Source organism: Sarcophilus harrisii, chromosome 6 (assembly GCF_902635505.1).
Source record: "Sarcophilus harrisii chromosome 6, mSarHar1.11, whole genome shotgun sequence".
Taxonomy (NCBI): domain Eukaryota; kingdom Metazoa; phylum Chordata; class Mammalia; order Dasyuromorphia; family Dasyuridae; genus Sarcophilus; species Sarcophilus harrisii.
The window spans coordinates 252,865,201-252,931,246 of NC_045431.1; the positions used below are offsets into that span (position 1 = coordinate 252,865,201).

At 32.9% G+C, this 66,046-nt stretch overlaps 5 protein-coding genes across 5 annotated transcripts; all 5 read right to left on the bottom strand.

The window, feature by feature from the left end:
- Nucleotides 1-1,910: 1,910 nt before the first annotated feature.
- Nucleotides 1,911-2,858, bottom strand: LOC100933432 (olfactory receptor 5D18-like). Its single transcript, XM_003773811.1, has one exon. It carries the CDS (start codon nt 2,856-2,858, stop codon nt 1,911-1,913), a length of 948 nt encoding a protein of 315 aa, XP_003773859.1.
- A 9,862-nt stretch (nt 2,859-12,720) lies between these two features.
- LOC100933173 (olfactory receptor 5D13-like) lies at nt 12,721-13,665 on the bottom strand. Its single transcript, XM_003773810.1, has one exon. The coding sequence runs from the start codon at nt 13,663-13,665 to the stop codon at nt 12,721-12,723; it is 945 nt and encodes a 314-aa protein (XP_003773858.1).
- Nucleotides 13,666-29,449: 15,784 nt separating this feature from the next.
- On the bottom strand, nt 29,450-30,397 carry LOC100928485 (olfactory receptor 5D18-like). The gene has a single exon (XM_003773793.1). It carries the CDS (start codon nt 30,395-30,397, stop codon nt 29,450-29,452), a length of 948 nt encoding a protein of 315 aa, XP_003773841.1.
- A 10,239-nt stretch (nt 30,398-40,636) lies between these two features.
- LOC100932908 (olfactory receptor 4P4-like) lies at nt 40,637-41,575 on the bottom strand. Its single transcript, XM_003773809.1, has one exon. The coding sequence runs from the start codon at nt 41,573-41,575 to the stop codon at nt 40,637-40,639; it is 939 nt and encodes a 312-aa protein (XP_003773857.1).
- Nucleotides 41,576-49,641: 8,066 nt separating this feature from the next.
- LOC100932652 (olfactory receptor 5D18-like) lies at nt 49,642-55,949 on the bottom strand (the record flags this gene model as incomplete). Its single annotated transcript, XM_003773808.2, has 2 exons — nt 55,027-55,949; nt 49,642-49,651 (listed from the first exon to the last, which is right to left on the bottom strand). Coding segments are annotated over exons 1-2 (933 nt in total), but the record flags the coding sequence as incomplete, so codon positions are not given.
- Nucleotides 55,950-66,046: the final 10,097 nt, after the last annotated feature.

Consider the following 66,046-nt stretch of genomic DNA (forward strand, 5'->3'; position numbering starts at 1 on the left):
AATGTCATTAATAAATATGATTTCACTGGGGGAATGATACTGAAATGGTGTGTAAGTATTGCTGTTGTCACTGCAACTTAAGGACTATAAAAATTGGAAGCTTATTTTCCTTTCATCCTAATAGTGATTACTCAAAGTCACTATAAAATATGAATTTAGAGTGCTCCCAAATTTACTGAACAATAAGTATTTACCAATGTTTCTTGCATACTCAATCAGTTTCACAGACCCACCATTTTATTTTTAATTACTGCAAATAGGTTTCATGATTACCACTTTATATTATTGTCTGAGAACTAATACTGCTAGACCACATTCTTTTGAGATTCCCCCCCATTAATCCCTTTCATATTCTTGATATTTTGCTCTTCCAGATGAATTGCATTGTTATTTTTCTAGCTCTATAAAATACTTTTTTTACTGTTTTGATAGGTATGCCACTGAAAAATAAATCTTTTGTACAGAATTTTCATTATCATTATATTGTTTCATCCTACCCATTGGAAATGAATGTTTTTTTTCCCGTTGTTTAAATCTAACTTTATTTGTGTGAAAAGTGTTTTATAATTAGGTCGTGTAGTTCCTTAGTTTGTCCTGGTAAGTAAACTGCCAAGTACTTTATATTATCTAGAATTATTTTAAATGGGATTTTTCTTTCTATCTCTTGCTCCTAGGCTTTGATGGAAATGTATAGAAATACTGATGACTTATATGAGTTAATTTTGTATTCATCAACTTTGATAAACTCCTTAATTTTGTCATATGAATTTTAAGTTGATGCCCCAGGATTCTCCATGTACCATATTAAAAGAATGATAATTTTGTTTTCTCATTATCTATTCCTAATAGTTAAATTTCTTTTCCATTTCTTATTGCTATAACTAACATTTCTTTATAATATTAAATAATTATGGTAATTATGGACACCCTTGTGTCAACTCTGATCTTAGTGGGAAATTTTTCAGGTTATCTCCATTACAGATAATGCTTGTGAATGATTTTTATGAATTATCATTTTAAGGAAAACTCTCTTTATTCCTATGTTCTCTAGAATTTTTCAGAGTAATGAGTGATGCATTTTATCTAAATCTTTTTCAGCATCTATTGGTATAATCATAAATTTCTGCAGGTTCTGATATTTATGTAGTCAATTATGATGATTTTCCTAAAACTGAATTAATCCTGTGTTTGATATAAATCATACTTACTCATAGAGTATGACACTCTTCAAATATTGGTCTAGTTTTCTTGCCAATGTTTTCTTTAAAATTTTTGCATGAATATTTATTTCTTTGTTTTAGCTCTTTGTGGTTTGAAGAAACTCATTTTACTCCAAAATTTTAGAAGATTGACTTTGGTATGAAGCCACAATTATACTATTAAATAATGTGCAAGAGATTTTGTTTTATTTTCTTGAGGGAATATTTGATTGTGTGTGGTGGTTGTTTCTTTTGCCTTTCTTTTCTTGAATGAATCATTTTCATGATGTATAATTGCTTCTTCATTTGGGGGTAGATTAATAGATCTCAGGGATATGTACAGTAGCCAAATGTTGAACACAAGTTAAGTACTACATTTCAGTTAAATGTTATGGAATGAATATATTTAGTAAATATGCCCACTAATTTTCCCATATTACAACAACCACAAAATGAATCATCAGTACCAATAGTTTCCAAGTATAAACATGTTGTTGTTATTATTGATTTGTTGGTTAATCATGCCTGACTCTGTGAATGCATTTAGGATTTTCTTGGCAAAGATGCTGGAATAGGTTTCTATTTCATTATCCAGCTTATTTTACAGATTACAAAAATGTGGCAAACATGGTTAAGTGACTTGCCCATGATCACACAGCGAGTCTGAAGTCTCATTTAAACTAAAAGCTTCCTGACTTCAGGGCCAACACTCTATCCACTGCACCACTTAACTGGCAGTTCAATTAATTTCTTGATAGTCTCTTTCACATCTTTATTCCTTAAACTATATATTATGGGGTTCAGCATGGGGATCACCACTGTATAAAACACAGTGCTTACTCTCACTAGAAGCCATGAACCTTTGGAACTGGGCACACAGTAGAGGAAGAGGATGGTTCCAAAGAAAATAGTAACACCTGTCAGATGGGATGCACAAGTGGAGAAAGCTTTGTACCTCCCACTGGCTGAATTCATCTTCAGGATAGTAACAAAAATAAAAAAATAGGACGTGAGCACAATTGCAAGGGTAAAAAAGGTATTGAAATTGGCAAGGATAAAAAAGATTGTCAGTATAACATAATTATCAGAGGCAGAGACAGAAATTATTGCAGAATACTCACAGAGAAAATTATTAATGATGTTGACCCCAGCAAATGACCTTATAAGGAGAGAGTAGACAAATACACTAGTAGAAAATATGCCCCATGTATAAACTCCTGTCATCATCAGGACACAGCGTTTTTGGGACATGACAACTATATATAGCAAGGGATTGCAAATTGCCACAAAGCGGTCATAGGCCATCACTGCTAATAAGAATACCTCTGTGACCACACACATGACAGCAAAAGAATATTGTGTAATACAAGGAACAAAAGAAATGCTTCTGTCTTCCACAATCAAGATTTGTAATAATTTGGGTGTAATGATAGTAGAGTAACAAAAATCTAAAAAAGACAAATGACTAAGGAAGAAGTACATGGGAGTGTGCAGTTTGGGATTAATTCTGATGATCATAATCATGCCCAAGTTTCCTACTACAGTAATAATATAGATCACAAGGAATACCAGGAACAGAGGAATCTGGAGATCTGGGTAATCCGAGAACCCTAAAAGGATGAAGATGATATCACTCTCATTTCGGTCAGCATTTTTCATGGTTCCTATTGAAAAAAATCATAGAATACCAGCATTTTAGCAAAGTTAGAAGTGATCTCAATGACTTTATATTCCAAAGCCAAGTTGAAAACTAATGTCAGTAACGTCAATTAATCCAGAATCAGTCTAATAAACACTTATTAAGCACGTATCATATGCCTGTCCTATGTACTTAGAACACAAAGAAAGTTGAAAGACAAGTTTTACTTCCACAGAGTTCAAAATCTAAAGGAAAAAAAAGTCATGGAAATAAATATTTATAAATGACCTATTTCCAGAATAAATTGAAAAAAAAAAAAAAAAACAGAATCACTAAAGAGTAGATACTAGAATTGATTGCAACTGATGGAGACTTTTTTTAGGCTGTGGCTTTATAGCAAATACTTAAAGGAAACCAGGACTCAAAATTAACAATTTATGAACCTACCCTTTGTTTAAAGATTTTTAAGTAGGGAGGGAACTTATTTTTCTTGGAAGCATCCCATTTTACTTGGATAGCTTAAGTGTAATGAACCCAAACACATATTAAACCTACATTTTCCTCTTTGTATTCCTACTTCTTGTATTCTTTTCTGGATTTTTTTTTCCACAGTAGCTATATAATTTTCGTAAAACATATATATGAATTTGTATTCCTCCAACTCCAAATTTTCCATTGTTTTTGTATACTAATTCCAGTTTCTTTCCATAGTATTTAAAGATCTTCATAATGAGACTCTAGCATAAATTTCTTGCTTTAAATACAATATTCCTCTTCATGCACTCTATTGTTTAATTAAACTTACCTTGTTACTATCCTTCTCAGAAGGAATTGCATCTCTTGTCTCCAAAACTTTATTTCCTCTTCCTTATCACTAAAATACACTAGTTTCATAGTTGTATTATTTCCTGTGATGATGTACTTGAATAATATTTCCTGTATTACAAGAAAACCCCCTTACAGACAGGGTATATCCATTTTTTCCCTTTTTATTATGTATATCAAGGATCCACAGAGAATTTGAGTGATAGCAGTTGGTGCAGGAAAATTTGTTTTTTGACTGACTAATTTGATATGCCTTCAAATCATCCTTTCCCTTTTATGCATATCTCTCTAAAGTAGCCATACAAGTTAATTTCACTGATAATAAGCATAAATTTAATGTATTTTTGTAGACAATCTATGATACATGGTAGACTATCTGCCAATTGATACTCTTTATAAAAGGTGTTACCCTAAATTGAAGACAGTATTTTTTCCCACAGTTGTACTGGACAATACAACAGAGCTATATTCTCCTTGAGTAGTCATGTGTCACAGTAGATGGAGCTGTGAGCCTGTATCAGAAAAACTCAATTTTCATATATAAATCCAGCCTCAATAGCGTATAAGCTATGTAACCCTGAGCAACAAAATCAAATTATTTTTCCTTTAGTCTCCTTTTCTGCAAAATGGGAAAAATCATACGACCTAATTTTCTAGCTTATTGTAAGAGTCAAATGAGATAATATTTTTAAATCATTTAGCATAATGCCTGATACATAGTAGGTACTATATAATTGTTGGTGCTTATTAAGCACCATCTGTTGTATTATAAAATCTAGTCCTTAATATCCCCTACCTGACAGATCATAAGTGTGTGTGTGTGTATATATAATAATCAGAAACATTTTATCTTATTTATGTACATATAAATCATAGATAAATATATTTGGTATAAATATAAATAAAAGTAAATATAAAATAAATATTATATATACATACATATGTAAGATACACAAATTATTTTAATGTTATCTTTCACTGGCTTTGCTTAAAACCTTTAAATAGTAGATACTTACAATTCAATTGCCTTGAATTGAAGAGGGAAGTCTCTATTGAATTGTCTCTGACAAAAACATAGGAGACAAAGCAAGGCCTAAGTATATCCTTTCACCAGAAGGTAGAAACATCTGTTTGGTTAGTTTTTTAGTTCAGAGATTCAGTAGGTAATGAGCCTGGATGATAAAAGAACTTCCATGATTTTAAAATACCTTCAGAAAATTTTATCTGACTAACTTAGAGCATAAGTGATTATATACAGCCTGATAAGATCTAAACTCTAGTAATTTTCAGCTAAGGGGCAAGGAGAATAAAATTCTGTTTGTAACATCCCCTGTGTACACTCAAAGAAACAAGTCATTATACATGAGGAAGCACAGACTGGGAATTAAGGTGGGGAGCGATCTAAGATCTGCCTCTAAGATGCTTGGGAACCAGACCCTAGGGATTGATCTTTAAGTTTTTCTTCCCACAGGCAACAATACAAGACATTGCATAAAACCATGTGTCTTCTTTGTCATCTTCTCTGAATTGGAGTTTTTTTGAAATAACAGTGATAGCTTCTATTTAGATTCTTATTTTGAATTCAACTTGACATAATCACATTATGATTATGAGGTTTAAAAAGATCAAGAGACATAGATTCTGGATAAGTAATCAATTTATGAAAAATGCCAACATGACAATTAATTCTGATTCCTTAACAATAATGAAGGGATGAATGTAATGAGAGATGGGCTATATTCCACTGAGAATCTTATCAAAGAGATTTATCAATTTCCATGTTTCTTGTGTGCCAAAAGAGTGATTCACAATTTTCCAGAATTGACTGAGTAAACAAAATCAGCTAAAATCCATCCATCCCCCTAAACTTTGAATTGCTTTATTTTCTTTAATTAGACTTATTCTGGAAAGTATTTCCCCAAGACTTTCCACCTGTTTGATTTCTGAATGAGGAAGTAGAAAAAGGAGAAAAGCTTTATCCTTATTCAATAATTAATATTAAATTAAAAAAGAAGTAATCAATTCTCTCAATATTTACATTTGAAGTTTCAGTTTAGAAAATTCCAAGGATTAAGCAAAAGTAGGTACTTATTGACACAGTAATTGAAGGTAGTGCTTCCTGCCCCAAACTTAGGATGGGAGTTTCCTGTAAACCCATGCATAGGAAGGACAACATTGGGGTTGAGGAGTACAATTATTTCATTATTTCATGCACTGAGAGGAAACCTCTACAATGTAAAGTCTCATTTCCCCAATGGAGTGATATTAAGTAACTATCAGAGTAATGAAGTCTTTGATTCTGCAGAATTGTAAATAAACTTGGGCCTTGCTGCTGTCTAATTCATAATTCTACTCTTAGAACTAAAAGTCAATTTTTGCAGAAAGGTCTTTGCTTAACTAGAACCTATCTTGAAGGTCTTACATCTAATTCCCCTCTGGATTTGCTTTCTTGTCAAATTACTAAGAATGAACCAGGTAGATATGGGAGAATTACAAATAGTGTTATAGTAGCTTATTTGGGATCAAATCAAATGATCAAACACAATTTTTAAACTTTTTTTCTCCAATTTGCAGAACATGTACCTTTGTAACAGCTATGGAATAGATAGAGATGTATAGAGGGGGAAAAAATATTTATTGAGTTCCTTCAGACCTAATTTTGAATTCTAGTTTAACATGTATCTGTATGGATAACTCAATATTCATTTTCAAATTACTTATGATCTCTGGACTTCAGTTTCCACATCTGTAGGTATTCAAGGCCTGATGGAGAAAGAATAGTTCTTTATTTCTTTTCAGTCTCTCTGGCTTTAACCTTTAGGATAAAAGATGTGGCCAACCTCATTTCAGGTTGTTGAAGTAAAGGACTCTGGGAAGACATGAGAAGAATTGGTCCTCTACATATATCACTATTTAGCTTGATGTAATAGAACCTTTGGCAAATTTCACCTTGAGTGAGATCAGTGATCCTCTTTTTAGCTTGAGTTGAACTACCTCAAGGGACAGTTCTTGTACTCTTTATTGTCTGGTACATTTTTTCCTATGTATGCTTTTTTTTCCCCTAATTTTCAGTTTTTCTAATTTTTTTTCCAATCTTAACAATTTGGATAAATGGATTTCTTGACTTATTGTTATATATGTTCATTGTGGAAACTGAAAAAAGTATAACAGCAATCAGGCCTTGTGCTATAAATCTTGGAGTCCTTCTTATCTCCAGTAATGAAATAATGAAGAGAAGGTATATTGAACCAGAAATATCATATTGCCTATTATGAAACCTTCCATTTCATAACAAAGCTCAGGATGTTCAAAAACCTAGAAAAACTTTGTATTTTTGAGGTTGGAAGATAAGTATGAGGAGAGGACTATGAAGCATACCTGCATCCAAGAACTCTGAGATGACTGGGTTAAAGAATCTCTTTAGTATTAGAAACGCTAGCTTTGGCAATAAGAGCTGAGAAAAGAGATTAAAGGAATAAGAATAGGCAATGAGGAAACCAAATTATCACTCTTTGCTGATGACATGATGGTATATTTAGAGAACCCCAGAGATTCTACTAAAAGTTATTAAAAATAATCCACAACTTTAGCAAAGTTGCTGGTTATAAAATAAACCCACATAAGTCATCAGCATTCTTATATATCACTAATAAAATCCAACAGTCAGAGTTACAAAGAGAAATTCCATTTAAAGTAACTACTGATAATATAAAATATTTTGGAATCTATCTGCCAAGGGAAAATCAGAAACTTTATGAGCAAAATTACAGACCACTTTTCACACAAATTAAGTCTGATCTAACCAATTGGAAAAATATTAAATGCTCTTGGATAGGGCGAGCAAATATAATAAAGATGACAATATTACCTAAACTAATCTATTTATTTAGTGCTATACCAATCAGACTCCCAAAAAACTATTTTGATGACCTAGAAAAAATAACAACAACATTCATATGGAAAAAAAAAAGGTCAAGAATTTCAAGGGAATTAATGAAAAAAAAAAAATCAAATGAAGGTAGCTTAGCCGTACCAGATCTAAAACTATATTATAGAGCAGCAGTTACCAAAACCATTTGGTATTGGCTAAGGAATAGATTAGTTGATCAGTGGAATAGGTTAGGTTCAAGGGATAAAACAGTCAACAAATATAGCAACCTAGTCTTTGACAAACCCAAAGACCCCAGCTTTTGGGATAAGAACTTACTGTTTGATAAAAATTGCTGGGAAAATTGGAAACTAATATGGCAGAAACTAGGCATTGATCCATACTTAACGCCGTACACCAAGATAAGGTCAAAATGGGTTCATGACCTAGGCATAAAGAATGAAATTATTAATAAATTAGAGGAACATAGGATAGTTTACCTCTCAGACCTGTGGAAGGGGAAGGTCTTTATGACCAAAGCAGAACTAGAGATCATTACTGATCACAAAATAGAAAATTTCGATTATACCAAACTGAAAAGTTTTTGTACAAACAAAACTAATGCAGACAAGATTAGAAGGGAAGCAATAAACTGGGAAAATATTTTTACAGTCAAAGGTTCTGATAAAGGCCTCATTTCCAAAATATATAGAGAATTAACTCTAATTTATAAAAAATCAAGCCATTCTCCAATTGAAAAATGGTCAAAGGATATGAACAGACAATTCTCAGATGAAGAAACTGAAACTATTTCTAGTCATATGAAAAGATGCTCCAAGTCATTATTAATCAGAGAAATGCAAATTAAGACAACTCTAAGATACCACTACACACCTGTCAGATTGGCTAAGATGACAGGAAAAAATAATGATGATTGTTGGAGGGGATGTGGGAAAACTGGGACATTGATGCATTGTTGGTGGAGTTGTGAACAAATTCAACCATTTTGGAGAGTAGTTTGGAGCTATGCTCAAAAAGTTATCAAACTGTGCATACCCTTTGATCCAGCAGTGTTACTACTGGATTTATATCCCAAAGAGATTATAAAAAAGGGAAAGGGACCTGTATGTGTGCGAATGTTTGTGGCAGCCCTTTTTGTAGTAGCTAGAAACTGGAAACTGAATGGATGTCCATCAGTTGGAGAATGGCTGAATAAATTGTGGTATATGAATATTATGGAATATTACTGTTCTGTAAGAAATGACCACCAACAGGATGATTTTAGAAAGGCCTGGAGAGACTTACACGAACTGATGCTGAGTGAAATGAGCAGGACCAAGAGATCATTATATACTTCAACAACAATACTATATGATGACCAGTTCTGATGGACCTGGCCATCCTCAGGAACGAGATCAACCAAATCATTTCCAATGGAGCAGTAATGAACTGAACCAACTACGCCCAGAGAAAGAACTTTGAGAGATGACTAAAAACCATTACTTTGAATTCCCAATCCCTATATTTATGCCCACCTGCATTTTTGATTTCCTTCACAAGCTAATTGTACAATATTTCAGAGTCTGATTCTTTTTATATAGCAAAATAATGTTTTGGTCATGTATACTTATTGTGTATCTAATTTATATTTTAATGTATTTAATATCTACTGGTCATCCTGCCATCTAGGGGAGGGGGTGGGGGATAAGAGGTGAAAAATTGGAACAAGAGGTTTGGCAATTGTTAATGCTGTAAAGTTATCCATGCATATAACCTGTAAATAAAAGGCTATTAAATAAATAAAAAAAAATACTGGTCAAAATCACCTAAAAATATTCAGACTTCTTTAAAGTTTATTGAGCAATAGATAATCAGAATAAATTCACCATCTAATTCAACATTCTATTCCACTATCCTTAACCTGTTAGTTGATCCACTTCAACTTGCACAGAAAAGTTAGCATGTGATCAGTCACTGTGTCAACAGGCATTTACTAAGTGCTTTCTCTGGACCAGATACTGTGCTAATTATGGGGAATACCGAGAAAAGCAAAGACACTCTCCCTGTTCTTGGGTAGCCCAAATTCTATCTTTACATATAGTATATAAATAACGAGGTATACACAAGATATTTGTATATAAATAAAAGATAATCCCATAATGAATGGGCTAGGATTGGGTAGAGAGAAACATCAAAGTGCCCCTGAATCAAATGGGATTTGGTCTGACTCTTGAAAATAGTATGGAAATCAAATATTCCAGGTATGGGGACAACTCAGTATAATTGGAAGATAAAGAGGTGGAGTGAAAAAGAACAGGTATAAAAGTGTAGCTAAGTATGTGGATAGAAGCAAAGTATAATAAGACCATGGAAGTAGTAAGGATCAGATTATGAAGAACTTTAAATATCAAAAAGATGATTTGATATTTGATTCCAAAAGAAACAGGGAGCAGTAGAGTTTATTAAACTAGGGAAAAATACTCTATGTTTGGGTCTTTAGGAAAATCTCTTTTGCACGTGAATGGAGAATAAATTGGAAATAGTTGAGACTCAAAAGTATAGACATCATTTAAGATACTTTGGCAACAATCCGTGTGAAAATTGCAAGGGAGTATCAGTGTGCATAGAGAAGAGATAACATTTCTGAGTTGTTATAAAGACAAAAATAACAAGAGTTGAAAGCAAATTGTATCTATGGGATGAGCATTAATGAGAACATTGAAGTCATTAACTTATATGATTAGGAGATAGTGCTACCCTTAACAGTAATAGAGAAAATGGGGCGGGATGGGTTTAACAAGCAGATTTTCTTTTTTTTTTTAGCCAAGTCATTGTAGAACTGATCAGGTCAGGAAAATTTCAAATGTTGATACAAAATGGATCAAAAAGGATCCTGTTTAGGGGCAAGAGAATATAATTTGAAGTTCTTATTCTGTTGGTATCTGGACATTAGGATTTTGCTCAAAATATTCCTAAATTCATTCCTCTAAAATAAACTCCTCTGACCTAGTAAGCACAATAACCTAAAAAAATATTCATTTCTACAATATACATATAGTATAATCAATGTTACTGATTCAGATGTGGTCCCTTTAAGATTCTTTTCTTTCTGATTCCCAACTCCTCCTAGTTAATAAAATTACCTTTTGATTCACAAATCCTGGTCTCTTTGAATTCCAATAGAGGATCTGGACCTGTCCCGCCCCTGGGATCTGAGCCCAGGGTGGGGCTACACCCACAGGCCCCTCTAGCTAAATCTCCCATTATAAAAGGGCCATGCTGGGACCCCCTCTTTGTAGAGGTCCCAAACATGGCAGCCTTACGCCTGACATGTCAGGACTTTCTGTCCACTGCACCCTCTGTCTAGTGCCCTCCTTATCTCTACCTTGGCCTATTCCTCAACTATGCTTTAACCTTGCTTCCAAATGCAATAATAAACCTCTTTTATCAATCTAGCTTTTTGGGCCTATAAATGCTTTTATTGGGGACTCGAACCTCTATTAAATTCCATTTACTGCCATACCCTTGCACTGAATCCACAGGGGTTACAGGGGAACTCTATTTGACTCCCTGTACCCCAAACCTGCCACTAGACCTCAACAAAACCCTCATTTCATTTAGGTACCACATATCTAGACCTCATCAGTTACTAGAAACTATTTCATATTAAAGAAGGACATACATTTTTCATAAGAAGGACAATTAAAGTTTATTCATGGAAGACAGAAGTCATAGACAAATATATAATCCTGGGGAGATTCCTTAAAGAAAAAATCCTCCATTCAACAGTCATTGCAGAAAATCTTTAAATCTTTAGGAAACAATACCTCGCTTCATTGGCATTGGCCTTGAAGGTGGACTTAGCTAGCATTTAGCAGTTTTTCAAACTATAGTTATTGTCTAGGCCAGAGATTCTTGACCATTTTTGCCTCATGTTTTACTTTAGTAGTTTGACAAAAGTCATAGATTTCTCAGAGCATTGCATTTAAATTCATAAAACACATTTCAGAGGATTACAAAGGAAACAAATTAAATAGCTATCCATCTATCTGAATAGCTATATAAATCAAGTTCATGAACCCCAGGTAAAGAGCCTCTAATAGTAGTAAATCTTTTAATTAAAATGGATTTACTCATGTCAAAAGAGAGGTGAAGAAGGATCTGATCCTCTAGGTTTCACTATCAATGAACAAATATTAAACTCTCAACATGTTCCTGAAGTTGAAAGGCACTTCTCTGGACCATGAGAAACATAATCTTGAAACTCTTTAGTTAGAAGTTTGTTACTAGCTCTTTATGCCCCAATGCAGATGGTATTTTTACATCCCCAGATGTGCTGCCCTAAAAACCCAAGATCTTGACAGCTTGATAAGCATAAAGAATTATTGTCTTCTTGCCTGTCTGGGAATGGCACCCTTAATATGATAACCTTTGCCTCCTGTCTAGGATGAAAATTTCTTTTGGTATGGCAAATGTATGAAGAGACATTTTGATGTTTCCTTTCTTTCTATAAATATATGGCCCTGAGACCACTCATCACTGACCTCTCCAGTCCTAGTGGAGATCAGTCCTGGCCAGTGACAATAAACACTCTTAAACTTTCATTATTTTGGCTGTCCTGTATTTTCTCTCACGTGAGCACTTCATTCCAATTACTATTTCAAGCTCTACTGTAATTCTGCCTAATTTTAATCTTGTTATTATGTTAGCCTACTCCTTTTGTAAAGTCTTGTGTGACTGGAAAAATCTTCCAATAACTGCAGTAGTCATTCTGCAGAGATTTCATTTTAATCAACCTTAACTAATAAACCCAATTCCTCACTTTGATAACTCACCCATATATGTCCTTTCTTCCTCATGATATACATTATGAGAAGGTTGTTGAAAGAAAAGAGATATACTATCTTTAAAAATTAACATATTTAATTTATATCTAATTTAAGATTGCTTGTGTAAAGTTCTTAGACAGTCCTTATGCTATGGAGTTAATTATGAGTTAATTTGTATGCATATATGTGTGTTTCCCTTCCAAGTGATTTTTTTTTCTATCTGCATAATATGGTTGTCAATTATTTATAAGATCAGGACCAAACTACAGATGGTTATAATAGCCACATCTACTTAAGATGGATGTTACTATATAAGTAATGAATTTATTAATGAGATATTTAGTTATCTATATAGTCATGTTAGAGATGCAATATTTTGGTATCCAATAATTTTCTGATAGTTTCTTTCACATCTTTATTCCTTAGGCTATATATTAGGGGATTAAGCATAGGGATCACAACTGTACAAAAAACAGTGCCCATTCTGATTATAAGCCATGAGTTTTTGGAACTGGGCACACAGTAAAGAAAGAGGATGGTCCCATAGAAGATCGTTACAGCTGTCAGGTGGGAGGCACAGGTAGAAAAGTCTTTATGTCTTCCACTGGCTGAATGCATTTTCATGACCGTGACAAAAATAAATAGATAAGATGTGAGCACTACAATAAGGGTGGAAAATGTGTTAAAATTAGCAAGAATAAATAGAATTATCTCTGTAACGTGTTTATCAGACAAGGAGGCAGAAAGGATAGCAGAATACTCACAGAGAAAATTATTGATGATGTTAGTCCCACAAAATGACAAAATAAGTAGAGTGTAGGTGAATATGAGGGAGGAAATTGTGCCCCATGTATATGTCCCAGCAATCAGTAGGGCACAGCGTTTTTGGGACATGGCCACTGTATACAATAGAGGATTACAAATGGCCACAAAGCGATCATAAGCCATCACTGCCAACAGGAAAGTCTCCATCACCAAGCAGGTAGCAGCAAAAGTAAATTGTGCAATGCAGCCTTCGAAGGAGATGCTTCTGTCTTCCACAATTAATATGTCTAAGAGCTTGGGTGTAATGATAGTGGAGTAACTAAAATCCACAAAGGACAAATGACTGAGGAAAAAGTACATGGGGGTGTGGAGTTTGGGATTGATCCTGATGATCAAAATCATGCCCAGATTTCCCACCACAGTAACCACATAAATTGCAAGAAATAGTAGAAAGAGGGGGAGCTGGAGCTTTGGATAATCAGAGAATCCTAAGAGAATGAAGATAACCACATCACTCTGATTTTGCTCAGCATTCATCATGATTCCTATTGGAGAGAATATCAAAATAATAAAAAAATTAAAACATTTCAGAACTGGAACAAATTTTCATGGTTTTATCCTCTAACTCTTCATTAAAAAAATGGTCCCTCTATAATGTACTTGCCAACTGGCAGTCTAGTCTTTATTAAAGGCCTTGATTGAAAAGAAATTTCCTAAGATGAACTATTCTCCCTTCTATATGGATAGTTCTATTTGAGGGTGCAATTTCAGTCAATAGCATATCTATATTTTCTTCTTTATATTTTCTACCCAGTGATCCTTATATTTTATTTTGGAAATAATCTTTCTTCTAGAGTTATCATTGCATTTTCTTAAAATATATGTATGTGTATGTCATTCTTCAGAGAGTCCCCTTTTCTTCTAAAGTATTCTACAGACCGAAGTTGATCTACCTTTGCATGTTCATACATTATCCCTCATTATACATTCCATTGTTGAAGTAAAATTGGTCACCTCATATGAGGTGATATTCATGTGATATTCAGATTTTATTTTGGTTTTCACCAATGATACCTAAAATCTGAGAACACTTTTAAAATGTACTTTCTCCTAAAGTTAATATTTTAAGATGTAAAATTTCCTTCAAATCTCAAGATTCAACATGAATCTAGTAATGATTCCCTTCCTTCCAGCTCTGTTTTACCTTGGGTGTTAAAAATATGTTTTGTACAGTTTTATAAATATTTTCAACTCCTGTGGCAAATTTTGCTTCATTTTCCCTATCATAGCACTTGACATGTGACATGTAATTAACAAGTGCTATTGATCAATTTATTCAATTATTGATCTAAAGCAATTTATCACTCAAATGATGTGCGAATCTTTAAAACTTCACTAAATTCATTGTCTTCAACTTATCCTCATTTGAATTAGATTGCCAGAATTTACACAGGTGGATTTCCCTAATTTAGGATCTTTTGAACAAATTGGTGTTCACAAAATATGATTATAGCTATATAAAAACATCACCATGTTAATAAAGTATATTATGAAATTTTATTATCATACTTACTATGTAATATAACTACATTATACTATAACAACATAAAATATCATAACAATGTAAATAATAGCATATATCATTAAGGTACTAGACTAGAGGAATTGTTTTCAGGTAATATGAACCCATTCATGACTTCTCACTGGATCTGGCATTCAGGAAACTTCTCAGTTCACTATATTGTATTATTACAGGGAGGACTAATGCCAGTGACGTACAGTGATGTAAAACAAAACTTCCTAATAACTAAATTTCTGTTACTATATTAAAACTCATTTTTAGTCAGGTGATCATTGCCACCTAGTGGCATGTAAGTGGAACAGTGGATAAAGAGTTGGCCTGGAAATATGAAAACCTGACAGGAGATTTGTCCTCAATTAATTACTAGCTATATGACCTTCTCTACCTCAATTTCCACACCGTTAAACTTATAGTAATAATATTTACATCCTATAGTTACTTTGAAGATCAAATGAGTTAATATCTGTAAAGAGCTTAACAGAGTACCTGGAAAAAATGGATATTTAAGAAACATTTATTTTCCAGCTCCCACAAAATACTCTTCTCTCTCTAAATAGAATTGAAGCTTTTTGTAGTATACTTGGATAATAATAGCCATTCTCTTTCTGCATTCCCTATTCTCGCCTAGATTTTCTTCCTCAATCATTTATACTCCCTCAATCATTTCAGATTTTTTCACATGAAAATAATCTCTGAATGTTCAAAGTCACTTATACACTTTACCCATGCTATTTATTTTGAACAAAAATTACTCTTCAAGAAATATTTCACATTTTAAATTCTTCCTATCAGTTCTCAATGAGATTAGCAAGTTAAATTTTTTTTGTTGTTGCCTTAGGATTATCTCACTTTTAAACCACATTTCTATTTAAACTTCTAACTGGGTCTCACTACTGCTTTCTCTCTTGGATTTTTTTGCTTATGAACTTTTTTACATTTCAATTTATATTATTTTTCTTGCATTGTGATTGATTGCTTTCAATACTTATTTTCAATGTATAAATTTGTTCTGTCTACCTCCTTCCTTTTCATCTCTCTCTCTCTCTCTCTCTCTCTCTCTCTCTCTCTCTCTCTTTGTGAGTAGCACTATGTTATAAAGAGAGAGAGAGATACATAATATTTGGTTGAGATATTTGATTGGGAAAACTTGAATTCCTCTCTATCTAATAATTTATGTGCCCCATCATATACATATATATATATATATATATATAATATTAAGAATGGAAATGAGAACCTTCAAATTAATCTTTAGTTGTAACAAGTTAGACCTTGTTTCAAGATGTGTAGGGAACTATTTTAGGGAGTAAAATTTAATCATCTGTAAAATCAGGATATTAGTAACACCTACCTTACAAGGTCATCAAATAAGGTAATGTTTCTAAAGAACTTAATAAACTGCCTGGCACATAATAGGCTTTATATAAATTCTGATTATTATAATTATTATGATTAAATATCATCTACAGTGTGATTTAAGGAAGAAAAAGAGAGAGGAAAAAAGAGAGAGCCTGCAGTTTCATCATTTATTTAAATGTTATTAAACTTAAAAAAAACCTATATATGGAAAGTCATCTGTAATATTATGAATGCACAAATGCCTATCACTCAAATGTGCTTTCAAATATCTTAACAAATTAAGGGGAAGGAATAGTATGCACATATAATTCACTATGATATCATCAAGAATGTGCAAAGTACAATAGAGAGGATTGAAAAAAGTGGTAAACAACACTTGAAAAAAGAATATATTATTTATATTTAATGAGGGACTTGTTATGATTTAGGATTTTTTGGATTTGGGATGTTAAAGGAGACAAAGGATAAGTGTTCTAATATAAAACTTTAGGATAAAGGAAAATTTAGAATTTGGAGTTAGCAAGAAAAATGGAAAAAATAATTTCTTAAAGCCACCTCCCATCTCTGTCCCCCAATACTGAAAAATACTAAGTTATTCTCGAGTTAAACAATTTAAAAGCTTTATTTTATCTTAACATTTTATATTCTTTGGTCTAACTTCCTTTCAACATCTTTATTTTAACATCTATTTTCTAGACAGCCATCCTGCCATGACATTTTCCTTGCTATGCTATGTATTCCTTTTCAGATTAGTATTTTATATATTTTAACAATGAGTTTCTTTCCAGATATTAGACTTTGTGGTTCAAGTTATATATATATATAAAATTATACATGATACCCAGTATGCTATATTTTATGTAGAATCTGAAATATAATATCTATTTTCATGTAAAAGTGTAGCCTGATATTTTATAGATGTGAAATCTTTTCTTTCTCAAAAATTTGTTTCTCATTCAAATTTACATACTAATAACAGACACTATCATTATATGTCTCTTTCCTAACGTTTTTTTCAGCTCTGACATCATATATTAAAATAGGATATCTTAAATTCTTAAAACTTTCTAATTATATTTTAATTATAAATTAAAATTTTATAACTATAATTATGTATGCTTTTATTTTAACATATAAATAATATATTTCATAAATAGTATATTGATATTTATAATTTACAAATAATTTCTTTATATTTATAATTGCAATCAAAAATAGTCCAGCTTTCTTCATTTTTACTTTTTATAGACTTTTTCTTCCTAAAAAGACCATAAAATCTTCCTCCAGTGAATTTATAGTTTATGCCTTATACCCCTGTATTTAGTTTTTCTTACAAAGTTATAATACAAGGTAAGCTCCTAGTTTACTTTATGGTACACTGTACTAAAATAATTGGTAGTGGTAGTGGTGGTAATGGTATTATAGTAGTAGGGGTGGTGGCAGTAGTCACATCCCTATCAGTTGTGCAATACTTTGCACAATGCTAGTAAGATTGTTGACTTGATGATGATAAAATACATGTGAAATATTCTCATTCACCCTCATGTCTTATGAGTGTGGAAGTTCCTTTTAGCTATTATTGAACTGAAATAAATTGCAAAGGAATTACTTTTGTCTAGTCCTTCAGCATTGGCAATGAAAAGGGACATGATATCTATGTGAAAATACTCACCAGAAGGTGGGTTCTTGTGTGTGATTCATTTCCTAGAACTGAGGTGCATCTCGTAAAAAATAAATAAATAAAATAAAATAAAATAAAAAATTTAAAAAAATAAAAATTCTGATTCAGCAATAAAATAAAAAAAGACAATAAAAACAACATCAATAAATAGGAATTTGTTTAACACCAATTTTAATGCTGGAAATCCATAGTGATGAAACATTTAAGAATAATAATTCTCCAAGAGTAATAAGGAAGAAAAAATATTCTCCCAGTAGAAAGAAAGAAAGAAAATAACAGGGCATTATGTTTTATTGAAGATGATATAACATTCATCTTCAGGACTCTTGGGAACAAGTCTATAGAGAATCTGTTCTTAGTTTTCCCCATTGGACAATCAGAAGGAATGCTGATTTCCCTCTGTCTTACTCTCTGAGGAGAATTTCCATGAAATCTCAGAGAAAACTTCTCTTCAGTAATTTATTTTCTATTTTGCTTACATATCATTAAAACCTATGGAGCAGATGTCAAGATTAGGGAAAAAAAAACAATTCAGGATAATGCAACAATAAATACTAAGGATTAAATAATTGATGACCGCATTGTTTTCTCCTTAGTACTGAAGATGAGAGCTGCTATGAGTCTTGATACTTAATTGATCATCTATGAGATTGAGGAGTATCTTGCATCCATTGCAAGGAAAAGTCTAGAGGTAGAGCCCTCTTGATTTATTCTAGTGTCCAACTAGTACTTGAAAAGGAGGTGGTAAACTAAGGGGTTCTTCTCATGAAACTTATGAAATCATATAACTCTCCTATTAGTCCCATTTATTTATTAAGAAAATCTGTGTTGAGAGAATCTTTCCCTAGAGTTATTAGAACTATTAAGACTCAATGTAAAAACTTCCTTCAAGAATGTTGGCCAGGATGAATGACAAAGACATGTTTTCAGATAAACCAAATGGTAAAATGCAACTAAAAGTTAAAAAATGATAGTGACATTATAAATATGAACTCTAAAGCAAAATAATAATAGTGATCTTCAACTTTTTACTTTTCTTTAGGAATTTTTTAGGCATTGTTTAAATACTGTTTTAGTGGCAAGCAATATATGATACTGAATTTTTAAAAAGAAGATTGTAAATAAATTTCAGAGGAATAAATTTTGAATTCTGATTCTATCATTTGGGACCTTGTTACTTAATTTCTGGTATCTCAGTTACATCGTTTGTAAAATGAAGGTGTTGGACTATATGTTACTTTTGTCTTATGTCTCTTACAACTCCAAATGTATGAGCCTTAATTTTGTTCAAAGCTCTTTGTTTGGCTGCTCTTTCTTTTAAATCAGTCATTTCCCTGCAAAGATCCATTATTCCAACTATAAAAATTTACAATATTAACAAATAAAAGTTTTTGATTTTTGCTTTATTTAAGGACCATAGCTGTCATGACTGGAATTTTGTTCTGAATTCCACATCTATAGCTCTGAACATCTTTACTGAAAAATAGGCATTTTTCAACATTGTATTCTTAGATTGGGCAAAATTTTACATCATATTATATTTCAATTTATTCTACCATAAAATGAGGAGATTGGGCCAGATGAATTCTGCCATTTCTTTCTATCTCAAATATATTAATACATACCAAATAAATTGACTATTGGAACACTTCAAGGAACTTACAATAATTATGTAATATATTACAATAATTAATATAATACAAAATTTCATTTTGTCTTTTCCCATGTCAGTTAAGCAGCATATTTTTGGGGAGTATCCCAAAATAGCTTCACAATATGACAATAATATCATAATATCACATTTTCATCAGAATTATTTATTTAACTTTTTTTTTTTTTTGCTGAGGTAATTTGGGTTAAGTGACTTGCTCAGGGTCACACAGCTAGGAAGTTTTAAGTGTTCCGAGGCCAGATTTGAACTAACATCTCCTGATTTCAGGATCCTATCCACTGCACCAATTAGCTGCCTTTGTTTATTTAATTTTGATTAAAAATGGAGATAAATTATTTGCTCTGATGACAATGCTGAAATTTCCAAAATAGGAATTAATCATATGTAATAATTATCTGATGAACTATATCAAAAAAAAATTAATCCCTAATCCTTAACTTACTTTTAAAATTATGTTTAAAGCTTTTTATTTTCAAAACATATGCATGGATAATTTTTCAACATTGACCTTTGTATAGCTTCATGCTTCAGATTTTCCTCTCCTTCCACTCACCTCCTCCTCTAGATAGGAAGCAATCCAATATATGTTATACATGTTAAAATATACTAAAACCCAATATGTTTAACATATCTATACAATTCTCTTCTTGCACAAGAAAAATCAGATCAAAAAGGTAAGAAATTGAGTAAGAAAACAAAGTACAAGCAAACAACATCAAAAAATTTGAGCATATTATGTTGTGATCCATACTCAGTTTCCCCTGTTCTATCTCTGGGTGTAGGTGTAGATAGCTCTCTTATCACAAGATCATTGGAATTGTCATCAATCATCTCATTTTTAGAAATAGTAACACTCATCAGAATTGATCATGCTATAATATTGATGTTACCATGTAGAGTAATCTCCTGGTTCTGCTCATTTCACTTAGCATCAGTTCATGTAAATCTCTCCAGGCTGTTCCAAAATCATCCACCTGACCATTTCTTATAGAAAAATAATATTCTATAACATTCACATACCATAATTTATTCAGTCATTCCCCAACTGATGGGCATCCACTCAGTTTCCAGTTTCTTGCCACTACAAAAAAAAAAAAAAAAAAAAAAAAAAGCTGCTACAAACATTTTTGTACATATGGGACCTTTCCCTCCTTTAAGATCTCTGGGAACAAGCTCAATAGAAATACTGCTGGGTCAAAAGGTATGCACAGTTTGATAATTTTTTGAGTACAGTTCCCTATTGCTCACTAGAATGGCTGGATCCATTGACATTGACTTACTTTTCAATATGCCCTCTTTTACTGCCTCCCACTCTTTGGCAGCAAGATTTTACAAATAGACATAAAGATTTGCCACAAAATCTAAATCTGTACTGCCAAGCCTCTCAATGTCTTGAAAATCCAAATGGCAAAAGAGAAGGGGCAAAATAACAGGGAAAAGTGTGTAGACCGGATATTTTAAAATCAGCAGGAGTCAGGAATTCAGGTTAGGGGAAAATCGTCAGTCTTTATTCTCAGTGAAGAAAGATCGGAGGTGGAAGAGAATGGGCGATAGCAATGTGTGCAGCTTAGTCAAGAAGCTAGCTAGACTAGCAACCACACGACCAGCAGCTATGAGCATAGAACCCAGGCCCAATCTCTCCCAGCCTCTCTTCCTATCTCCCTGCCTCCACCCACCAAAATCGTCATTTCCTATACAACACATCAGGACTTGCACAGAGAGTGGGCGGGGGCCATTCTTTATCCAAGCATGTATATTAATAGAGTATAGTCCAATTACTATTTAGCCTCATGTGCTTGGGACCTCAGTGCATCAACTCAAGCCTCAGCCCATTACAGAAAAGTATATCTTAGCTCTCTCACAAAGATCAATAAAATGCACCAGACAGAATTTTGATCTAGAAATCTAAGCAAAAAAATATTATAGTAATATTCCCTCTCACCTACCAGGTAAGGAGACAGAGAAGCCCATAAACACTAGATATAGGATTGGGCCAGGAGTGCACTCTTCAGAGCATGTAATTAAAAAAGATTCAAGACAGTGTCTTAGGAGAGGTATCATAATGTTCTGAAACTAGTGCAGGGTCTGGAAAGAAATGTCATCTGGTCTACAACTATTTATACAGTTATAGTTAAATGACTCAGGAAAGACTGAGCAGGGGACTTACACATAGAAGTGGTAGAAAGGAGTTCTTCATAGGCTGTAGCTAAGTTATTATTTTTGTTCATCCTACCTTCTCAAAGAGGACCTTGACCTCAGGAAAGTGAAGCAATAGCGGAAGAAGGAGAAACCTCAGCAGAAGTAGCAAAAGCAATAGCAGCATAAGGGAAAGGAGAAACAGCAGCAGAAGGAGAAACAACAATAACAGAATTAAAAATAGTAGCAATAGCAACAAAAGTAGATGTAACAGTAGAACAGAAATAGCAACTGGAGAAGTAGAAGCAACATTAGCAGCAGCAGAAGGAAAAGTAACAGTAGCAGCAGTAGCAGGAGAAGCAACAGTAGCAGCAAAAGTAGCAGCTGAAGTACAAACAACAGTAGCAGCACGAGAGAGAGAGAGAAGCAACAGTAGCAAAAGTAGCAGCAGCAGGAGAAGCAACAATAGCAGTAACAGAAGAAACAACACAAGTATTAGAAGCAACAGCAGCAGCAACAGGAGAAGCAACAGCAGCAGGAGAAGGAGAAGCAACAGTAGTAGCAACATACATAGCAGCAACAGTGTAAGGTGAAGCCATGACATGCAAGGGAATTGGATTTGAGTGAGGATGGACTGTGCAAAGTCACCAAGATATAGATCAGTATGACTCAAGATGGGACCAGTTGCAGTGGGAATCTTGGCCATACTTGAACAAAGAGCAAATAACAGAATAACCTAGCTGGAATCCCATACTATAAGGACATTTTTGAATCTGCAGCACTTTCTTGCAAAGAAGAACTGGCTGAGTCCAATAGGATTTAAGAACTTCTAAGTAGGGGAAAGTAAACAAGCATTGAGTATATCAGTAGTAGATGAAAAAAAATGAGAGCCATGGAAATAAAATATGAAAAAGAAAATTAACTGCTTGGAATAAGAGATACAAAACTTTTTCCAAGAAAATATTTTTTGAAATTTAGATAAAATAAAAAGATAATAATAATTCCATAAGACAACAAAGAAAGTTTAAAAAGTCTAAAGACCAAAAGAGAGAGAGAGAGAGAGAGAGAGAGAGAGAGAGAGAGAGAGAGAGAGATAATAGGTATCTCACAGAAAAAAAGCAACTGTGGTGAAAAACTACATAAAGAGAAATAGTTTAAGAATCAATGAACTACCTGCAAGTCATGACAAAAAAGTATTAGAATATAAACTTCACATTTCAAGAAATTATAAAAGATGCACTGATCTTTAAACAATGGCAAAGAAGAAATAAAAAAAAAACCACAATCTATTGGTCACTTCTAGAAGGAAACTCTAAAATGAAACTTTACAGAAATATCATGAACAAATAAAAATACTGTAAGTAGCAAAAGAAAAAAATAAAATAAAGTACTAAAAGATCTATTGTTGGGGTCACATAGGATTTAGAAGCAATGATCTTAAAGAATTAAAAAAAATTAGTTGAGAATGCTATTTTCCAAAAGCCAAAAGACATAGGCTTGCAGTCAAAAATAACTAATGTAGCAAAATTGAGTACAATCCTAAAGGGAGAAATAAATGGATTTAATGAAATAAAGAGCATTCAAATATTCTTCATAAAAATATTAAAGCTGCATAGGAACTTTGGCATATAAACACAGAAAAATGATAGCTTATGAGGGAAACACACATACACATACATACAAAAATAAATTTATAGCTATAATCCAAAACAGAAAGGTAAAAATAACTGCTGATTTTTCAAGGAACTTCAAAAGAAGATCATAAGTAAGTGAAAGTTCCAAGTTATGCATCTCTTTGGGGATCATAATTGTGAATGACTAAGAGTAGACTCAACATATACCTATAAATAACATGTACACTCACTGAACTCATATCAAATGGTTGTTGCTATTGTTGCTGTAGTTTGGTTTTGCTGTTTTTGTTTTCCTTCCAAGGAGGTTCTACAGGTAATTTTATGGGTAATTGTCCTTCTAATCATGGGTTCATTAACTCGAGTCCTTAAACATAAACATCTGTTCAAAAGATATAGCCAAAAAAAAAAAAAAAAAAAAAAAAAAAAAAAAAAAAAAAAAAAAAAAAAAGGACTTGCAAATCATTTTCAACACACTTTTCACAAATATACTCAGGTCTGGAAGAATGAGCATGAACTTGAAATTTAATGATAGATACACATACATATGTATTAGAAACAGACAGACAAGATATCTCACATTTTCAAGGTCCTGCATTCCCTTCTATAGAAATGCTACCAAGTTCACTTTTTCTTGAGTCCCACAAAACTCTTTCATCTATAATCACAAGTTTTAGTATAATTAAAATGATTTTTCTCAAAGCCTAGCTTGGATTATGATTGCCTATCCTGTAAGTAGAGGATAATTACCTTGAAAAAAAGACACCTTCTGTAGGTAAGACTTCCATATTTTCTGAATGGGATTGGTTTCAGTTCAGACATTTTCAGGTTCCATATGCTTTAGGGAATATTTTATATATATATACTGTCCTTTGGCTATTTCTAAAGTAAAGGCTCACTGAGAATCCCATATATTTAAATAATTCTTATGATATGTAAAAGGTGCATTGGGTCTTTGCCTCAAAATACTATCACACATTTTGTGCCCCCCCCCCATCTAAAACACACTCCTATTTGCCAGTAAAGTATCTTGAGTATAATTTGCCATTTTGATATAACAACATTTTATTTTTCAAAATACATGTAAAGTTAGTTTTCATCATTCACTCTTGCAAAACATTGTGTTCCAAATTTTTCCCTCTCCCTCCACACTGCTCCTCTATCCTAGACAGCAAGTAATCCAAAGTAGGTTAAACATGTGAAATCCTTCTAAACATTTCCATATTTATCGTGCTACACAAGAAAAATCTGATCACAAAGGGGAAAAAAATAAGAAAGAAAACACAGACAAGCAAACAACAATAATAAAAATGTGAAATTTCTATATTGTGATCCCTATTCAGTCCCCTCGGTCCTTTCTCTGAATGCAGATGCTCTCTCCATCATGTCTATTGTAATTGGTCTGAATCACTTCATTGTGAAAAAGAACCAAATCCATCACAATTGATTGTTGCATAATTTTGTTACTGTATTTAATATCCTTCTACTCACTTGACTTAGCATCAGTTTATGCAAGTCTCTTCAGATATCTCTGAAACCATCCTGCTGATCATTTTTTAGAGAAAAATAATATTTCGTTGCATTCATATACTATTACTTATTCATCCATTCCCCAATTGATGGACATCAACTCAGTTTCTAGTTCATTGCCACTACAAAAAGGGCTGATACATACATTTTAGCACATGTGGATCTGTTTCCCTTTTTGATGATTTCTTTGGGATGCAAACCCAATAGAGATAATGATGTATTAAAGGGTATGTACAGTTTGATAGCCTTTGGGGCATAATTCCAAATTGCTCTTCAGGATGGTTGGATCAGTTCACAATTCCACCAACAATGTATTAATGTGCAAGTTTTCTTACATCCCTTCCAACATTTAATATCTTTTCCCGGATATGACAATTCTTAATAATCATTAATAGCATCAATTCCTGCAAGTCAGGGGGGAAAAAAAGCCATGGATATATTCTTTTGAGAAAAAACAAACAAATTAAAAAAAACCCCTTTTACCCCTTAGAGATGTAACTTTATACTTTTTTTGCTTACTAGTTTTTTTTTTTTTTTTTTTTTTTTTTGCTGATCTCATCAATCCCCATGGATTCACTTAACATAATTATACAAATAATTCTCAAACTTATTTATCCAAGTCTAACTTCACTACAGATTGCCAGATTGTCTTATATCTTAAATTTCTTATAGGATATTTGGAGATACTATAGATATTTTAACTCTATAAGTTGAAAATTCAACATTTTATCATTCCCTCCCTGAAAACCTAATTTCCCTCTTTTACTAACTCTCCAATCAAGGATATCATCCTTTTAGTTATCCAGGCTAACAAACATCATCTTTGAATTCTTATTCTCTCTCAACATTCATATTCAATTTGTCATAATATCCTGTCAATTTTACTTTTTAAGCATCTTTCAATATATGTTCTTCTACACTGACAGTGCTATTCTTCTAATTCCAGTCCTCCTCACATTATACATGGACTATTACAATATTCCTCTTGATAGTCTCCTTCTTCAGATCTGTAAACACTGAAATCCTTTTGATCAGCTATCAAAGTGATCTTCCCAAGGTGGAAATCTGATTATGACATTCTCTGATTTCATGGACTTGATTAATTTCTGGTTACCATCAGTTGCAAATATAAAAACTATTCATTATATTTTAAACCACTTAATGACTTCGCTCCTCTTTACATTTATATTTGTCCTATCTTCCCTATCACATACTCTATAAGCCAATGATTCAAGTGTCTCTATTATACTTGGACAAGATATTTCATTCTAATCTGAATCTTCACTGACTGTCCAACTTCCTAAAATTCTGTCTCTCATCTTTATTTCTGCTTCTTGCTTTTTATGGTTTCCTTTGGGTATCAGCTAAAATTCCAACATTTGCAATAATCTTTCTCTTGCTATTCCACCTAATATTAATGTCTTCTCTCTGATGCAATTTCAGATGTATGAAGCTTTTAAAAAAATCCTCATTTCTGCCATTATTATTTTCATTTACCATGATTACTTAAAGATTGCCAAAAAAATTAAGATTCCCAACTATTTTGATTGAAATTAAAAAAATAGATGTGAGGGTAAGAGACAAAAGAATTTATGATATCTACTTGATATAAATTCCAGAATCTCCCCTTGCTACTTAATTATGGATCAATGAGAAGATCTGATTTTTTTTCCTTCAGTTACCTTTGAAATGAAAGTCTTGTGTATTTTGAAATGTAATTCTTCATTTTCTCTTTCCAGGACAATCTTAAATTCCTAACTCTGGGAGTTACAATTCAAAATCATACCTTCTTTTTTACTTTCCTTTTTTCTGGTGTTACAGGAAAATATATGTTTTAAGATAATCTCTCTTCATTGCTTAGAGTTAATTAAGAACCTTAGATTTATGCTGAAACATATTAAACTGGCTTTTGCTTCCCACATTACTGCATGTGGATCATTTGTAATGGCAGCAATCACTATCAAATAATCTCTGTGTATGTCCATAATAATACCCTGTCTATATTTCTTTTTGTTTATAGATATTTGTTCATGTTTCCTCAATTAGATTGCAATTGGGGGGGCAAGGACTATTCTATACTAATAGATTAACAAAGTATTAGGTAGATAATAGATTCTCAATACATTGGCACTAACTTCATTTATAGCTCTAATGAACAATATGTTCTTTATATCTACCTTAGCCTGAAAGTAGTCTATTTCATCAGTATTTAAGACTCATTGTAGAATTTTATGAATTTCTAGAATAAAATAAGGATTGTTAGTTATTTTATTGTTGAATGAAGGATAAAATTGAGAAAATTTTGAAGCAGTAGTTCTCAAAGTGAGATCCAAAGACTCTCCAAATCCCTTAGACTCTTTTTACTCACTCTCCTTTAATAAACATTTGTAAGCACCTAATGTGTGGCAAGAACTATGTTAAATTATGGATAGAAGAAAAAATAAAACAAATTAGATCACACACAATCCTTTGTAGGATAAAAGGGGATACAATCACAGGGTACACTAAGTAAATAAATCGCATCAGTACTAAGGTATTTTAATATTTAAAACAGGATATTAATAAATATTATGCTGATATATTATATTAATGCTTATATATAGTTGAATGATCAGAGAAATAAAACTTTTTGGAGGTCCTTGATTTTTAAAAGCATAGTGGTCCTGAGACAAAAACTTTGATAATTCCAGGAAAAGAAAAATATTTTTCTTTCTTTAAATAAAGTTCTACTTTTAAGAATTCTTATTCACATCAAAAGAAGGAATATGAAAGGTATTTATTTCTTTGTTTCCATAGTATCAATCCACACTCTAAATTTGTCAAAGTGTATTAATGAGACATCCTGGTTCAATACTCTTAATCATCAATGCATGTTCCTAACTGCCATAAGGAATTGAATTTGTATCTAGACTTCACCTCATTTTTGATCCTTTCTTTACTGTACTATAGTAGAAAAGAAAGTTACAGGAAGAAAACAGACCTCCAATTATGTGAAATGAGCAAATTTATTTTATCACCAAATCTTAGAAGATTGTTCTTGATATGAGGCTATCTTTACCCCATTAAATTATGTATAAGCTTTTGTTTTGACAGGAGTTGCTTATTTGATTGCTATTTTTTTTCTTTTTCTGAAGTAATTATTTTCACATTATACATTGTTATTTCTTCATTTATGGTTAGGCTCATCATCTTGTGCGGAAATAACTGAGTGAAGACACTCTTGTGGGAAATTAGCCTTAATTGTGATTTGAGACTTTATAATAACAAATAGCTATAGCTAAAAATTGTAGATGATTGTCCCCTACTCTTTTCCCACCGAATCTTAATTAGCATTTAAGTACTTCTTTTAAAGACGATAATGAAGAGATCTTAAAGGAGGGAAAGAGACCCAAATGTGCAAAAATGTTTGTAGCAGCCTTTTTTTTTTTTTTTTTTTTTTTTTTTTTTTGTAGAAGCAAGAAACTGGAAACTGAGTGGATGCCCCTCAGTTGGAGAATGACTAAATAAGTTATGGTATATGAATGTTATGGAATATTATTATTGTATAAGAAATGATCAGGAGGATGATTTTAGAAAGATCTGGGAAGATGTACATAAACTGATGATAAGTGAAATGAGCAGAACCAAGAGATCATTGTACACAGCAACAAGAAGATTATATGATGATAAATTCTGCTGGATGTGGCTCTTTCAACAATGAGATGATTCAGGCCTGTTTCAGTGATCTTGTGATTAAGAAAGTCATCTATACCCAAAGAGAGGACAGTGGGAATTGAGTGTGAATCATAACATAGCATTTTCATGCTTTATGTTGTTGTTTGTTTGTATTTCATTTTCTTTCTCATTTTTTTCCTTTTTGATCTGATTTTTATTTTGCAGCGAGATAATTGTATAAATATATATTTAGTGGATATATTTTGGATATATATTTACCATGTTCAACATATATTGAATTGCTTTGCATCTAGGGAGGTTTTGCAGGGGTTGCTGTTGAAAAATTATACATGCATATGTTTTAAAAATAAAAAACTATTTTTTTTTGAAAAGATCATAATGATTTTGAATACTCTTATCAGAGGAGTTTATCATTATTGACTTATATTCTTTTATTCCTGAGTTCAATTTCTGTGATTGGAATGTAAGTTTGTACTCCTCCAAACCATGGTAGAAAAGGTCTGGCTGGCACGTGAGGGCTTTAGGAGGTTCTGAGTTCAGATCTATTTAGTCTTGTGTTTCAGAGTTTATGATTTGGATTTCTTTTTGGACAGATATCTTGTCAGTTGGAAGATTAAAATAATCCTCTTTTTGCTTTTTCTTATTCTAAGAGTCTCTGTTTTTGTGGACAATATTGTCTCACACAATGTCAACCAAATGTTAGACACTATAAAAGTATCACATTCCTGTTAAGGAATAAATATATTAAATAAATATCCTATTAATTGATTATGATAAATATGAGAGGAATCATTTGTACCAAAAATTTTAGCAAAAAAAAAAAAAAAGACAAAAACATTTTGTTGTTTTGTCAATGAATCGTGTCTTACCCTTTGTGACTGCATTTAGAGTTTTCTTTGTAAAAATAATAGAGAAGTTCACTATTTTCTTTTCTAGCTCATTTTACAGATGGGAAAAGTGGTACAAACAGTATTAAGTGACTAACCAAGTGTCACCTGGCTAGTTAGTGTTTGGAGCCCCATTTGGACCAAGAAATTCCTGACTTCTGGGCCATCTCTCTATCTACTGTGCAACCTCCCTGGCATTTGCATTAGTTTCTTGATAGTAGCGTTCACATCTTTATTCCTCAAACTGTATATTAAGGGATTCAGCATGGGGATCACCACCGTATAAAACACAGTGTTTACTCTCACCAAAAGCCATGAGCTTTTGATACTGGGAACACAGTAGAGGAAGAGGATGGTTCCAAAGAAAATGGTAACAGCTGTGAGGTGGGAGGCACAAGTAGAGAAAGCTTTGTATCTCCCAGTGGATGAATTCATCTTTAGGACAGTGACAAAAATAAAAAGATAGGATGTGAGTACAATAATGAGCGAGAAAAATGTATTAAAATTGGCAAGGATAAGAAGGATTATCTCAGTAACATATTTATCAGAGATGGAGGCAGAAAGAATAGCAGAATACTCACAGAGAAAATTGTTAATGATGCTTCTTCCAGAAAATGACAAAATAAGAAGTGAGTAGCGGAATATGCTAGAAGATGTTAAGCCCCACATATAAACACCTGTCAGCAACAGGACACATCTTTTCTGGGACATGACAACTGTATATTGCAAGGGATTACAAATTGCCACAAAGCGATCATAGGCCATCAATGCTAATAAGAATGTCTCTGTGTCCACACAGATGGAAGCAAAAGAATATTGTGTGATACAGAAAGCAAAAGACATGCTTCTGTCTTCCACAACCAAGATTTCTAACAATTTGGGTGTAATTGTAGTAGAGTAACAAAAATCTAAAAAAGACAAATGACTAAGGAAAAAGTACATGGGAGTATGAAGTTTTGGGTTAATCCTAATGATTACAATCATACCCAAGTTTCCTACTACAGTAACAATATAGATCACCAGGAATATTAGGAACAGAGGGATTTGGAGGTCTGGGTAATCAGAGAATCCTAAAAGGATGAAGATTACATCACTCTTGTTTTGATCAGCGTTCCCCATGGTTCCTATTGGAGAAAACCACAGAATAACAGTATTTCAATAAAGTTGAAAGTGATCCCAATGGCCACATATTACAATCTCACATTGAAAACCATATCTCTCCAACATCAGTTGATCAGTAATCCATTCAGTACCCATAAAGAAAGTCAAAAGATAATCTATGAGGAGAGCCAACATGTAAAGAATTACATATAAGCATAACTGTTATGAATATATTTTGAATAGTATTATACGTGATTTCTAAATGGTGGCTAGGGTGAGGATAGGGAGGCAATCTGGAACCCAAAAGTTTTAAAATACAAATGTAAAGAAAAATTGTCACTGAGGAAAATATTATATAAATAATTTTTAAAAAGAATTATGTATAAATATGCTACATTTGAATGTTTTTTGGAGGGAAATCACAAAAGAGAAGACATTAGAATTGATTGGGAATAAGCATTTCTGATAATTACCAGAAGATTTTATTATATCTTTGCTTCAGTCTTCTATTACTTATACTTTTCTTTCAAGTTTAAGGATTTTGATGGATCCATATAGTTCTTTTTTATTATGAAAACTGATTATTTCTCATTATTTTACTTTGGAAAACCATGTTCTTCCTGAGGCAGCATCCTCAGCCAATTTTTATTGCTTGGGACACTACCTATTCTTCATCTGATTCATCTGAGCCCTTTGCAAAACCCTTTGGCCAAACCACATATTTCTGGCAAATTCCCGTTTCCTTTTTCTTCTTTATCACAAACTATCATAATGTCACAAGTACCTACTTTCCCCCTCCCCCCCATCTCATGTTCCTTCATAATGATAAAAATTAGTTCCAAAATACAGTTTTGAAATTTTAATTTTTCTAATTTTTGAAGGAGAAAAAATCATTAAGATACATGGCTATACCATTTTTTGAGCACATATTGGTTCAACTGATGTTTTTGATAACTGGATTTATGCATTAACAAATATGATAGTTTTATGAATAGATTGTGATGTTTTCCTCATACTCCTCACCTCACACATCTTTTGAAAGGGTTCATAATTCAAACTGATTCTATTATTGATTCTTCTGCCACCATTGATATCCACTTAGATATTCTCCATCATGTTCTCATAAAATTCCTTAGTTTCTTCATACAAGTGTATTTTCTTACTATCCAATATTATACCACTATTCGTTTATTGACCCTTTGCGTGTTTTTTTTAATAAGAATAACAAGATCCATATTCTGCTTCTAAGTATCATCTGACAAAGATTAAATGAGACCCATGAGATCAATAAGTCATTTGCTCTGGGTCCTAGAGATTTACTTTAAATAAAACAATTTCCTTCAAGCTAAAATCACAAATGGCAAAGAGTAATCTAAAAAGAACAGAAATTTCTTATTCAAAGGTCAGTAGACAAGATAGTTTGGCAAAATTTCAAGAGTAGGCCCCAATTACAGCTGAAAATTGTGTTTAACACTTTCCCCTTTCACTTTCAAACTGTAGGGTCAAGAATTAAATACACTGTTTTGATAATCTCTACTTAATCTCCCTATTCTCTCAGGTCTACACATATGTAAGATTTCTCATGATACAATATTTTCCCCTGATTTGAGATGAAGTTTTTTTGGTAAGTCAGTAACACACATGTATGTGGATATATCCCTTGTATGCTCCACTCATTAGCATTTACAATTTTAAGATAAAAAGCAAAACTCTGAAAAAAAGCCCAATGAACAGTTTATGAATTGCAATATTTTAGACACTAGATCAATATGAAGGAAGGAAGGAAGGAATGTTTCCATTAAAAACACACAGTCCATTACTAGTTATGCTGTTTTATTACCTAACTGAACTTGGGCAACTTGCTTGGTCTCTGAAGATCATCATTCAATAAAATTATATATTGTTTTTTAGAAAATGCTTATTCATTTAAGATACTCTGTTAGTGACCTTATAATAGATTTAAAGATGACACAGACTTCCCAAGGTTTTTACACTAACTATATATATATAGGATATGGGTATATAGTGGATAGGGATTATACATAAGCAAATATGAATGCACAATTCATTGTGTCTTCTAAGAGTAAAGCAGTACATGTTTAATAACTGGCTTTCCAAAAGAAAAAAAATGCATATGAAATTAAAGTTTAATTATAAATTTTTCCATCATTTTGTTATGTCTAAATAATCAAGAAAACAAACAAAAAATAAGTTTTGACTTAAAACACTGTGTAATTTTCAAGATTTAATTGGTCATACTAAGCTTAACAAATCAGCTCTCTTCGGCACTTAACATGTGGCTCAGCATACACCCAGATCAAAAATAATATTGAAATTGGCAAGAAGACATGCAGGAAAACTGAAATGGGAGATATTTAGGCAAAAGACAATTTCTCCTATCCAGGGGAGTTGCAGTGAGGGGAAAGAATTCAATGAGTTTCACAGAGGAAAACAGTCTTGAAAAAGAGAAAAAAATATAACATATGGAGATGGCTTGGTGTATGATATGTTTAAGGGGCCACAGAGAGTTTTTTTTTAAATGGCATAAGGGTAGGTGTGAGATTTAAATAAATGTAAAAATTAATGCTGAATGATGAGTTGAAATCTTTTATTTTATCCAAATAGGCAAAGATAAAACAATGATGCTTCTGTGTATATAAGAATATCAATAGGAAAGTGCATTAGAAAGATTACAATATTTAAAACAATTGTGACAATTTAATTCAAAATGATTGCTAGCGAGCACAATGGATTAAACACTTGGGCTAGATTCAGACAGACCGGAAATCAAATTTAGCCTTAAATTCTTACTAGTTAGTTGTATGAGGTTAGGCAAGTCAGCTAACCTCATTTTACTCAATTCTCTCATTATAAAATGAGCTAGAGTAGGAAATGGTCAGCTATTCCAGTATCTTTGCCAAGAAATCCCCAAATGGGGTTCTCCAGAATCAGATATGACTAAATAATTATACAATAAAACCAGCAGATGAAAATAAGAATAAAATAGTTTAAATTAATTTAGCAATTTAGTTAAATAAACTTGGACTTAAAGATAAAGCATATAACACTTTTTTGAAGCAAAGGATCATCATTATTAAATTGTCTATATATTTTTACATCCTGCCTCCTATTACTGAGTTATTTACTCTTTCCAAATTCAATAGAATTGCTGGTGCGTAGCAATCACAGGAATCTTACTTTATGTTGTCTAATATGGGATTTGATCATTTTTGCAGTTTTCCACTTTTTAAAATTGAAAGTAAGTCTTTGAATAGCAGGTACTATATCCAATTACTTTGTATCTTAGAGGCCAACACAGCCATATATACTCAATAAAAGCTCAATAAATTTACCAGAATGATGATTTTAAAAAAAAGCTGTCCATTTCACGTTACTCTTCATTCCCTCTCCTGAAATTTTTTTTTAATCATTGATGGTCTTATAGATAATAAATATTCTTAACTCGCTTACATTATTGAGTGAAATTTGATGTATAGTTCCTGGCAATGAGATGAAAAAGGTTGGGAATAGCCAAATATGTTGACTTACCAGCATGTGGACACCTCTGTTGAATGCTATATTTCTTAGAAATGAGATGTTAAAAGTAATAGAACTGGTAGAAAAAGTGATTATCTGATTGCAGAATAACAATAACAATAATATTAAGTGTTTCAGATCATGTTTAGTATAGAAATGGAAACATATTATCTGATCCCATTAAAATTATAAAAATTTTCAAAGTGTGATAAAAGAAAATAAAAGGTCTATTTCAGGGTATCTCCCTGAGAAGACAAAAAAAAGGAAGAAATAAGCCATTATACACTATTCAGAGTCTAAGAATGGAAAAGATGTTGGTAATCTTGCATCCTTCTCTAAGACTCTTGGGACTGAAAATCTGAAGAATCCCAAATGTTTATTTCCCACTGGGCTACAAAGCAAGGCAAAGTAACAACAAAGCAAGTAGAGGGAAGTTAGTGTCTCCTGCCATTTCAAGGGAGTTTCTTGAAATCTCTGTGGAAGCTACCATTCAGACACTAATTTCCAATTCATTTTAATCACCTGGAAAATAACAGAAAAATTTTAGGGTGCTACAATAGGAGGAAATTGTAGTGAAATGATCATTGAGCACAATTTTCCTCTCAATAGTGAAATTGTTGTTAATAACCAATAATTTGAGAAAATCAAAAAGTCTCTGCTTTTTCTAAAACAAGTTCAATTCTTTGAAGGGCAGTATCAATAATGAGATTAGACTAATTGTTTACTCAACACTCCAACCTGGTTGAGGTGGGGTATACATTCTCTGAATGGATGGTCTAAGGCTAAGTATAAAAGATACTTTCTCTGCCCAAGGGTAACAACATGTCACTGAGTCCCTCATTTTAATATTGCCCACCTTCCATTGAGATGACCAGAGTCGATTGCCACTCCTTCTCTAAAAGAACCTATAAGCCCTGAGTTTAGTGCCCTGATTGTTTTTGGTCTAAGAGATATAGTCAGATGACCTTCCTTTTTACTAATAAGATGATGATTCTATTAATAACATGATTAATAACAGGATGACATGTTCCTAGAAACTTTTTGTTCATCAGAATAATTAGGGTGAGAGATACCAGTTTCCCCCCAAAATGATATGAACAACACTGACATAAGGGAAATGAATCACTTTCATTCCATGGGTTCTCCAAAAGGTTGGGGGGTCACAGACCAGTGTTACAAGGTCTCTCAAAATACTTTTCAAGCTTGAACCCATATCCAAGTCAAGGGACAAAGCTTATTGTAATTGCATTGACAACTGGAGCAGGCTAAGTTCCAAAAGAATTTAGCAAAGAACCAGGAGCAAGAAGAGAAATTTATCCAGTTCTTCCTGTCATTGATATGCTAATTTTATGTGCTAGAGGTAGAACTGAGGATGTTATCTTTTCTTACCTCAGGTTTGGAAGAATTTATGAGGACACAAGTCCATTTTTTTCATAATCAAAGAGCACTAAAATCAAAGAAAGCAGGTCTCTTACTAAACTTCCTTAAAAGTAGTTCTAGTACAAATTCTGCCTCTGAACAACATCTAGCTAGAATCAATAATCAGCTAACCACTTCTATGCAGGAACTGACAGGTTTATTGCTCCATAAATCAGGTCTATAGACACTATCAGACTATAGACTAATCAGGTCTGAGACACTAACTATATTCAGTGGCAGTTCTTTCTAATTGCCCTTAAGTTCTATCTGCCATTTCTGTCGCATGGCCTTCTGCCCTCCCATTGCCCCCTCACCTTAGCTATTGGCATCTTTTTATTAAAATCGTACAAAAGTGGTGGATTGCCAATAGAGAAATAATTTAGAGCACAGGTATGAAAAGCAACAATGATTACATAAAATCTGAATGCATTGAGATAACCTTGCTAACAAAGACACCACTTAGTCTACATTTTGTGAAGTCCTGTTACAGCACAGAAAGGCCATCTAGATCTGGGAAATTTGAACTTGAGAAACTTTTATTCCATTCTGGAAATCTTGATTCTCTTGGATAGTTTTAGCTCTTTCACGCAGACATTTCATGAACCCACAGTGGGGCAGTTACAGACCCCACTGTGGTAAGATGGAAACTGTCCAGTTACAGACGCAACCCAAAATTCAATCAAACAAAGATTAAGATCAGAGGAAAAAAGATCACTTAGCTCTACATCTAACTGAAAAATACTTGAGATTAAGATAGCTTAGATTAGCACAAAAGAGATGAATATAGAGGACAGACTGAAATCTCCTGAAAATTAAATTGGTTAAAGAAATGACAAGAGAGACAATGCCCTTCCACTAAACTCCTTTTTCTTTTTGCTCCATATTCTGAGACTAGTTAGATGCCACAGTGGATAGGGTGCTGGGGACAAGTAAACTCCTTTTTCTGAGTTTAAATTTGGCCTCAGACACTTTCTGGCTGTGAGACCCTCAGCAAGTCACTTAACCCTATTTGCCTTCATTTTCTCAACTGCAAAATGAGTTGGAGAAGGAAATAGAAAACTAATCTAGTACCTTTGCCAAGAAAATCCCAAATGCGGTCACTGAGTCAAACACAACTGACGAACAAGAAAATATATCCTGAATTTGAGAAGGTAGGGCAGGAGACTGCAATACCTGTTCTTAGTCCTTTACATTACTCTTTATTCATTTGATAGAGGACTTTTACCAAGCAACTGGGAGGAAATGAGATTTTATTAAATGGAAAGAAGTAGATGCTTCCTTGTGGTAGGGATTATGTTTTTTTCTTTTCATTTTAGATATGTTCAATAAATATTATAGCCTCTGAGCCTGTGTGTGTATGCATGTATAGATACAGATTCTCATAGAACCCTTTGACTTAATTACTCCAGATTTATCTATAGTCATCTGAAGAAGATGGGAGTTAAAACACAAAAGTGTTTTTGCTTAAATCTTTTACCTTCTAGCCTAATGTTCTTTGCACAAGTTTTCTTTGGGACTGAATTAATTGGATTAAATTAGAAAGCTATGTGGGCATTAATCTAATGCTTGCAAATCCATCTGTGCTTGATTTATACTAATTATACCACTCACACAAAAAAACTTAAAATAAGTCTATCTTTATCTTTGTAGGGCAGAATACAAGGTCTATATGTGCCAGGGAGATCTTTGCTTCCCTTTCTAAAAGATTTTTTTTCCATTTAAAAAAAAAAAAAAACTATGTATGCTAATTTAGTTTTCACACATTGAGTTATTTTATTCTGCTCTTTAGAATTATAGCTAAATGCCCACCTGCTGTCCTCATTTTCAACTCAAGGACAATCAGCCAAGAAGAGTGGGATTAAATCTGTTCACACATACTGTTCCTTTGGAAATATGGAGTGCAATAGAGTGATGATAGTCTTTGGCCACTAGATGACAGTATGACACAACAATTGAAATACTATCCAATGTCATAGAATAACATCTAATAATTGAAAGAATTTTAAAGATCATCTACTCTAAGTCAACCCCATTTACCCTTTCCTTGAACCATAGTTTTGCATATAACAAAATTAAGCACCAGAAAGTTGAAGGGAAAGTTGCTTAATATAATAAAGCTACCAAGGGGAACTATCATAACTAGAACCTGGATTTCCTCAAATGAAATGTATTTTAAATTCCTTTGAATGTACCTGAGAATATTCCTTCCACATTGTTAATGTATAAACAGTTTGAAGGAGGAAAAGGGCCAGGAACCTTGGAAGATCACAGGAGGAAGAAAGACCCGTTTTATGAATAGGGTTGATGTTACAGACCATAAAAGGGGATTATTTTTTCCCACAAAATTATATTTCAACCTTAAATTTAATTTGGAGCTCCTGATGTCTAATTTTGGTGGTTTTTAAGAGCCTAAGATTCCTGTCAATTTTTTTTTTTTTGGCTAAATCTTACATAGTCATTTATGCAGAAGGGTCACATTTGCATTTTGAACTTTCGCCTGAGTTTTCCATAACTCTCCTTTATTCTTCTATTACTGTCTGGCTTTGATGACTTAAGCCAGTAGTTCTCAAACTTTTGTTTTCAATATCTTTATCCTTTTAAAAATGATTGAGGATCTCTCCAAAGCGTTTTTGTTCATTTGGATTATATTTATAGACATTTATCATATAGGAAATAAAAACTATTTTTGAATTTGTAGGCCTTCTAAAAAAGTTTCAGAGATCCCCAAGATTCTCTAGACTATACTTTGAGAACCACTCGTTTGTGCTATGTTGTTATTCAGTCATTTTCTAATCATGTCTTATTCTTGGGAACCTCATTTGGGCTTTTCTTGGCAAAGACACTGAAGTGGTATCTGACCTCAGAGATGAACTGTGATTCTCAACAAATCTCCTGTTTGCTTCAGTTTCCTTATCTGTCAAATAACCTAGAGAAGGAAATGGGAAACCACTCCTGTATCTCTTCCAAGAAAATTCTAAAATGTAGTCAGAGTTGGATATGACTGAACTAACTGAACAACATTATATTATTTGATCTCCACTTAAGACTGATTCCCTTCCTGAAATTCCCATTGTAAATATATGCATAGATACACACACATATGTAACCTTATGCATAAATGCCATCTATCTATCTATCTATCTATCTATGTGTGTGTATATATATTATATATATAGGTATATAGGTATAGGTATATATCATGGTCAGTGTGCTTTTTTGTCTTTCCTTTTTAAATTTGTGTTCTGTCACTGGGTGTAGTTTGGTGCAAATATCAGACTATAATTCCTTTTCTTGGTTTGTCCTGCTCAGTAATTACACTTTCTAAGTCATATTCACATAACTCTACCTATCATTGCAAAAAGGGAACAGACCCATTATCTACTACTGTTTATTCAATACATTTATATCCAAATGATATCAATTCAACAAACATTTATTAAGCATTTACCCCATACAAGTAAGTCATTAAGTTTGCTAATAGGTATTTAAATACAACCTAAGGAAAGAAAAGAGAAAAAAAATCAACACAATTGATGTTCCTATTATCTATAACATTTTATTAATTGACTTGAACTTCAAAAAATGTAATTCAATCTGATTCAATAAGCATACATTAAGTGTATACTGGCAAAATACTATGAGATGAGCATTCGACTACAAAGAAACTCTAGAAGGGGGTTTACATTTTGTCATTCATATTTCTGGCCAATTAGGTGGATCACTGAGATGTTTTATTATAACTTTTATTGTACCTTTGCATTCATGGTTTGCCTTTTGTGGTCCTATAGAATCTAGTATGAAAAATATGACTATATATTCCTTTACATTAAAAAAGATCATATTTATATAGGAATATTTTTGAATCTCAATAATGCCTTCTGAAGCATTAACATCATCATATTACAGATAACTAAACTAAGCTAAGCCAAAGAAAGGTTTCATTCACCAATGGTCACACATCCAGTGAACTTCAAAGGTAGAATTCAAAGCCAAGTGTATTTGATTCCCAATGAAATACTTCATCTACTCTCTGGTTATAAAGCATGAACCTTGGAAACTATAGCTCTATAATGTTATTAATGTAATGAAGCAGGTGAGAATCAAAGGTATGCCTGCCAGTCCATCTTAGTTTTCTAAAATAACAAAGCTTGCATGGGAGAAAAGTGACTTATAAATCTTTATCTTTCTGGCTTTAAGACCAATACACCATCCCTCATATTAGAACTGAAGAAAGATGTAGAAATTACAAGAACATTCCATTTTTTTTTCCTTCGTCTTTTTTCCTTTCTTCCTTGCTTCTTTTATTTATGTCCTTTTACTTCTCCTTCCTTATCCCCCTCTCCTCCCCTTCTCCCCTCCATTTCTCTCTTTTCCTCCTCCCCTCCCTTCTCTTCCCTCTCCTCCTTCCTTTTTGCCCCTTCTGCTTCTTTTCCCTCCATCATTCCTTCCTCCATTTCCCATCTTTTCCTCCCTAACCTCTCTTTTCCTCCCCTGCGCCCATTCTTTCTTTCCCCTTTCCCCTTCCCCCTCCCCTTCCTCCCTTTCTACCTTTTCTCCTCCTTTCCCTTCTCCCTCCTCCTCCTCTTCCACCCCTTTCTCCTTTTCTCCATCTCCCTTTTATCCCCTTCTTTTGCTTTTCTCCTTCCCCTTCCTCTCCCTCCTTCTCTTCTCTTTTTTTCTCTTCCTTCTTATATCTATTTCTCTCTTTCCCTCCCTCCCTCCCCCCTGCCTCTCCCCACCCTTAAAATAGACTGAAAAAACCCTCTAGGATCTAGTGTTCCTTTTTTCCCACGTTTCTATACAGGATTTAGATTGAAAGATAGTAAATTGTTTCAAATAATCTCAACCTCCACAGTACTTAGGAAGATTTAGGAGAGAAAACATGTAATTTCACTCATGAAAACAGTTGTACATTTGTCAAAACATATTATTTTCATTAGCATTTACAAAGCCTATTATTAAGGGAAGAAAGAGGAGTAATCTCCTTCTTGCTCTAGCTACATATTTGTAAAGAAATGTCTTCCTGAGCTGTTATTTAACACTGTACTCTATATATTGGTCTGTCTTTATGCAGTCATTTTTAAGCTTCTAAGGTTTTGAACCAGTCATCTCTCTTCTCTTGCCATCAGTTTTTTTTTTCCATTTTGAAAAAGAGTGCTTTGTACTAATTCCATGGTTCATTAATCTTTTCTTATTCTAAATTAAATTGACTTGAGATAAGAGTTAAATGGATCACTGGAAGATCATTTTTATTTTCTAACCATGAAAGTTTGTTGTGAAAAGTAGCTTTTTTTTTTTTTTTCAGAAAATGAGCTTTCTTCTTAAAATCTTGTCCCTGTTCCATATATTCTTCATTGCATTTTTCATGTCTTTATTTTTCAGAGTATAGATGAAAGGATTGAGCATGGGAGCAATAATGGTATAAAAAAGAGCAAACACTTTATCCTCACTAAAAGTGGTGGCTGGTCTAATATAAATGAAAAGCACAGGGCCAAAGAACAAGACCACAACAGTGATGTGGGAACTACAGGTAGAAAGAGCTTTTCTGCGATTCTCGGAAGAATAACCATGGAGGGTGTACAATATCATAATGTAGGAACCCATAACCACTATGAATACCACCAAGGCAACCATCCCTGAACTGACAATCACTAAAAGTCCTACCTTTTGAGTATCAATGCAGGCAAGTTCCAATAAAGGATATACATCACAGAAATAATGATTCATCACATTAGGGCCACAGAAGGGTAATAATATTATGAGGACAAACTGAGAAAATGAATGCAGAAGTGCCCAAGCAAAGGCAGCTAAGACCATCATATTACACTTCTGCCTGCTCATGATCACCTGGTAATGCAGAGGTTTGCAGATGGCCACATACCGGTCATAGGCCATCCCAGTGAGAACAAAGATTTCAATTGCTCCAAACAAGTGCATTGTAAAAACTTGGATTAAACAGTTGTTGTAAGAAATGCTCTTCCTTTCAAGCAACAAGTCAGTGATGAACTTTGGTGTCACTGTGGAGGTATAACAAACATCTACTAGGGATAAATAAGTTAAAAAATAGTACATGGGTTGGTCAATGAGCTGACTGACCAGGATGGATATCATGATTGTCAAATTTCCCATTAGAAGAGCCACATAACACAATGAGAATAGGACAAAACACAGAATTTGAATTTCCTTATTCTGTGAGAGTCCTAAGAGAACAAATTCAGTGATGTTATTCCTGTTTTTCATGGTTCATCATGAAGGATGGTCAGTGGCAAAATCTGCAAGGATATAAGCAGTAAATTAATATAGGAAACACAAATTGAGGAAAATAAACATTATAATCCATTCCCAGGACTTAGGGAATTATAAAAGAATTAAGTATGTTGAAAATGAAAATTCAGTACATAGTTGAAGTATTACCCAAGTATGGCTCTTTTTTTTTGCTTTGTAAGAAGAATGTTAGTATATAATACCACATATTATCAGATTTTGCAGGCACCCCACAAGTCATTTCTGCATACTTTACTGGAACACAAATCCTCCCTTGCAATGTTTCTAAGACATATCTCACAATATTTTAAAGACATTCAGTACTTCCTGAGTCAGAGGAAGTGCAAAATTATAAATTATGATATAATTAGAATCAGGATCAATAGAAATAAATTGTATTTTTTTTTGTATTTTTTACAGCTGAAGCTATCCCTACAACAATCTTGTATCAGAAATAAAATATATGATCATATTAAGGAAACAGTCAAAAAATAAAAAAAAAATTATTAATGATATCAAATAAATGACAAAAGTGTATATGTATAATAAATAATAGGTCACTTTTCTTTAATGCTTTGAGATTTTCATATCTATCTATCTATAGTTTTTCCCCTCTAGCATTAGTTCTGTGAGATTATTAGAAATTTTATGCCCATCATGATTAAGAAACAACAACAACAAAAAAAAAAAAACAGTGGCTGGGAAAACTTATGTAAATATATTTTGATTATACTATTTAATATTTTTCTTCCAATTACATGTAAAAGCAATTTAAATATCTATTTTTAAAACTTTGATTTCCATATTCTCTCCCTTCCTCATCTACTCGCACCCCACTGAGAAAGCAAGCAATTTTATATGGGTTATACATGTATAGTCATGCAAAACTTACCTAAACCTCCCTATCCCATTTATTCTCTTCTCTTTGACTATACTATTGATCATTTTCAGAATAAAAATTTACACCAATATGTCTCTGAACTTCAGGTTCATTACTTTCTCCATTATACTATATTGTCTCTAAGATATAAATAGGTGACTTAGATACAGTTGGGTCTAATATTCTTTGATGATGTTGCTATCTTTTGTAGAGTTTTAAGCATCATAAGGAATATTTCTAGAAAACCAGTATCCAGATTTGGTAACCATGTAGGTTTCCTAGTCAGAATTATGATAGACAATAATATTCTTTTTTAAAGCACTTTTTATATATTAACACACTTGAGTCTCACAATAATCATTAGGTACTATAATCATTATTCCCATATTCTTTATGCCACTTATTATTTAGTTATCTGGTTATTTTCTTTTATAAAAACACAAATGTAATGCTTAAATAAGAGGAACAATGAGTCTTAAATATTTTAAGTGACTTAACAAGCACAAATATTACTTAGAATTATATTTCTGGTCCTTTTCTTTTTTTCTTAGTATTTCATTTGGTAATCTCCTCAAGTACTGTGAATTTGGTTGCCACTTCTTTGCTAATTTTTAAATTTATACAACCTACTCCACACTTTTCCTTAATCTGTAATCTCCAATTTCCACTTGCTTTTCAGACATCTCAAACAGGATGACCAATAGATATTTAAGCCAAATATATACAAAATCGAATCTAATTTCATCCTAATAGAACAAATTTCACCAAAACAGAACAAAATTTCACCCTAATCCCTGTGACCATTCTATTTTTCCTATTTCTGAAAAGGCCAGAACCATCCTGGATTCCTGACTACCTCTCAATTACCTCCATGTCCCAATATTTAATATGGCAACAAGGCTATCAATTTCATCCTTGCAACATTTCTTGTCCATCTTTTTTTTTTTTTTTTTTTCTCACCTCTGACACTTTGTAGACCTGGTAGGTTTTCCTGGATAAGATTCTACTTATGCCAAATCATTTTCCATTCAACTGTTAAAATGTTTTTTGTTTTTTCCCTAGATCATAGATCTGGCTATGTCACTCTCTTACTCAATAAATACTAATGGTTCCCTATCATCTTTCAGATCAAGTAAAAACAAATAAACCAAAACACTTTATTTGACTTTCAAGCCCCTATGTAACCTAACCTTTTTCTTCATTGTTATTCTTTCTATACCTCACTCCTCCCATGTGTTCTTTGATACAATGACATTGGCTTCTTCCTGTTCTGTTAACAATATACTTGATCTCCAACCAAATCATTTCCAATGGAGCAGTAATGAACTGAACTAGTTATGCCCAGTGAAAGAACTCTGGGAGATGACTAAAAACCATTACATTGAATTCCCAGTCCCTATATTTTTGCCCACCTGCATTTTAGGTTTCCTTCACAGGCTAATTGTACAATATTTCAGAGTCCGATTCTTTTTGTACAGCAAAATAACGGTTTGGCCATGTATACTTATTGTGTATCTAATTTATATTTTAATATATTTAACATCTACTGGTCATCCTGCCATCTGTGGGAGGGGGTGGGGGGAAAGAGGGGAAAAATTGGAACAAGAGGTTTGGCAATTGTTAATGCTGTAAAGTTACCCATACATATAACCTGTAAATAAAAGGCTATTAAATAAAAAAAATAAAAAAAAAATAGAAAAGAAAAAAGACCAACAGTATCCTTCAACAACAACAACAACAAAAATATATACTTGATCTTTCCATGGGTATTTTTTCTAGTTATCCCCTATGCCTAGAATTCTTTACTTCTTCCTGTCTACCTGCTGACTTCTCTGTCTTCTCTTAAGAACTAAATAAAATCCCATTATATATAAGAAAACTTTTTCAACCTCTCTTAAATCTATTTTAAGTATTTTATTTTTCCAAATATATGCAAAGATAATTTTCAAAAATCACCTTTGCAAAACCCTGCGTTCCATTTTTTCTCCCTCTCCACCCCTCCCCAAGACAGCAAGACAGTCTAAGTTAAACATGTGTAAGTCTTCTGAATATATTTCCATATCCATCATGCTGCATAAGAAAATCAGATCAAAAGGGGAAAAATGGGAAAAAGAATCAAACAAACAACAACTCATCATCATTATTATTTTTAATATTCTTGAGTAATCAGGACTCCAATCTGTTGATGAGTTTATTACTGAACTCAAGCAGTATTTATAGACCCAACAAAAGGATGTGTTGGTAAATGCTGAGATTGCTGGGGGAAAATAAGAAGCATTCACATATGCTTTCAAGTTTAATCTATATCATCAGAACTTTCTTAAATCTAGACAATCTGCAACACATCAACTCCTGACTTATTAATAATGCCAATTTCTGAGATATAATGTGCTCACAAGGAATAGTTAATAATTAAAGCATGTTCCATCACATACTCCTTAGCATGAGCTTCCCTTCCCTGCTTGGAGTCCCTTACTTATTGTTGTATGCAATTCCTTTCCTCTATGCACCACACATGACCAAAATATTGTCATTTCTATGTCTACTCTTGCTTTTATCTTCCCTCTTTAATTATACAGTCAATTGCCTAGTTTAAGACTTAATATGTCAGAACTCTTGAGTATTTGAATATTTTTTCCATTGGTTTTCCTGCTTCAAAACTCTTTCTTTTCACTCCTATACATTCTTCCTTGAATGATTTTTCTAAAACAGAGATCTGAAAATATCTCACACCCTAAATTCAAATTTAGGGACTTCCTATTTTAAGATCAAATATATTTACTTTTTTTAAAATTTTAAATATTTTACTGACTGGTCAAATTATATTGTAATGTAATTCAAAATAATTATTTTATACAATACTTCCTGCCCATTATATACTATGATCCAGTCTAAATTGAGCTGTGGTATGATTCTTAATCTTTTTTCCATCTCTTTGTCTTTTTGTCCTCAACAGTGAGAATATGAAAATGATTTTGAGTTCTGATTATGAGAATTCCTTTTTTGGTTTTATTTTATTTTTAGATATTTATTTCCTTCAAGTTTGGCTCTGAATTGTTCTGAATTCACTTTTGAATTACAAGCATACAGTTTATAAGAGAAAATCAACAGAATTATTTTTTATATAAAATATTAACACATTTTCATAGACCTATAATCTGTTATCCTCCCTAAACTCTTGCTTTCATACTTCATCTAAGAGTGCCTGTGATATTCAGTATCCTGACTTCCAAGAGCATTTTACATTCATTGTATTAACAATTAGATAACAAAAAAAATTTCTGGAAGTACCTTTAAATATAAATTGTCCTTATTTGGACCTAGCAACTTCAGTAAAACAATTTTCTAATTAAAGTCACACGTGTTTTATGAAAACTGTTTTCACATTGTAACTTTCAGGACTTCCTCTACCAGTTATGATTTTAATATTTACATTAGCAAATTAGTCTTACCTAAGAAAAAGAAACATTTTCAAATACAGAATTCAAAAGGATCTCTAAAAAATAAAGAACAATGTGTACAATAATATCAGTATTTGATTCATTATCTTATATAAATTAAAAGCTGATTTACATTTTAAATTACATTTTTTATTACAAACTGTTAAAGTAATATCTTCAGCCTAAAAGATGTTCCTGATGCCTGGGAGCTAGCATTGCTTTACCCCTTCCACCTCCCTCTCAAAAAATTATATTATCTTTGTTATTTGTGTATACAAACACACACACACTCACACACACACATATTTATATACATGCACATATGTTTTCACTTCTAATGAAAAGAAAGCTAATTTAGATCAAAGGCAAAAAGCACTTGGGCTTGTAACAGTGTCTGGAATATAGTACACATTTGCTAAGTGCTTTCTGATGGATGAATTCCAGTTTAAGATCACAACTTTGGAACTTGAAAGGATTTTATAAACTATCTAGATTGTTCATCTAATTAAAAAAAAAAGAAAGAGGTTGGGAGATGTTCAAGGAAAGATAAACACAAAATATAAAATGCTCAAGTTGAATCCAGGACCTCTGACTTCTAAACTTCTGCTCTTTATTTCATCATTCTGATGGCATTCTAAAAAACAGAAGTAAGGTTGAAAGACTAAGGCAACTATTGCCAAAATGTATATCATTCTATATAAGTGAATCTTATGTTTTTTAAAACTTGAGCAAAATTCTATTTTTATCATCAATATATGATGATATTAACAGCACACTAAGAACATAAAACCTAAGAACAGAGAAAAAAAATGGAATGTTTTATTTGTTTCTGTGAGAAAGCTCACAAGAGGTCTCTAAATTTATAGGCAAAAAGTGCTTAATGAGAATATAGAAATAATTTAGCAACAACAACAAAAACAACCCATTTCATAGAGGAGAAAATCATTCCAGTTTGGGGCAGTAAATTGTCCATGGTCACAAAATCAGTGTGTACTTTGGAATGGTGGGCTGAAATCTTGGGACTTTCAGATGAGGTCTCCCTTCCCCATGTCACTACCTAATCTCTACTTCTGAAGAGTAGGAGGAAGAAGAAGAAGGAGAAGGAGAAGGAGAAGGAAAAGGAGAAGAAGGAGAAGGAGAAGAAAAAGAAAAGGAGGAGGAGGAAGAGGAGAAGAAAGAAGAAGAAGAAGAAGAAGAAGAAGAAGAAGAAGAAGAAGAAGAAGAAGAAGAAGAAGAAAGAATTCAAATATTTTGCTCTTATAGTATATCTGGCTTGAGGAGACTTTTGCGATTTCCAATAGAGATGATGGAATATTTTAATATTGGTGAGGATTATAAAAATACAACAATTAAATCCAGTCTAAGAATTCCTCTAAAATTATTAATGTATAAAATTAATGAAGCCTACTTTGTTGATACACAATTCAATTTACACACACACACATATACAAGGTACAGAGGAAAAAAGAGGGACGAGATTAGGAAAATGAAGAATATAAAAATATAGAGGAGTGCAAAGGGTCCGGGCAATAAGAGACAAACAATGTGACATGACTTACCAGTAAAGATGATCTTAAGCAAGTCATTTGTCATTTGGGAGATTCACTTTTCTTGCTAATAAAATGGGGGAGAGGACTCGACATATAAAATTTTTCACAATTGAAGTTTTTTAATCTTAGGAAAGGTAGAAGGAGAAGGAAATGGCATAGAAAAAAAATCCCAAATTTAAAATTTCCATGTCACAAAAATATAGTGTATAGTTCAGGTGTGATTTCTGGTGCCCTTCCTCAGCTCCAAATTATATTTCTCCTATAATCCTTCAATTCTGCATCAGAACACAGTGTTAAAAAGGATATAAACTGACTTACAACCATTCTTGTAGGCCAGAAGCAATTCTTTTGGAAATGAGTGTGCTTTCCTCGAAGAAAATTAAATGATATTTAGTTGAAGTCTAGTGAAAAATGTTTGCATCTAATAATTGTGGTCTGTATTATTCAGTTAAGGGTAGCAAATCAGATCTTGTTCCTCAAAAGGAATCATATTTGTAGGGAGAGAGTCTCTGTGGAATATTTCTGTCTGAAATGAGTGAAGTTCAGCAATAAAAGCATTTGGGGATTTGGAGACTTGCCTGCTAAACTGTATGAAGTATATTTCAATATTATTGTTTGACACTTGCTTTTAAGGTTCCAGATAGAATATAGTTTTTTAGAGTTCATAAACCATTTTGAAGGGTTACTTTGGAAAAGAAAAAAAAAATACCACCACCACCATCACCACCTCATCTAATTCCTTCACTTTACATATGAAGGAAACTGGCACAGGAATACAGAAAGACTTTTTCCAAGGTCACATGTGTCATTTTTTATCTAAGAGACAATTTGGCAAATTTTAAGTTTTGAGGAAAAATTCAGTTCTTTATCTCCTGTCCCATACTGGCCTTTATATATTGGCTGAACTTATTTTCTCACCATTGCAATTTATGAAGTTAAATTTTATGAATAAAAATTTTCCCTGTAGTATGGCCATAGTTATGCAGTGATGAAGTTTATTATAATAGCATTCTATTGTTGTTTCATTCATTCATCAACAAAGATTTTGTTAAAAAATGCTATAGTGTGTGAAGCAATATACAGTGACTCTGGAGAAAGACAAACCCAACAAAGTAAGATGATTTATGGGGCTACTGTAAAGACCAGCTTCTTAAACTTTGGGTCATACACTCCTAAGGGGTATTGTAACTAAATGTGGGGTCACAAATTTATGAGGTATTACTAATAAAAGTTTGATTTTTATATTCATTTTATATTTATAGGAATATAAAATTTCTTGGGCAAAAAAAGAAGTCACCAGTGTAAAAAGTTTGAGACACCCTGTATAAAAAGGAAAAATCATGTACTTTAATATAATGTTATAAAGAATAAAGTTCCGATATACCCAAAGTGCTATAGCATTGTGCATACCCTTTGATTCAGTAGGGTCTACTGGGCCTGTATCCCAAAGAGATAATAAATAAGAAAAAAAAAAAGAACTCCATGTGCAAAAAGGTTTTTAGCAGCCATTTTTTGTAGTGGCAAGGAACTGGAAAATGAGTGGCTGCTCATCAGTTAGAGAATAGCTGAATAAGTTATGGTATATGAATATTATGGAATATTATTGTTCCATAAAAACAATCAGCAGAATTATTCAGAGAGGTCAAAAGAAACTTACATAGACTGATGCTAAGTGAAGTGACTAGAACCAAGGGAACATTGTTCACAGCAACAAGATTGTGTGATGATCAATTCTGATGAATGTGACTCTTTTCTTTTTCTTTTTCTTTTTTGATGATGAACCTCTATTTTCTTTTCTTTTTTTCATGTTAAATATGTTAAATCATACACACACTCACACACACATGTATACAGTTATCTTGCTGCAGAAGAAAAATCAGATCAAGAAGGAAAAAAAAATGAGAAAGAAAACAAAATATAATCAAACAATAACAGAAAGAGTGCGGATGCTATGTTGTGGTCCACACTCAGTTACCATGGTTTTCTCTCTGAGTATAGATGGCTCTCTTCATCACTGAACAATTGGAATTGGTTTAAATCATCTCATTGTTGAAGAGAGCCACATCCATCAGAATTGATCATCATATACTCTTGTTGTCTTGTATAGGGATCTCCTGGTTTGGTTCGTTTCACTTAGCATCAATTCATGTAAGTCTCTCCAGGCCTCTTTGAAATCATTCTGCTGGTTATTTCTTATAGAACAATAATATTCCATAACATTCATATATCACAATTTATTCAGACATTCTCCAATTGATGGGCATCCATCCAGTTTCCAGTTTCTTATCACTACAAAAAGGGCTGCCACAAACATTTTTGCACATGTGTGTCCCTTTCCCTCTTTTAGTATCTCTTTGGGATATAAGCACAGTAGAAACACTACTGGGTGAAAGGTTATGTACAGTTTGATAACATTTGGAACATAGTTCCAAATTGCTCTCCAAAATGGTTGGACCTGTTCACAGGTACACCAACAATGTGCTGAATAGATGCTACTGACTATTTTAAGAAAAAGTCCATTTATTCCTATACTTTATAGTGTTTTTAATAAAAATGGGTGTTGAGTTTTATCAAATACTTTTTCTGCATCTATTGAGATATTTTTTAGTAATTTGATTATTGATAAAACCAATTTTACTAATAGTTTTCTTAATATTGAACCAGCCCTGCATTCCTGGTATAAATCCTACTTGGTCATGGTGCATTATCCTGGGGATGATTTTTTTGTAATTTCTTTACTGATATTTTATTTAAGATTTTTGCATTAATATTCATTAGAGAGATTGGTCTATAATTTTTTTTTTTCTGTTTTCATCCTACCTGATTTCAGTTAAGTACCATGTCTGTGTCATAAAAAGAATTTGGTAGGAGTCCTTCATTTTTTCAAATAGTTTATATAGTATTGGAATTAATTGCTCTTTAATTGTTTGGTAGAATTTACATGTAAATCCATCTTGTCTTGGGGATTTTTTCTTAGAGAGTTGATGAATACCTTTTTCTATTTCTTTTTCTAAAATGGGACTATTTAAGTAATTTATTTCCTTTTCTGTTAATCTGGGCAACCTATATTTTTGTAGGTATTACTCCATATCCCTTAGGTTATCAAATTTATTGGCATAAAGTTGGGCAAAATAGCCCATAATATGGGGAGGTACCTGGATGGGGATAACCTAATGGGGGGAGGCACCTAGGATGACATAATGGAGGGAGGTACTGAAGAGGTTACTGACATTCTAATAATGTCTAAAATGAATAGACCTTTATCCTGTCAAACAAAAGAAGGAATGATTATAGCCTAAAGATATAAAACCTTTATCTCATCAAACATTAAGAGGGAAAGGTCATAACTTAAGGCAGAGTAACTAAATAGGACAATGGAGAAACTGTATCCGGACATTAAAAGGGAACTGTGGCATAACACATCACATTGCTCATGGACTATTACAATATCCCTCTGGATGGTCTCCCTCTTCAATCTGTAAATACTCAAGTCCACTCTGCCATCAAAAAGATCTTCCCAAAGTAGAAATCTGATTATGACATTCCCTCCTGGTTGCCATCAGTTGCAAATATAAAAACTATTCATTACATTTTAAACCATGGCATGACTCTGCCTTCCTTCCATTAATATTTGTCTTATCTATCACATACTCTATAAGCCAATGATTCAAGTGTCTCTGTTATACTTGGACAAGATATTTCATTCTAATCTGAATCTTCACTGACTGTCCCACATCCTAAAATTCTGTCTCATCTTTGTTTCTGCTTTTTGCCTTTCAAAAAACCTTTCATGGTTTCCTTTAGGTATCAGCTAAAATTCCACCATTTGCAATAATGTTTCCCTTGCTCTTCCACCTAATATTAATGCCTTCTCTCTGATGTAATTAAAGATGCATAAGCCTTTTTTTAAATTCTCATTTCTGCCATTATTATTTTTGTCTAGCATGATAACTTTTTTTTAAATTTAATAGCCTTTTATTTACAGGTTATATGTATGAGTAACTTTATAGCATTAACAATTGCCAAACCTCTTGTTCCAATTTTTCACCTCTTACCTCCCACCTCCTCCCCCAGATGGGAGGATGACCAGTAGATGTTAAATATATTAAAATATAAATTAGATACACAATAAGTATACATGACCAAACTGTTATTTTAGCATGATAACTTAAATATTGTTTAAAAAAAAAAGCCAAGACTTCCAACTATTTTGATTGAAATAAAAAAAAAAAAAAAACAGATGTGAAGTGGAAAGGCAACAGAATTTATATCTACATGATAGTTATAAATTGCAGAATTTTCCCTTACTACTTGATTATGGATCAATGAGAAGATCTTGAAATGAAAGTTTCATGCATTTTGAAATGTAAATCTTTTTCACTTTCCAGAATAGTCTTAAATTCCTATCTCTGGCTGTTGCAATTCAAATTTATACCTTCTTTTCTTCTTTCCTTTTTCTGGTTTGACAGGAAAATATATGTTTTAAAATAATCTCTGTTCATTGTTCTGAGTTAAATAAGAACTTTATACCTAGGCTGAAATGTATAATGAAACTGGCTTTTGCTTTCTACATTTCTATATGTGGATAATTTGGAATGGCAGCTATCACTATCAAATATTCTCTGGATATGTCCATAATAATATCCTATCTATATTTCTTTTGTATATAAATATTTATTTGGTTTCCTCAATTAGACTGCAATTTTTTTTTGGGGGGAAGGACTGTTGTATACTAATAGATTAATGGAGTATTAGGTATATAGTAGATACTGAATACATTGGCCCCAACTTGCTTTATAGCTCTAATGAACAATAGGTAGTTTATATCTGCCTTAGATTGAAAATAGTCTATTTCATCAGTATTTGAGACCTATTGTAGAATTTTATCATTGTCTAGAATTAAATATGGGTTGTTAATTACCTTATTGTTGAATGAAGGATAAAACTGAAAAAAAATTGAAGCAGCATTTCTCAAAGTGAGATCCAAAGACCTCTCCGGGTTCCTGAGACCCTTCTCCTCACTCACCTTTAATAAACTTTTGTACTCACCTAATGTATGGTAAGATCTATGTTAAATTATGGATATAGGGAAAAAATAGATTCCCTACCCTTGGGAGATTAAAATCTAATGAAGAAAGATCAACAGAAACACACACACACACACACACACACACACACACACACACACCATCTTTTGTAGGAAAAATAGGATACAATCACAGAGCATACTCAGTAGAAAAAAAAACACACTAGTACTAAGGTATTTTAATGTTTAAAACAGGATATTATTAAGTATCATGTTGATATGTTATATTAATAATTATACTCTATATTAGTGATTACATATAGTTGAATAATCAGAGAAATAAAACTTTTTAGAGGTCCTTGATTTTTAAAACTTTAGAGATCCTGAGACAATAATTTGAAAATTCCAGACAAAGAAAAATATATTTTTTTAAAATAAAGTTCTACTTCTAAGAATTCTTTTTCATATCAAAAGAAGGAATATACAAGATACTTCTTTCTTTGTTTCCATATTATCAATCCATATTAATGAGACATCCTGGTTCACTGTTATAATACTCAGTGAAATCTAATGTCTTTTACAACACTCTCAGTGGTCAACACGTGTTTCTAACTTCCATAAGAAACTGAACTCATATCCAGACTTCAGCTCATTTTTGGTCCTTTGTTTACTATACTATAATAGAAGAGAAAGTTGCAGGAAGAAAAAAGACCTCCAATTATGTAAAATGAGCAAATTTATTTTACCTCCAAATCTTAGAAGATTGTTTTTGCTTTGAAGCTATTTTTATCCCATTAAATTATGTCTAAGTTTTTGTTTTGCTGGGAGTGGCTTATTTGATTGCTATTGTATTTTTCTTTTTTTTTTTTCTGAAGTAATTATTTTCATATTACACATTTTGTTTTTTCATTTATGCTTGGGCTCAGGATTTTGTGTGGAATTAACTGAGTGAAGATACTCTTGTGGGAAAAAAAAAAAAACCTTAATTGTGACTTGAGACTTTATAATAACAAATAGCTATAGCTAAAAGTTGTAGGTGATTGTCCCCTACTGTTTCCCCACCATCTCTTAATTAGCATTTAAGTACTTCTTTTAAAGATGATGATGAAGAAATCTGAAAGGAGGGAAAGGGACCCACATGTGCAAAAATGCTTGTAGCAGTCCTTTTTGTAGCAGCAAGAAACTGAAAACTGAGTGGATGCTCATCAGTTGGAGAATGACTAAATAAGTTATGTTATATGAATGTTATGGAATATTATTGTTCTATAAGAAATGATCAGTAGGAAGATTTCAGAGAGGCCTAGAAAGACTTACAAGAACTGATGCTAAGGGAAATGAGTAGAACCAAGAGATCATTGTACACAGCAACAACAAGATTTTATGATGATCAATTCTGATGCATGTGGCTCTTTTCAACAATGAGATGATTCAGGCCAATTCTACTGATTTTGTGATTAAGAAAACCATCTACACCCAGAGAGAGGACTGTGGGAACTGAGTGTGGATCAGAATATACTATGTTCATGCTTTTTGTTGTTGTTTACTTGGATTTTGTTTTCTTTCTCTTTTTCTTTTCCTTTTTGATCTGATTTTTCTTTTATAGCAAGATCATTGTATAAATATGTATGCATATATTGGATATATTATTACCACATTCAACATATATTGAATTACTTCTCATCTAGGGGAGGGAGTAAGGGGAGAAGGGGGAAAATTGAAACATAAGGTTTTACGGGTGTCAATGTTGAAAAATTATCCATTATTATCCAATTATTAAGTTTTGAAGATAAAAAGCTTCAATTAAAAAAAGTGATAAAGACTTTGAATTATCTCATCAGAAGAGTTTGCCACTATTGACTTCTATTCTTTTGTTTCTGAGTTAGATTTCTATGATTAAAATGTAAGTCTCAACTCCCCCAAACAATCAGAGAAAAGGTCTAGTGGGGAGTGTGGGCATTGGGGGCTTCTAAGTTCAGAGATCTACTCAGTCTTGTGTTTAACAGTTTATGCTTTGGATTTCTTTGCAGACAAACATTTTGTCAGTTGGAAGATGCCCTTTCTTGGGGGACTATAATAACCCTCTTTTTGCTTTTTCTTATTCTGAGAGTCTCTGTTTTTGTGGACAATACTGTCTCACACAATGTGTTAACCAAATGTTTAGACACTAGAAAAGTATTCCATTCATGTTAAGGAATAAATATATTAAATAAATATCCTATTAATTCTCTCAGATTTTGACAACCATGAGAGGAATCATCAGTACCAATAAATTTAGTGAAAAATCATTTTGTTGTTTTGTCAATGAATTTTGTCTTACCCTTCATGACTGCATTTAGGGTTTTCTTTGCAAAGATAATGGAGAAGTTTGCTATTTTCTTTTCCAGCTCATTTTACACATGAGTAAACTGATGCATACAGCATTAAGTGACTTATCAAGGGTCACACAGCTAGTAAGTGTCTGGGTCCCCATTTGGACTAAGAGACTCCTGACTTCAGGGCCAACTCTTTATCCATTGTGCAACCTCTCTGGCATTTCCATTAATTTCCTGAGTGTAGCTTTCACATCTTTATTTCTCAAACTGTATATTAAGGGATTCAGCATGGGGATCACCACCGTATAAAACACAGTGTTTACTCTCACCAAAATCCATGAGCCTTTGGAACTAGGCACACAGTAGAGAAAGAGGATAGTTCCAAAGAAAATGGTAACAGCTGCCAGGTGGGAGGTACAAGTAGAGAAAGCTTTGTATCTCCCACTGGATGAATTCATCTTCAGGACAGTTACAAAAATAAAAAGATAGGATGTGAGTACAAAAATGAGCGTAGAAAATGTATTAAAATTGGCAAGGATAAAAAGAATTATCTCAGTAACATATTTATCAGAGATGGAGGCAGAAAGAATAGCAGAATACTCACAAAGAAAATTGTTAATGATGCTGCTTCCAGAAAATGACAAAATAAGAAGTGAGTAGAGGAATATGCCAGAAGATACTATGCCCCATATATAAACACCTGTCAGCAACAGGACGCATCGTTTCTGGGACATGACAACTGTATATAGCAAGGGATTGCAAATTGCCACAAAGCGATCATAGGCCATCAATGCTAATAAAAATGTCTCTGTGTCCACACAGATGGAAGCAAAAGAATATTGTGTGATACAGAGAGCAAAAGACATGCTTCGGTCTTCCACAACCAAGATTTCTAACAATTTTGGTGTGATGATAGTAGAGTAACAAAAATCTAAAAAAGACAAATGACTAAGGAAAAAGTACATAGGAGTATGAAGTTTGGGGTTAATCCTAATGATCACAATCATACCTAAGTTTCCTACTACAGTAACAGTATAGATCACCAGAAATACTAAGAACAGAGGGATCCGGAGGTCTGGGTAATCAGAGAATCCTAAAAGGATGAAGATTACATCACTCTTGTTTTGATCAGCATTCCCCATGGTTCCTAGTAGAGAAAATCACAGAATACCAGGATTTTAGTAAAGTTAGAAGTGAGCACAATGGTCACATATTATAATCCCACATTGAAAACTATATCACTCCAACATCAGTTGATCAGTAGTCATTCACTACCCATTTATAAAATATTCTCTATATGCCAGATACTGTCAAAGGGATGAGAACACAGAGAAAGGCAAGATATCCCATAGGGAGAGAAAACATGTAAAGAATTATATAAAAACATAATTGTTATAAAAATATTTTGCATAATGTTACATGTGGGTTTCTAAATGGGGGTTATGGTGAGGATAGGGGGAGAGTCTGCAACCTAAAATTTTAAAATACAAATGTAATAAAAAGTGTAACTGAGGAAAATATTATATAAATAAATACTATAGATATATATATATGTATATATATATACATATATATATATATATATATATATATATATATATATAAAAGCTATATCTAGAATGTTTTTTGGAGGGAAATCACAAAAGGGAAGACACTAGAATTGATTGGGAATAAGCATTTCTGATACTTCTCAGAAGACTTTATTGTACTTTTGCTTCAATCTTCTGTTACTTATACTTTTCTTTCAAGTTTAAGAATTCTGATGGATCCTCATGATTCTTTTTTACTACTAAGAATGATTATTTCTCATTGTTTCCCTCTGAAAAATTATGTTCTTCCTAAAGCAGCATCCTCAGATGATTTTTATTTCTTGGGATATTACCTATTATTCATGTGTTTCATCTGAGCCCTTTGCAAAACCCTCTGGCCAAACCACATATTTCTGGCAAATTCCAGTTTTGTTTTGTTTTTTCTTTATCACAAACTATCACCATGTCACAAATACCCACTTATTTTTTTTCCCATCTCATGTTCCTTCATAATGATAAAAATCACTTCCAAAATACAGTTTTGCATTTTTGGTTTTTCTAATTTTTGAAAGAGAAAAAAAATAATTAAGACACAGGGAGTTATTAGCTATACCAATTTTGGGGCACAGATTGGTTCAATTTATGTTTTTGATAACTAGATTTATATAGTAATAAATTATCATACTTCTATGAATAGTGATGTTTGCCTCAAACTCCTCATCTTGCACTTCTTTTGAAGGGGTTCACAATTCATGTGATTCTAATATTGATTCTTCTGCCACCATTGATATCCATTTAGATATTCTCCATCATGTTCTCATAAAATTCCTTAGTTTCTTCTTAAAGGTGTATTTTCTTACTATCCAATATTACACCACTACTCATTTATTGACTCTTTGTTTTTTTTTTTTTTAATAAGAATAATAAGATCCATAGTCTACTTCTAAGTATCATCTGACAAAGATTAAGTGAGACCCATGAGATCAATAGGATTTTTGCTCTTGGTCCCTAGAGATTTACTCTAAATAAAAACAATTTCCTTTATGCTAGAATCACAAATGGCAAAGAGTAATTTAATATAAACAAAAACGTTCTTATTTAAAGGCCAGTAGGCAAGACACTTTGGCAAAAATTCAATAGTAGGCCCCAATTACAGCTGGAAATTGTATTTGACACTTTCCCCTTTCACTTTTATTTTGATAGGGAACAACCTATGGACCAAATATACTGTTTTGATAATCTCTACTTAATCTCCCTGTTCTCTCATCTACACATATTTAAAATCTCTTCTATGCACTATTTTCCCCTGATTTAAGATGAAGTTTTTCTGTAACTCAGTAACACATATGTGTGAATAGATTCCTTGTATGCTCCACTCATTAGAATTTACAATTTTAAGATATTAAACAAACCGGGGGGGGGGCAAAAAAATGAACAGTTTATGAATTATAATATTTTTGAAACCAGGTTAATATGAAAGGAAGATTTTTCTACTAAAAACACATAGTCCATTACTAGTTATGCCATTTTATTACCTAAGTGGACTTGGACAATTTGTTTAATCTCTTAAAATTATTCAATGCAAATATAGACAAATTTTTAGAAAATACTTATTTATTTAAGCTCGGTTAGTAGCCATCTAGTAGATTTAGAAATGACACAGAGTTCTCAAAGTCTTTAATATATATATATATATATATATATATATATATATATATGTGTGTGTGTGTGTGTGTGTGTGTGTGTTTAGGATATGTGTGTATTTTGGATGGGGATTATAGATAAACTAATATCAATGCACAATTCATTGTCTCTTCTAAGAGTAAAGCAGTGCATGTTTAATAACTGGCTCTCCAAAAGGAAAAAAAAAATGTATATGTACTTAAAGTTGAATTATAAATTTTCTCATCATTTTGTTGTCTAGATAATTAAGAAAACAAACAAAAAAAATATGCTTTGATTTAAAACACTGTTTAATTTTCAAAATTTAATTGGTCACACTAAATTTACCAAATTAACACTCCTTGGCAGGTAACATGTGGTTCAGCATAGTCCCAGATCAATAATAATATTTAAATTGACAAGAAGACAGCAAGAAAACTGAAATGGGGGATATTTGGGGAAAGGACAATTTCTCCTATTCAGGGGAGTTGCAGTAAGGGGACAGGATTTAAGGAATTTTACAAAGGAAGAAATCCTTCAAAAAGAAAGAAATGTAATGTATGGAGTTAGCATAATATGTGATTTCTTTAATGGCCATGGAGAGTTCTATAATATGACATGTGAGAGGGTGTGAGACTCAAATAAATTTAAAAATTAATGCTGAATGATGAGTTGAGATAATTTATTTTATCCAAATAGGCAAAAATAGACCAATGGTGCTCTTGAGTATATAAGAATATCAGTAGGAAAGTGCATCAGAAAGATTACAATATTTAAAATAATAGGGACAATTTGATTAAAAATGATTGCTAGGTAGCACAATAGATTGAATACTTGGCTAGACTCAGAAGGACCTCAGGTCAAATTAGTCTTAAAATCTTACTCCTATTATACTCTTACTAGTTGCATGAGCTTATGAAAGTTAGTTAACCCCATTTTATTCGATTTCTTTACTATAAAATGAGCTGGAGTAGGGAATGGTAACCTATCCCAGTATTTTTGCCATGAAATCATCAAATCAGATTCTGCAGTACCAGATATGACTAAAATAAACTATAAAAACATCAGTTGGAAATAAGAATAAAATAGTTGAAATGAATTGAGCAATGGTATGCTGAATAAAGTAGGACTTAAAGAGAAAGCATATCACATTCTTTCTTGAAGCAAAGGATTATCAGTGTTAAATTGTCTATATATTATTACCCATCCTGCCTTCTATAAATGAGTTACTCTTTCCAAGTTCACTAGAATTACTTGTGTGTAGCAATCACAGAAATTTTACTTTATGTAATCTTATATGGGATTTGATCATTTTTGCAGTTTTCCACCTTTTAAAATCGAAAGTCTTTGAACAACAGATACTATGTTCAATTACTTTGTTTCTTAGAGGCCAACACAGTCATATATACTCAATAAAAACTCAATAAATTTACCAGAATGATGATTTTTTTAAAAAATCTTGTTCATTTCAAATTACCCCTCACTCCCTGTCATCAGAAGTTTTGTTTAATCATTGAGGGTCTTATAGATAACAAATATTCTTAACTCACTTAAATTATTGAGGGAAATCTGCTATCTAGTACCTGGTAATGAGACAGAAATGGGGGGAAATAGCCAAATATGTTGACTTACCAGCATGTGGACACCTCTGTTCATATGCTATATTGCTTAGAAATTAGATGTTAGAAGTAATAGAACTGGTAGAAAAAGTGATTATCTGAGTGCAGAATAGCAATAACAATAATATGTTTTTCAGATCACATATAGTATAGTAATGGAAACATCTCATCTGATCCCATTAAAATTTTAGTAATTTTCACTGTGTGATAAAAGAACATAAAATGTCTATTTCATAGTATATTTCTGAGAAGACAAAAAGGAAGAAATAAGCCATTATGCTCTGTTCAGAGTCTGAATCTGGGAAAGATGTTGGTAATCTTACATCCTTCTCTAAGACTCTTGAGACTGCGAATCTAAAGAATCTCAAATGTTTATTTCCCACTGGGCTACAAAACAAGGTAGTAGAGGGAGGCTGGTGTCTCCTGCCATTTCAAAGGAGTTTCTTGAAATCTCTGTGGAAGCTACCATTCAGACATTAATTTCCAATTCATTTTAATCACCTGGAAAATAACAGAAAATTTTTAGGGTGCTGCAATAGGAGGCAATTATAATAAAATGATCATTGAGCACAATTTTCCTCTCAATAGTGAAATAGTTGTTAATGACCAATAATTTGAGGAAATCCAAGTCTCTTCTTTTTCTAAAACAAGTTCAGTTCTTTGAAGGGCAGTACCAATAATGAGATTAGACTAACTTGCTTACTCAACACTCCAACCTGGTTGGGGTGGGGCATACATTCTCTGAATGGATAGTCTAAGGCTAAGTATAAAAATAGTTTCCCTGCCCAAGGATGACAAGAGGTCGCTGAGTCCCTCATTTTAATATTGCCCACCTTCCATTGAGATGACCAGAGTTGATTGCCACTCCTGCTTTAAAAGAACGTATAAGCCCTGAGGTTAGAGCCCTGATTGTTTTTGGTCTAAGAGATATAGTCAAATGACCTTCCTTTTTACTAATAAGATGATGATTCTATTAATAACATGATTAATAACCATGGGATGACATGTCCCTAGAAACTTTTTGTTCATAAGAATAATTAGGGTAAGGAATACCAGTTTCCCCCCAAAATGATATGGACAACACTGGCATAAGGCGAGTGAATCACTTTCATTCCATAGGTTTCCCAAAAGTTTGGGGGTCACAGACCAGTGTCACAAGGTCTCTCAAAATACTTTTCAAGCTTGAACCCATATCCAAGTCAAGGGGCAAAGCTTATTGTAATTCATTGCCAACTGGAGCAGGCTAAGTTCCAAAAGAATTTAGCAAAGAACCAGGAGCAAGGAGACAAATTTATCCAGTTCTTCCTGTCACTGATATGCTAATTTTGTGTCCTAGAAGTAGAACTGAGGAGTGGTCTAAGGAACTTGGTTATCACAGAGCAGCAGATTATATATCTGATAGTCATCACTATATGTAGGACTATACTAAGGTCAGAAAACTTTAGAATCTTTGGCAGACATATCGTTAGAACGATAGCACTCTAAGGACAGAGGCCTCAGGGTCCCTAATATATCTTCCCTAAAATCCTATGCCAGAAGATTTTTACAATCATTGACTGACAGATTGTTAGAACAACAGTACTTTAAAGTTGGGGAACTCCAAATTACTGATTCTAAAGTCAGAGGACTTAGAATCATTAACAGATTTAGAAGCACTCCAAAGTCAAGGTGAATGGGACTAAATGGGTGACGCTTCTCAGCTGAGATCACTAAATGGATGCCTATGTCCATCATCCCTATTCCCAGAGATTGGGACTCAGGCTTTGGAATCTGGGTTCAATAAGGACCCTGGGAAGTCATATGATCTCTAAAAGGTCAGAGCCTAAGTTACAGGAAGAGGCATAACCTGTGGGAATCAGACAACATTCCTGACCATCAGTCGAAAATAGTTATGTCCTTTTAGTTTCTCCAATGAAAAGGCTTGGATCTTTTCCTATTTAACCAGGATGTTCTACTTCTGGCTGATCATGTTTCAGGAGTACATGGCCAGAGTTGGGATGGCTCTCAGGTGTGTGTCTGGGCTTCTCCCTGCAGTGATTAAATAAATGTTTTCTCTTTGTACTTGAAGATGTTTCTGATTAGTTAATTTGGGAAAGATGATCAAACACCCATCTCATAAAGTTTATGAGGGCTCATTCAGGATCTATGGCTTCCCAGAGAGATGGCTGGGATCCTGATTCAAGGCAGTCACCAAATTGGGTTTTCTCTGATCATTCTTGAGATTAGACTTTCAGTCTCCCTCTCTGTGAAGAATGAGCCTAGGAGAGACACTCAGATACAAACAGAAACACACAAGCCTCCAAAGATGAAGCCCAGGTAAGAATGAAGAGCCAGGTAACTTGTGCATGAGTAATCATCCATGGGAGCACTGTCAGTTAATGTGCCCTTGGACTGTCCTTTGTTGGCATGGATCCTGGGATTATTCCACAAGTCAGTCAAATCTTCAGAGCAAAAAAGGAAAAAAAAGAAAGTGCACTTGGGTATTTTTGTTGTGTGTTGGAAAGGGATCGTTCTCTTCCATGTAATTTTTGTCTGTGTTTGTGTCTTTGTGCAGAATGTCTTTGTCATGTCTGTTTTGTGAGCTAGAATTTGTTAGGAAAATAAAGAGAGAGAAAGGCGTGAATTTTCCTGTAGACTCCAACTCTGGCCAAAGTTGGAACTGCAGGAAAGTCCATTGAGAGTAATGATTGGGGAATCTGGAAATTAGTCATTTTAAAATTTCAAAGCAATTCAATTAAATTTGAGCCTCCTGGAGGACAATAGTGCAGAGAGTGAAGATAGTCTTTTTCTTCCCCTTCCAAGTGAAAGCAGCAGGAACACGTGGGGCCAAAGGGAGAGAAAGAAACTAAGCTTAATCAGTTTAGTGAAATTTGGTATTTGAGATAGGAAAGGAAAAGTAGTTTTGTACTATTGGGAATTTAAAGCTGTATTTGATTTGATTTTAAGCTAAAATATAGGTTATTAAAACAAAGTTCCTGTAGCTTACCTTAGGGGAGGTCACATTTGTATCCCTCTAATTAGATGATTTAGCTTCCTAAAGTATATATTATAATTTGTAAAATTATGAATTATGTCTTAAAAATTTTGCCAGCTCTGCTGGATATATGTATAAGTTTTATGAAATTTGGTCCAAAGTGATTAAATTGTGAATCTTAAAGTTTAAAGTTTTAAAAAGTGATTTAAAGACAAGGGGCAAGAAAAAAATTGATTTGCAAAAGCAATTAATAATTTAAAATGGAGCATCGAGTTAGAAGGGTTATTGGCTTGTGAGAATGTTAGTAAACGTGAGAAGAGTAGGATGAAGAATGAGTGAGTACGTTGGTATTGGGAGGAGATAGAGAAAGATGGGACAGGAAAGAGATGGCATGAGGAAAGGAGGAAGAAAGAGAGGAAAAAGGCTTGTTGGAAATAGGAGACAGAAAGCTGCAAGCTCCTAGTGTACTTACCATTTGCCAGGGAATATGAGATTCCTCATGAGATTGGGGGCTGTCTTTGGCTGACAGATGGGATCTTGGGAGACTTGGCACCTTAAAAAGGTTAGCTGTGAGAAGTGGGAGTCAGGAAGTGTGGTGGAGTTGGGAGGAATACCCATTGCCTCTATTCTAAAACCAAGAATTTTGGGAAAACATTCTTTAGTACTTATCCTAGCAGGGTGGTGGTTGGGAAACTGGATGACAGACATTTATGATAGCTTATGTTGCCTCCCCCCAGCCTTCCTCTAGGTGGGGTTTCTGGTTACTGTTCCTATTAACCTCCATATTAATTCTACTTTTGTTTATTCTTTTCCTTTTGTTGATATTTAGTACTTGCATTTTTAATACATCTGATTCATTGTTTTCATTCTTCAATATGTCAGGGCTGACAGAGGTTTTTATCAAGTTTATGCTCTCTATGAGTAAGAATCACTTCTATGTTATCTCTCATGAATGTTCATTCAGCTCTCAAAGGTTTTCACTGACAAGGAGCTCACTACCTTTAGAAGCAGATCAAATTGAGTATTATGAAAATTAATCATTATGATAGTTGCAATAAAAATGTTAAACCAATCAATTAAATATTATACTTGCCATTTTCTATGTTTTGTTGGAGTTTATATATTTTTAATTTTGTCATTTTGCTCAAAGCAGCAGGAGATGGTAGAAAAGAACAAGCAAAGCTGCTGCCTATGAATCAGAATTCTGGCAGAATCTATTCAAAGTGGGAGTGGGATACAAGTAACAGAATATAAAGCAGGAGACAAGATGGATTTTTTAGTATTTTAGGGCTAAGCCTAAAGTCTTTACTAATATTTAGACAGGATGTAAATTTTGCCTTTACTCTGGATAGCTAGCTGGTGCAGTTAGATAGATATCCATCTAACAAATTCTGAAATTTAGAATTTCAGTCCTGAGGTAAAAAAGATGAATCTTCCTAAGTTCAAATATAGACTCAGAAATTTACTATTAATTAATGAATTTATTTGTGTTTATTTTTCATCTGAATAGGAAGTCCCTTCTCCATAACATTCTGGCAACTCACTTCCACTCTCAGAGATTTGGGCAATTCTTTAAAACTATGTTATCTTTTTGTAATTATTTGCTTGCATTTTATTTTCTTTCTCCTTTTTTTGACTTGATTTTTCTTATGCAGCAAGATAATTGCATAAATGTGTATGCTTATATTGGATTTAACATATTTCTACCATGTTTAACATATGTTGGATTATTTGCCATCTAGGGGAAGGTGGGAAAATTGGAAGACATTATACATGTTTAACATTAATTGAGCTTTCAATTGGAAAATCAACAAAGGTCAAAATTGGATGGAATTGTCATTCAGTCATCAAGGTCAACTTGTACATGAAAGGGAAAAAAAATCTGTTAGACATACTTGACAAGCTGTCTTTAATCATTTATTTACTTCCTTCTCTTAAGGGAGAATCATTTCTTCCCAGAGCTGTCAATTTCACTTTGATATGCTCTATTTATTAGAATGTCATGATTTTCCTATTGATATAAAATCTAGCTTTGCTTCTTTGCAATTGCCCTTCATTACTTTTAATTATGTCATTTGAGCCCAAAACAAAACAAGTTGAATCTCTATCAGTGAATGAGCATTTCAAATATTTGAAATTAATTATGATCATTAACAATTTTATCTTCTTCTTTCTAGAAATACCCAAAGGAAAGTTTGCATTTTTTTTTATTCTTTCTATGCTATGTAGCTCACTTTTCTTAACTGACAGGTTCAATGTACCAAAAAAGGATTTATGGTCTGTGAATTTAGATGGGAAAACTTCATCTTTATTTCCACTAACAAATAACATTTATCTTCTTCTTCAATTATTAATATAAGTAAAAACATGATTATGATAAGGAATTCATAGGTTTTCTGACTTCCAAAGTGGCCCAACACACAACAGATTAAAAACATTTACATTACTCCAAACTCCTCATTTTACAGAAAAGAATATAGAATATGAGGGATATGAATTTTGGGGAATTATATGGTGAATGATACTCTGTGTCCTAACTTGCTGATCAGTGTCCTCTTTTAATGTCCCTTAATTTTAATGCCTCAGTACATAGTTGCTACCTTCCTTGAGGCATTATGGTGGTGAAATTGGAATTATATACAGAGCTTGAGTACTAGTATTACAATCTTAGTTTGATCATTTCCTACTTGCATGGCTTTGAAAAAATATTTAACCTCTTTGAGTCTCAGTTTCCTCATCTAAAATGAGGTGATTGAATCAGATGATCTAATTCTAAATCTTATTATTCTCATACTGAATACTTTTGCCTCACCAAAAAAGAAATTGTATCCCATTTCATTGATGATGCTTAATTTTACATTAATTAATAATTTTCATCTTATGTTGCTCAAGACATGCTGCATGATATTGGACATGAAAAAATTTAAAAAAGGACATAGACCCATAATCGTGGGTTTCATAAATATGGAATGGAAGAAATGACTAGCAAGTATTTCATTTAAGAAACACTGGGCAGGGCACCTAGATGGTGCAGTAGATAGAGGATCAGGCCTAAAGTCAGGAGGACATGAGTTCAAACCTGGATTAGACACTGAACACTTTCTAGCTGTGTGATCGTGGCCAAGTCACTTAACCTCAATTGCCAAAAAAGGGGGAAGAAAGAAAAGAAAAAGAAACAGGGCAAGGAAGTTTCACAGAAGTCAGTTCTGGGTCATGGTCATCAAACACATGTATTTATATGTGTTGATCAATCTTCTTTTGCACATTTGTAGGTAATTCCAGATTGAGACAATTTCTCTACCAATGCAAGAGCAGAATCTATTGCCACTTTATAGTTTTAATTGTCAAGGTGCACAAAAAGTGACATTGTATTTCAATAGGGAGAAGGCTGACTTGGAATCAGATGATGGTTTAAACCATAGCCCTTCCAGTTACCATATCTGTGACTTGGGGAA

Excerpts from the sequence above, each read along its gene's own strand:
- LOC100933173 (XM_003773810.1), bottom strand. The coding sequence starts at position 13,665 with ATGATGAATGCTGAGCAAAATCAGAGTGATGTGGTTATCTTCATTCTC.
- LOC100928485 (XM_003773793.1), bottom strand. The coding sequence starts at position 30,397 with ATGGGGAACGCTGATCAAAACAAGAGTGATGTAATCTTCATCCTTTTA.
- LOC100933432 (XM_003773811.1), bottom strand. The coding sequence starts at position 2,858 with ATGAAAAATGCTGACCGAAATGAGAGTGATATCATCTTCATCCTTTTA.
- LOC100932908 (XM_003773809.1), bottom strand. The coding sequence starts at position 41,575 with ATGAAAAACAGGAATAACATCACTGAATTTGTTCTCTTAGGACTCTCA.